We start from the raw sequence: 72,089 nt of genomic DNA, 5'->3' as shown, positions 1-72,089 counted from the left end.
CAATCCATCACTCACTTCTAGCATTCTCATTACAAGTTGTGCCCGAGTTCTGGAAGTGGCACACCCTAGTAAGATCCAGTTGGCATGGGATCTACTCGGCCAGCCGTCTTACACCATTCTTTTTTGATTGCATCATGACTTTAGAATCCTAGAGAGCCCTCATACCTTCGGTTGTACAATAGACCCTCTGAACTCATCATTGTAGAAAGTTTTGTATCTGAAAATGTTATGAATGACATGCCCACCTAGCTCTATTGTGACCCAAGGGAGAGTCTCTATAGCTATATTACACGTACCTTTGGGATGGTTTTCGTGTAGATCCTCGTCTGTTTTGTTGGTCGGGAGGATGAAACCGTACCTTCTGTGTGCTCAAACGGTAATCCTCAAGCATTGTGGTTGCAACTCTAGATTAAGGGTGCATTGACCTCACCTCCCAAGGAGTGGTCCCCATAGAGGAGTTGCTTGTCTGTGGTGAGGGATATGTTTTTGGCCTACCCTAGGGGATAGGCTTCAGTAAAGACTTTTGGTTTTTGAAAGGGAGAAATCAATATTGTTGGGATTTATAAATTCTGACATTTTGATTGGTTGGTTTAGTTTGTTGGCAAAGGTCTCCTGGATTGGATTGTAGGGGTTGTGGCGGTCTCTCCTAGTCGAGCCAAATAGATGCAGGAAATTCGTAGGAGTGTTCTGTGTTGTGTTTGTTGCTCCGTGTGCTTTCTACAAGCACGTCATCCCGACTCCCAAGGACCAGACCTCAGTCTTCACCCAGCTTGGCGTGAGCATCACAAGTAGCATTTGTCCGCTACAAGCACGCAGATGAAGTTCAAAAAGCAATCGAGGTAGGTTGGGAGTATGTGTGAATTGTTGCTCCTAGCTCTGCTTTTTCGCTTTTTCGCTGTTTTTACTCTTCCACCTGATAACAGGTCGCCACTCACGGACGCCATCACACGAATAGATCTGGATCCCCAACGTAAAATTTATTCTCACGTATATAGAGAACCAACATTCCTGCCAACAAAATTGGAGGATGCATAAGAGAGAACAAAGAATAGATCCACAGCTGGAATCGCTTCGTGGCACATGGAGGCTAACAACACAAGGGACAAACTCTCACTCCTAATTGAAGCAAATGCACAACTTCCTTCCCAATTGCAAAGGTAGACGAAGAAACCAAAGAAATGAAAGAGCCCAATCTTTGTCAGCAAGGTTGGCATACTCTTTCAAAGAACTTAGAGTGTTTTTCCCAAGATAGAACGATTGGGGATGGTGGCTTTGGTTCCACATACAAAGGGAAACTTTAGGATGGATGTTCATTTGCAACACTAGAGCTATATGGATATTGTTTTGAGGTTGAGAGAGATCTTGTATTTGCAGACCATTTGCACAAAGGGAGTTCATTGCCTTGGAAGCTTTGGTTAAACACAACACAAGCTCTATCTTATCTCCACAATTCTACCAGACCTCCTATTTTTCCCTGGGATGTCAAGACCGCCACCTTCCTCTTAGATGAAAATTTTCATGTTAAGCTTGCCAACTTCGGACTTTCAAGCTTGCCTACTTTGGCCTTTCTAGATTTGTCCCACTATCATGCTTTCACTTCCCCTCAAGGAACTATAAAGTTTGTTAGGGTCTACAAAGTCTTGACACAATCTAATGAATGCAAGGATCCCCAAGGGGATGTGTGTGTGTGAGCGTGCGTGGGCATGAGTGTAGTTGGTTGGCTTAAATGGGGATGCTAGGAGGTGTAGTACACTTCAAATTTCAAAGTCCCCCGAGCACTTTTTATGGCCTCCAGGGAATATACCCAATGTCGAGGGGGGGGGGGGGGGAATCCTACAAGAATCTCTCCAGTCAAGTTGTGTTGTAGAACATGCAGCTTTTGTTGGTTGTTTCTCGGGTCGAGGAGTGATCAATTGTATTACTATGTTAGGATGAGGGATTTGACCTTCTTTATTTGAGGGAGGGTATGTGCTTTAGAGGACACTAGTCATTTAGGAATAAGAGATCCAAATGGCCTACCTAGATATTGAGCTTCCAAGACCTACAAACGGACACAATTCACATATATCATCTCTCTCTCTCACACACACACATATATCATCTCTCTCTCTCTCTCTCTCTCTAACAAATCTTGCCTCTCCTAATAAGGTATAAGGAAGAGGTCAAAGAAGAGGAGCTATTGAAAACTTGACAAGGCTATTTTATTGTATCTAACATGCTGAACAGGAATAAGTACAAGAAGATTTAATCAAATGATGAGATGGTTTTTATAATCAAAAAGCTTGATGCAGATTTGTCCTTGACGTTCTTCAAATTCTTTATGATAGCTCTAAAAAAGGAATGAGCTAGCATTGATGATCAAAACCTCAATAGATTTTAATTCCTTTTGGGACTATGTTTTCCTAGGTTTGTAGCCTTACAACTTTCATACACTACTAGCTGCTTCTCTTCTAGCCTTGGACACGGTTGCTTGCTGATTACCACATGGACAATCTGTATATGTGATGAAGTGAACCTTTCATCTTCTCTTTTGATGGTAAAATTTTATGTTGCAGATGGCACATATGGGTGAGGATATTTGGAAGCAAGACCAAGTTTTTCATCTAGTATCTACGGTATTAAAAATCAATGATGGTAAGAATGACAAGGTTTGCTATACTCTTTACATCATATTCTTGCTTATTTTTGGCAATCATTTTCTTTTTTGTGTACCTTTTGCAACATTTCTTCATTTGGCACATGTGTTTGTTTTTTCTTACAACGCTTTTACTTCATGGTAATAATTTTATATGTGTAGATGCATAGAAATTTATAGCATCTAGACAAAGAAGAAATGGTACAACACATAGCCCAAATTGATCTTCAAGACATAGCTTAAGTTGATATTCATGGTAGATGTCAAGGGCAAGTATGAGTTTTCACAAGTTGGACAATCTTGGTGTCTTCTAATGCAGAGAGAGTGTGTCACAAAAGCACAAGGCATTTTTATTCCCAAGCAACAACAAGAGTCTACAACAATAGTCCCTCCGATTCCTTCTATAAGAATCCTTCTCTAGGTGTTGAAACTATTTTGAGGAATGTATAGAGAGCTAGACGTAAGCTGGCCTTAGGTGTGGAAGCAAAAGTATTCTCTTGTTGGGTGGCTTTTCCTTCGGGATGGACCATGTGGCTGGCTTCACTGCAAGGCATTGCTTTGCACACAAATCAACCTTACCATACTGTGATAAGGGATATTTCATTTTCAAGACCATAATTTTTCAAAATTTGTTGGTTCTTTTGAGAGTGATGTGGGTCCCTTTGAATTAACACGTTGGGGGTTTTGCATTCTCTTTGAAGCCATTGGTAGTTGCTAATCAAACTATAGACTTGGATCTTTTTGAAATCATTAACGAGAAGATGAATTCAGATGCTTCGCATTTATTGAAACCTTTTCTTATCCTTGTACACAACATTTTTTGTTGAGGCATATGAGGAGTTAGTAAAGAGAAGAAAAAATCATGGAGTCGATCAATTGTGTGCGTTCCTTGGAAGAATATTAGTAGGACCTCTTGAAGCTTCTTTCCAAAACATTTCAAGAATTTTTAGATGGGGTATATTCTACTCACTAAGGGCCTTAAAACTTATAGATAATGTACATTGCCATCATAAGTACAACAATGTGGGGAATCAGTGGAAGACTAGTAGTTCAACTCATTTACTGCGGCTATACCATGGCCATGCATGATAATTGAAAGAGTATATCATTTCTACATTAATGGACTCACTAATCTTTGTAGCATCCTATTCAAAGTATGTACTACCTATGCTCTACTTGAAGGATAGTGATTTCTAGATGGGATGGAACTTGGAGTAGAGCCTAGGTAGCACATACTTTCTCAATAGGATGCCATAAAGGAACTTTGAGTAGAGCCTAGGTAGAACATATTCTCAATAGGATGCCATAAAGGATAGTGAGTCCATTCATGTAGAAAAGTTATAATCTTCATCTTTGACTACCCTATCATTATGCCCATAGTATAGCTAGGTAAAGAAGTTGGAACTATTGGTCCTTCACTCGGTCCCCAATAGTGCTTCACTTATTATGGCAATATACTTCATGTACGAGTTTTAAGAACCCTAGTGAGTAGATCATACCCCATCTAAAAATGCCTGAAATATTTTGGAAAGTCGCTTCAAGAGTTCCTACTCACCCATTCCAAGGAATGCATACAATTCATTGATTCATTCATTGATTCCATGATTTTCCGTTCTCTTCTCAACCTCCTCAGGGGCATCAGCAAGAAATCTTTATGCACAAGGATAATAAAAGGTTTTAGTGAATGATAGAAAGACCTAAATTCATCTTCATCTTAATGATTTCAAAAATATCCAAGTTTCAATTTTATTAGCAATGACCAACAGCTTCAAAGAGCATGCAAAACAAACGTGTTGAATTCAAAGGGGCCCATGTCACTCCCAAAGCAACCAACCAATTTTTAAAAATTAATGTCTTGAAAATAAAATATTCCTTATCATAGTATGGCAAGGTTAATTTGTCTACAAAGCAACGTCTTGCATTATAATAGCAATGTATATCACCTATGATTCTTAAGGCTCTGGTGAGAAGGTCAATAACCCATCTAGAAATGCTTGAAATATCTTGGAAAGAAGCTAAAAAAGGTCATGCTCATCCATTCCAAGAATGAGTACCATTCTTTCATTTCATGATTTTCTTTTTATCTCTACTAACTGCTCCTATGCTTCAACTAGAAATGTAGTACCCTAGCACCATTTGAGAGAGGGCTTAAAAATCACAATGTGAAATGAGAGCCTAGGAAAAAGAGGAAAAGACAACTTGAGGAGAAAGTGGTTGATTGTTTTACACCTTTGCCAACAATATATCTCACTTTGTTGGCTCCTTTATATGAGGTTTCTAGAGAGAAGTGAAATTTTTTGTTGCTAGTTTGAAGAATCATATTTTCAGTTTCAAGAAGGAAAGATGGTTTGAGTTTTGGTGAGAAGAGTCATCATTGCTCTATTGGGAAATTTGAGTAATGTATGTAGTATAATAGAAGATTTTCTTAGTATGAGACTGCATCATTATTGACTCAGTATATCATGTGATGTATGAAATCCAAAAGGAGATAGTTATATGTTGTATCAATTTAAACTAATGTAGTGCTTGACCACATTTTACATATGTTGTATCAATTTTAACTAATGTCGTGCTTGAACACACTTGACATTTGTTGAGTGCAATAATTACTCCTAGTAACCCTTGTCTACACTCTCATGAACCTATATGGAGATTGATTCTCATGGTATAACACAACTAAAATCTCATGTACCTTGGCTAAGCTTGGCAAATTCAATGAGAAACGAACTAGTGCACAAAGCTCGTCAAGCACTTGTGCCATATACCTTGGCCAAGGTTGGTAGATTCCATCAGAAACCAACTTGTGCACAAAACTCGTCAAAGCACTTGTGTTTTCAAGAGCACCATGCTCATTAGAGTAGTTCCAAGCACAACATATCATTTGAGAATTTGCAATGTATTATGTATTGAATTAATGCGTTGTTTTTTTCAATTTGGAAGAGTTCAAAGCCTCCTAGTTCTAAGAGGCAAGATTTTCAATAAGAAACTTAAGTGCAGCTTAACGAGCAACTTTCAATATTCTAGTTTTTTCTTTAATTTAGCAAGAACCCAATCAATCTATTGATGAGACGAGTAATGCTCCAACCTAGAGGATATCATGAATCAATTGAGTTGGTGGAATGATTTCCTTTGGCTGAAGCAACCTTTGTCAATCCTTAGAGTGCAATGGCAACAAACGGGATTTTTGAAAAGTAATGTGTAGGCTAGCAGCTAGTCCTTACAAAGAGAGAGCATACATTAGTGAAGAAAGATCCCTTGGAGTGTTTCTTAGCATGAAGAATGAATCATCTGCATAAGCTTGAGCAACCAATGAGTGACTTGCAAGAATTTTCAGCCCATGTAATATATTTATTGCCAGCAAGTGATCAATATATTGAAGCATTAGATGCGTGCCTATAGCATATAAGATAGCACTGAGAGGGAAACCTTGCCGAACTGAACATCTAAGTGTCCAGGGCTATGATAAGTCTCCAGATAAAATACATGCGGCTTTGCTATCTTGATAAAGCCAAAAGATAACATGTTGCAATTTTTGACCAGATCCCAAAGCCTGAATAGTCTAGGCTATAAAGTCCCATTGAATGGTGTCAAATGCCTTGCAATATCTACCTGCAGGATCTTGCTCTGCATACTAGGCATACTCCCAACATAAGCATTTTGGCAATGTTATTAGTAATACAGAGTCGTGGAATAAAGCCATACTGAGTTGGATGCAGGCCATCATGTAAATATTCCTCCTTGATTCGATCAACCACCATTTTGGTGATGATCTTGTATATCACCAACATCAAAGTAATGGGCCTCCAATCAACCAATGACTCACAAATGGGCTTCTTGGGAAAAAGTTTGACCAACCCTTTCTTCCAAGAATTCGGCATACATTGATTTTGCCAAATAGTATTGATCATTTGCAGCAAAGGCATTTTTAGTAGATCCTAAAAAGCCAAGAAAAATTCCACCATGAGACCATACCATCCAAGAGATTTCCATCTACCACATGATTTAACAGCATCACTTAGCTCTTTGGAGAAGATAAAAGAGCAGCCACTTCCTCTTCTTAGGAAAGAGGGTATGACTGGTTGTCAGTACAGCCCATGTAATTCCAATCCCTGAATTTTCTTGAGGAGTGTTCCCACTTGATGACGAACCATTCCAAGTACGTGATCGAAGAGGTCTTCGTGCTGTCATAATTTTTCTTGGACTCTGCCAAGATTTTTGCAAAGTTTTTTTACTTACTTCCAATTGAGAAGTTGAAGGCATTGAGGCAAAAACATAAGCATTTGACACAGCAGAAGCTTTGCCCTTATCTTGAGATGCATTTGTCAATTTATTGGACTTATTCTTAGCCTGAGAGCAGATAGAAGTATCCTTAGGATGCATATCACTAGGCATAGCATCTGGAGGAATTTTGTGTAGTAGGCATTGTGAAGCCATGTGCCCAAGCTTTTTACATTCAAAGCAGGCAACTGCAAATAAACCCCATTTCAGCTTGTAAAATGCAATACCCATCGCAACATTGTTTACCATAACAGAATATGAGTCTGGAGTGGGATTATCTGTATCCCACAAAATGCAAAATCTATTCGAGTTGCCATTAAGTCATAGTGGACACACCACCTTCCCAAAAGAGGCTATAATTTTTGGCAACAAGGAAGCAAGGCATTGAGGGAAGTCCACAACCTCCACCCAAATAGGACAACGATGCTTAATCAAAGCCTGATAATCCCTGGTAGGTGACCATGGAAGAACATATACCATCTATTGGCCATAAAAGAGAGCGGAATGCTCAAGTAGCATAGTGTTGGTGTTGTTCATCCACAATAATCACTTGAATGAGGCCCCTAGCTGCATAATGCACTTTGGGAACAAAATATCCCCCCAAAGTGTGTGTCAGCCAATTTCCAACACCCACTGCGACTGGCATCCTTCCTGGAAAAAATAATAACTGCATGCTTGGCATATTCATCCACAATATCCTCTACTTCCACCATTATTCCAACTATGGGTGCAGGATCCTTCCAATCCTTGCATGCATCATCAAAACCTTCATTCATCACATCATAAACTAATTGAGCCTCTAAAGAAACATGCCCAGGGTTGTCCTGACCCAAATATTGCTTATGCCTTTTGTTTATGTATGTATTCGTAGTACTCATAGAGGCTCTGTAAAGCAAAAATGGAGAGATAGGAAAGGAAGAGAGATTTGAAAATGTTGAAAGTAAAGGGTAGAAAGAAAAATTGGAAGAAGATACTAGCTGAAAGATGTTAAAGAAAGGAAGAAGAGAAAAAATAGAGAGAGGGTTGATATATATGAAACAAAGAAAGATAAAGAAGGGATTGCAAGGAGATGCTGGAAACGCCAAAAGGGGATGAAGGAACAAGAGAAAGGGGGAAAATGCAATAAAGAAAAGCAGGAGAAGAGAACTTCACGTGACAGAACGACAGGGAGTGGGAAGAACGCATGCGCACGCACACACACACACATGCCTTACTTAACACCTATTTCATTAAATTTGGACTTTTTCTGTTGTTCTTGGATGAAGCCCAAAAATCCTTCCCAAATGAAAAGTTTACTTTGTGAAAATATCCTTCCCAAATCAAAATTTTACTTTATGAAAATATCCTTCCCAGATCAAAAGTTCACTTTGTGGCACTATCATATTCACATTAAAATCTTATTTTTTCAATCTATACTTTTGCACTAACATGCAAGAATTTTGTTTGAAAGAATCCTATTTTGGAAATTCTAGCTATTCCTAAGTTATTTATTAATTTAATTATTTTTAACATTTTTCCTGAAGGTGATAAATTTTTAAATCCATGAAATGAGACTTAAATATTTCATGTAAACAACATTGTCACTCACAATATGCACAAATTTAAAATTGTTTAATAGAAAGAAGACATGCCATAAGACCCAAGTTTTGTATTGAACCAAAGAATTATAGCAATTATAGCTATCATATGTTTACATTGAGAAACGTTGCTCTCAGTTGGAGTCTTTGTATAAAATGATATATCATATGTTTATAAAATTATTTCTCTTAAAGAGCTTTTCGTGCCATCTGTATTGACTCCCCATTGACTTATTGCTTATCATTGCCAGGTGCCATCTGCATTAACTCCCAATTGTCTTGCCAAGCCTTGCCCCTTGGGTGACATCTGCATTGACTCACATTTAACATAGGAGGTGATGACTCAGTACTACACCTAGTCTAATATATACAATTATAATTGATTGGCTTCTTACCTAGTACCCAAATTGAATCCTTCAATGGGCTTCAATACAAAGCTTTTATCATGGACATTCTTCATTTGTGATGTCTCCTTCCACTTCCTCCATGGCAAGCATCCTTAAAAATTCGTGTATATGCAAAATACTTTGCTGCGGTATTTTTATTTTTCCTTCTACCTCATATCCCATGGGCTTCTTTGATTTCTTTGCCCTTAAATGCCAAGATACTATGATTGTCTCCGTCAAAACTTGTGAGACCGGTTCATCATTTGGGACCCAATCCTTCGTTATACAATTGGTATAAAATGTGTTGTTATCCGTATTCTCCTTCCTACCCTTTGGCTCATACCATACTGCTGTAAATATTGTAGATCTCCCTTGATCATATCTTTGCACGTCAACTACTTTTGCAACCCAAAACTTCACGTTCTCGTATTCATCATCCGATGGCCGAACCACAACAAAACAATCAACTTCTATATGTACTTGTGGCATGAACTCTCTCTTCTTCGGTCCACAATATGGACATGGGAGTATTGATACAAATTCATTTTCAAAGACTAGAGTTGGGTGCAATTCGTTCTGAACATTTGGCCAAAATAAATGGCATTCTTCCTCAACATCCTTTGAGCCTCACAGTCTCTCAAGGTCCTTTATTAATTTGTGTGTCTTGTTAATTATAGTCGTAGTGTGTTCTCTCCAAGTAGGCTTTGAATCAGGATATCTCCAAAGGATTTCCTCTTTGTATGTAATAAATGCTTTTAATCCTTCTATTTCACAGTTAGACCTCTCATTGAATTTAGGAGCCCATGTTGGATACATTTCATTGCTGGGAATTGAAGTTAAGAGACTGTAAGGTTCTTCAGGTTCCCATTTTGTATCATGAGAATATTCTTGCCACTGCATTATTGGTTTTTCATCCTTTTAAAAAGAAAGAAAGTAGTGCCGATTGGTATGACCTGCCAATGTGTCACCGTCCGTTTGTATGAAAGGTAGAATGAAGCTCTTCCAATCATACATTCTTTTGAGCCTCTCACATATCTTACTTTCCTTAGGACCACCAACTTGCCTCCCACATCTTCTTACCATGTTATCTATTGTCTCCACATCCTTGAATTTAAGCTTTCTTGAGTTGTGCTAAAAACCGGATCGATATCCTCATGTGTATGCCCAACATAAAAAAATCCACATTCGACCTCATTGAAGATTCGATGGAGCAACTAGAATTGAGTAGAATGCAAACATGAGTACATTCTTATTTTCTCACCAACAATTATCAGCTTGCATTATCAAAGTCGATGGTAGGCGACCTTTTTCTACATGTACATTCCAAATTTCCTTCATAGTTGATGTTACAACTTGATTGCTATCATGTAGATGCAGGGAATCAATCCATATAATTGCAAAAAACTTAATTCCATGCGCCAACACTCCACATAAATGTGTCTTTAGAAAGTGCGTTTCTTCCTGACCGGTGGGATTGATGAAAGACATCGCCATGTCTGCGCACTGCCTCTCTAAGTATTCTGCGCCACTTTTGCAATGCTACTCACCTCAATCAACAACCTTGCAATTCCTTTAAGCCAAGCTTACTCTACACCTAGAGCTACTCTTTGAAGAATTTTGGGGCGACTTGGTCTAGAAATGAAGGAGAACTAGACAAAAAACCAGTCGACCTGTTTTGTGAAGACAGTTTCCTCAAGCAAAGGAGATGCTGCTGCCCCTGGAGTTATAATGCACCATTCTGGCTATGGTTTGTTTTGAACCTTTCTTGCATAGGGATCTATGATTGCATAGCAAAAGCCCCTAGTTTGGTGATGCTTGGAGTGAGCTACCAAGCCTCCAAAGTTTACATGTACTCTGCAAGCATTTCTAGTGTATTTTTTGGAGTTTTTTATGCTACACTAAATGCTTGAGGAGTAAAACACTCAATTTAGAGAGTATTCTTCCAAAAATTAGTTCAAAGTGTGTCATTTTAGTTGAGACAATGTTAGTTCAGTTGGTGCTAATCTCTTGACAACATGCCAACCTCAAGTTCTCAAAGCTCTTCAAAAGTCAAGAAAACTACAAAGACAAAGTACAAGGTGAAGAAGACTCCACTTAAGAGGTTGTGGGAGAAGCCAGCTAGTTATGATTATGCCAAACAATTAGGTTTTATAGAATTCTTATCTTGCAATTTGCATCTATATGGTGAAGGTGATTTTTTTTGTTCAAAAAGATTGACCTTTTGTAAAGGGATTAGACACTACCATTAATTTGGTAAGACCTTCCCAAATGGCTTCAAAACTGAAAATAGATAAGTTTGAAGGAGAGGGGTTCCACACTTGGTAAGCAAAACTAAAGTTTATTCTCATGAAAAAAGGAATAGGGAAGGTAGCAAATGGCAAAGAAACTAAACCTACAACTAGAGAAGGAGAAGCTTCATGGCTTCCAAAAAATGAAAAAGCTCTTGCTATAATTGCTCTTGGTCTGAGTGATTCCTTTATTCATTACATTAATGGATGTGAGACTGCTCATGCTGCATGGACTCATCTTGAGCATGTGTTTGAAGCACAGAGAAGATGCTCTAAGTTTAGCTTGCTTATCAAGTTCTTTGACTTAAAATTGGATAGGGGGGAGTCCATCTCTTCACATCTAAATTTAATGAAGAGCATTTTGACACAGTTATCAGGCATCAAGTTTAATATTGATGAAGAAATTGTAATTGCCATCTTACTTAGAAGTCTCATTGAAGAATATGGCACTATTGTAACTACACTCACCAATATTCCAGAGATATTGGCTGGTAGAAATTGAAGCATCACTCTTGGAAGAGGAGAGAAAGATATTACAAAGAAGGGGCATATTTGGCCAAAAGCAACTTAAGCAACTACAAGGGAAAGAGAAAAATGAAATGTAACTTTTGTGGCAAACCTGGACACTTTGAAAAGGAATGTTATGCCAAGAAGAGATGTTTAGCCAATCTTGTTGAGGAAGCAGAAACTAAAGAAGAAGAAGAACCAGAGAATGTCAAAGCTCAAGCTCTCACTGCTTACAACACCCAAGTCAAATCTGACAAGGGTAAGGATCCATATGTTTTCTAAGTTATTAGGATGTGAGGTCAATAATGGTTCTCTGCCATGGATAGTCCATCCTTAAATGATTGTTAGTCTTTTGAGATTTTTTCCTTGTTGGACTCATTGGGCTTTACATACATAGTCAATGTCCATCTCCTAGTTGTAAACCAAGAATTATATGAGTGAGTTGTGCACAGGTTGGGGCTATGAGTGTTACCACATGATAGTGGGCAAGCCATGGAGCATCCCATGTACTACTACTGAGGGATGAGGTCATCAATTTGTGAGGGGGGATGAAGGGGCAAATTGATATGTGTGTGTGTGTGCCTATGGGCTTGGAGTCCTATGCAAGAAGTGTGTGTGTAGGTGTGCTAGAAGGTTCTAGTTAGGTGTGTCAAGATGGTGTGATGAGTGAGTGATCATAGGAGGTGATTGATTGAGATAATCAGGGAGATGATTGTGGATTTGGGATCTACCTACATGGAGGCAGTTGCCTATATATGTAACCACTCTTGGAATAAAGATTTACATTTGTGCCTCATTGTTTCTATATGGATTTACATGAGCATGTGAAACATTCTTAGGGGAACCATCGGTTTTAGACCCTCGAGTTCTGGGATGGTGATTTGAAACCCTATCCTCTCTGAAACATCTATATTGGCTAAGATGTGCATCCAGTTTTGAGAGAATTCTGGCTCGGGAAGAGGTGTATACTAGAATTCATCCGACTCCTTTTCATCCTCTTCCCTATCACAGGATTGGAATAGCTTCATGGAGGTGGTTTGAGTAGTGATTCTATGGCAAAAAGGTGTCCCAACAATGGGTGGACCTTGTAGGTGTGCAAGTCCACATGCATTATTTTCTCCTCATGCCGCAAGTATATGTTATCAGTACACCAATCATGCACAAGCCCGGACATTCGTAAGAAGGGCCTGCCTAGGATAGCTTCATATCTCGACTATCAAGTGAATTCCATGACTACGAGCCTAACGGTGTACATGAATTTGAATACCTTAATGTTTATGCCAGTAAGCACTCCCAAGGGCTCGCCAGTTCCCCCATCAACTAACTTTACTACTAGATGGGTTTGCTCAAGTGCGGGTTTTCCCCATTTCACCTAGCATTCCTTGGTATAGACACTCACTCCTGCTCCCCCATCTAGGATGGCATCAACATTTTACTGTTGATATTAGTATGGTGGGGATAGCAGTGTTTGTGTCATCACCCTCAAAGTATTGGCCTAGCTTGTTGATGGGAACCTTGGGTAGGTTTTGCTCCTTTTCTAGCGACGATTGGTTGGGCTTAAGGCTGGTAGGGCCTAGGGGCAAGAGCGGTCTATTCATCCAATTGGATAGATCATGCCATAGGATGGGATTTCCTCTAGCCTTCTTGGACCGAGTTAGGGAATTTTGAGGATCTTGGAGCCTATCGACAGGGACCCTAAATCTTTCCTTGCTAGCTTCCTGATTGCTTGTGATGACTTGTAGGGGCACTACGGCCACCTGACCTTGTTCGATACTAAGCAGGTTAAGGCTGGTGCTCTTTGGTGGCATGATTGGGGTTGTCGATCTTCTCACAGGACTATCCTGGAATAGATGCTTGGTCCCACACCCTGCACACAAGGGTGTGGGGTTGGTCATGGGTGAAGCAGTGGGGGTACAATCCCTATAGGGACAGTCCTTCAAGAAATGTGGCCCCTGGCACTTGAAGCAGGACACCGGAGGGTTTGAAGTACCTCGGTAGGGGAATTTGCTAGTTCTGTGGGGACCTTGGCAGGTATAACATTGGAGCGGGGACCTTCGAGTGATTGTGTTTAGGTCCCTAGCCCTTGAGTTCATGGGAGCGATCTAGAACACAGGGACCTGCTGATCCTCCCACTTATTGATCCTTTGGCTGGAGGTAGTGGCTCAGGGTGCCATTTCCTTCCTCATAGGGGTAGTAATTGTGAGGTCCATGATTTGGATCCGTATCCTCCTAGTCACTGGGTACATCCTCTACCAACACTTGATTAACTAGGGTTATACAAGGTAGTGGAGGTTGTAGGCCCAATATGGGTGGTGGAAATGAAGCTGGCTGAGCTCTCTATTGGCTTGAACTAGTTGCAGCACACCCTATGTGTTCAGGGGGTTAGGTGGAGCCATTAGGGCTAAGGGGGGTATCATTTGATACATGGGTTGAGGGAGGAACCTCGAAAATCAACATTGGGAGGTATTGTGGTTTCCCCACCTATGGCAATGCATGCAGTAGATTGTCGGCCTTGCCCTTAGGTGTGAAAACTCATTGGAGGGGTGGTTGCCACTGCATACCCCACACCAGATGTCTCTCTATGGAAACAAGTGGGGGCCTCCTTGGAGGTTCTTATCCTTTAGTACTAACCTAGCTGATCTAGCAAATTGGAGGCCAGGTCGCTCATATCCAAGCCCTTGGGCTCGTTGGTCCCCTTATTGATCGTATCTACACTCAAAGACATAACTAATGGAGCTACTTCTGAGGGATTCGAGGTTTTATCCAAATTCACCTTGTCCATCATGTTGTCACTTATGCGGATGGCCACCTTGCTGCATATATCAAAGGAGGTAGTATTCATCAGCATTAGGTGGTTATGTAGCTTCGAGTCTACCAATCCGATGAGGAAGCGAGGAAACATAAGTTTGTCGCTCATCCGCTCAAATGGTTCACAGTGAGCATTGACTTGCTTGATCTTGGCAATGTAATCTCTTAGGGATTCCTTGTCATTCTTCTTTACTTCATACAATTGATTAATCGAGCTCTATTTATGGCCACTGGGGGCAAACCCCACAATGAAGGCCTGTCTCCCAGTTGATTTTCTCCTCTGGGGTGAGAGCCCTATACCATTGGCCTACTTTGCCATCCAAGCTAAGACCAAATGCATTGGTCATTTCTAGGTCCCCGGGAGCACCAAAACCTTTGCAAATTTTCTCAAATTGCCTCATGTGGGAGACCGGGTCTCCTTCTCCAAGGAACTTGGTCATTAACTTGGAGAGAGCTATGGGTCGGGCTCCTTGAGGGATTCGCAATCCCTGCAGGAAACAATGGGATGAGTGGAGGTGGTGTGGCCCCCCTTCCTAGGGCATTCACCAAGATGTGCATTGCCTCATCAGTTAACACTATTTGAGTGGCTAGCGGGGGTGGTGTTGTTGTGGGCCTGACGGGACGTAGGGCTGGCCTTAAGCTTGGCGTTGGTGGTGGTATCCATGTAGATGTTGGTACCAGCATTGGGACAGATGTGCCTAGGCCTGCGTTCATCAGTGTAATGGGTATGGATGGGAAGGGACGTACTCTCGAAGGAGGTGGGTCCTAGGGCATGGGAACATTGGCTCCATGCAATGGGCAATAAGGTGGGAACTGTGGTGCCCCATAGTTGACAAAGGTTGGTGGCACTTGGGCTATTGGGGGTTCATAAGGTGCCCCTCCTTAGAAGTTCCTCGCATCCCCTCGGCAAGGATCTTGCCCTCGGAATTCCCTCATCCATGGATCTTCATCATTTATGCATTCCCATTGGGGAGCTCTTGCATAGGCAAAGGGTCTTGGGTCTGGAAAGGTGGTTTCCATCGCGGTCTATGGTTCGGGAGCTAGATATTGCTAACCTTCCCTTCTTGCAAACATGCCGATGAAGGTGTTCTCCATGTCTTCCGACTTTGTTTGGCCTAAGAATCTGAACATGTTGGAGAATGTACCTCTCAGCCTAGATACAACCGAAGGTGCGGGAGAGTTGGGAGAGGCCACACTAGTGAATGGGGCTTCGGAAGCCCTTAGACCCGAGCGGTCTTGCATTACTTCGTCCAAGCTCTCCATCTCATTAAAGCTAGATAGATCTTCCTATTGGGGGCCTATTAATGAGTGGGGCTAGGAATCGAGCTTCTGGATCCCTAACTGGGGAGAAGGGTAGGCTGAGCGTAGCTTGAAGCACTATTTTTCGGCACGAGATTCTTAGACAAAATTCTCCTGGACCTCAAGAGCATGTAGGAGACCTCTAACTAGGCACACTCAAAATGAACTGAGGTTTTGGAATTTTTTATTTCTTGGACTACCCCAGAAGTATCCCAATGGTCGTGGGGATAGTTCTATGGTGACGGTCATAGGGATAAGGTATCACACCAGGCGATGAGATACTGGTAGAGCAACAGTCGACAGAATAATAATAGCGACGGGCAACAGAGTAGTCGTAATGCATCGATCGATGGAATAAATCTTGCCATGTGTTTGGCGGGATAAGATGCAAGTGGTATCCCTACGGGCATAGGGATAAGGTCAAGACAACGGGTGGCAGGATAAAGAGGTCGATGGGATACTAATCAACTCGTCGATCGACAGTAATTTATGGCGATGGGCGCGGGGATAGAAAATAGTGATGGTCAATGGGATAACTAGGTTGGTGGAATAATTATAGCAACGACAATATGATAGGCCTAATGCAACGAGCGGTATGATATGAACATGACCATGGATGTGGGGGTGGGCTTATTGCACCGATCGACAGAATAATGAGATAGCAACAATCGGTGGAATAACTCTAAGGCCACGGGTCAACAGTTATCAGGTTGGTGGGATAATTAACTCTAGCTCACATTTAATCAAGGTAGCGGGTTAGGCTATGGTTAGAGTTTAGGTTGGCAGGATACAGCTAACGTGTCGGGTCAATGTGGTTTGACCGATGGGATACTGCTAACGAACCAGTCGGTGGGATAGCTCTAATGCATCGACTCATGGGCATAGTGGAACACTACATCACCGATTGGTTTTTCTATATTTTTGGGGGATTTTGAGTTTTTATTCCGGTTCTTTTATGCTAGGGGGCGCTACACTACCTAGTCTATCTACACAATGAATAAAACTTAAAGGAAAAACAATTTTTGCAACCCAAAATGCTAGATTTCTTGAGGGGTGGGTTCTAGCACGCAAAACAACTTTGAAATTCAGCAAGAATTACATTTTTTGTTGTTTTTTTGTGTGTTTAGACACTTTCAAAGCAGATGTGAAGTCAAATCTTTCAACATGGCAAGAGCAACCCAATCATGTACAATAATGAAATGCAATTGACATACGGGTACCATTACAAGGAGGAGAAATATAATAGATGCATGTGCATCAATGGAACTCTAGACTTCAATGGAATACTCACATTCAAGGTGTTATGCTCAATACCAAATTAGAGAGAGATAGATAGATAGAGAGAGAGACGTTGCAACACGAGTTCTCAATGACAGCACCTTATTTAGGCTTTATATTTGAAATAGATGGAGAAAAATATAAGCATAATATTTAGGCTCATATTTGCAAAAGCTGAATGCAAAGGAATAATAACTTCCATACTTGTTTCCACGAGGAGAGACAGAAAGATAAGCAGAGTATTGTAAGCTTTACATTTGCAAAGGCTTCATACGTATGTCAACACACTCAAGCACTTTGCATTTGCAAAGGCATTCTATTTTATTATAGGGGACATACATGTAAAAAGCTCAAAGGCATTATAACCTTCAACTTGGAGTCCATGAGGATCGAAAGCCGACCCATGAAATCCACGGCCCTCATAGTGCACAAATGCTCACAGGTGGCATCTGGAAACATGACCTTTTCCAAGCCAACTTCAATCTCAGGTAGAAGGCTGCTCGATGAAGGCATCCTTTTGTGATAGATCATGAATCAATTCATCCACCAGATCGACAGTGACATGATCCATCAAGAACACATGAGAGTATAGCCACTCCAATCCACTTACCCACATGAGTGTCTCATTGGGAAAGGAAAACTTGACTCACAATCTCCGCATTGGGCTGTCAAAACAACATAGTGAGAGATAATGGCATGTGTTATACCCATAGATTTATTGGATTCTTAAGACTAAACTCCTAAATTTTATGCAAATGCATTCACATAGATGTGAATCGATCCTCTGAAATAGATTTATAACCGTCACAATTATACTTAAGGAACCATCCTGAGCAATACAATTGAATTTGTCCCTTTCATGATCTTGATCTCCTCTCTTTTCTCGTCTAGCTCTTCTTGGTCTCGTATTTATGCATGGGTCTGCCTTTTGCCTTGCACTCATCCTATTCTGACATGGTATTAGATGATTTAGATTGCGATCCTTGGACCTGCCCACCCACTACTACTACTTTCTTCGCCCCTCCCTTTCTTTAAAATTGTGTTGCTTTTGTTGCTTCTAAATCCAATGCTCAGTCCGCCTCCACCACTGCACATGTAGTTTCTCCTGTAGATGACAATCTCACAGCTGCTATAGACCTCCTTCCCCGTTATGTTGGCTCCGATCTATGTGCAAACACCCTATGAAGCACTCCCTTGACGGCCTTATTGGCTCAGGGTGTCTCTATCCTACTAGAGCGTAATAAACCTGATGGAAATTTGTTGCATACTCAAGGCGCTCCTTCTTCTCAACAATCTGAGACGCGATCAAGTAGAGGCATCATTCCCTTGTTGAATGAAGTCCTTGTTGCAGATGTTCCAGTCGACGCTTCTTTCCGACTGTGGATCTACGAAGCAACAAAGAGCCAATCATATGTTGTTTGTGCATACTCCTTTAGGCGTCGTAGGGGCTTAGCACATGGGAAGAAATGGGATGGGAATGAGAAAAGGTGGTCCCAAGTGGTCCCATACATTTTTTCATCCTATTCCCATCCCACCATGTGCTAACAAAAAGGGAACTAGGGCTGGGTTTAGGAGGAAGAGGACACATGGCATCATTTCATGTGTTTAGGAGGTAGGGACCACGTGGGGATAAGGATACATGTCATCCTTGCATGTTTTTGAGTCCCTAAAAAAGGGGAACCCATTTAGGTTGCCAGGGTCTAGAGGCCACGGTCTACGATGGGAGAAAAAGTGGCTACTCCCATTCTAAATCCATCCCGGTAATGATGACAAAAAGATTCCCATCCTACCCTATCCATGTGCTAAGGCCCTTATTCGAGATGCTGTCCGGGACTTCGTCCACAAGTGTGTTCTGGTTGACGTTCAAGATTCGGGCTAGAATGTTCTCTTCAAAACCTCCATCAAGAATCGTCCCCATGCTGCTGCTGCTATTTCTGTCGGTGTCACCCTCTGTCTCACCGTCCCTGATGATGACCCCCCTAACGGTCAAGAAAGCAAGCCCGTGAACAATTCTATCAAGAACTCTTGGACGGATCACATCAAGAATTCCAACCAACAATTCGATCTTGATTTCAGCCAGCATTACCTCTGGGATCCTTTCACGCATTTCGTTCTAGACGCAGTCCAGAGCCGCATCTCCATTCAGGCTGACGATCATCAAGGCATCAGTCCTTGTGCTCACCAAGAATTACGTGGAGCCTTGGTTTATCCTGTCTCAACTCCAAGGTCCCGTCAAGATCCCTGGCCCTCTGTATGGCAAATATGTCGACCAAGACACTGCTCCGTCTTCTCGAGACAAGAAGCTGCATCGTTTCACTGTTGAATGAAGTCTTTGCTGCAAAAGCTCTAGCCGCAAACTCTTTTGGGCAGCTGCTTTGCAATGCACCCGTCGATGGTCTTTAATGGAGCACTTGTATGCCGTCCGCGCATACGTCCGTGCATACTCCAGCCAGAATTTTCTCACGCATCTCACTCTGGATGCAGTTCAAGGGGATGCTCCTTCCATATCACTGAGTCTCTGCACTTTGTAGCCTTGGTTCTCAACCGTGACATACTTCAGGGCGTTACTCTGGCCAACGAATCTCCTGTTGGCAACTCCGTCAATCATTCCGTCATGCACGACCATGGAGATTTAAGTTTCTTTGATGGATTAAATAAGGCTAAAGAGGCCTTACAAAGTTGCCCCATCACCACCAATACCTCAGCATCTACGGTTTCTAATTGTTCCTTTGTCAACGTTCATATTCGCGTGCTATTTTCGATGGTTATAGATTATTCTTCGCTTCCTTTTGCTTGTGCAATGCATTTAGTTATTTCTGCAATGCTTAAGACTAAACTGAACATGGAAGATGAGGTTTCTAGAGCAAGAATTGGAGAGAGACCTCCTCCCCGTGCCAAAATCAAACCCAAATCATGTATATTTTGTATTTTCAAGTACATGGAGTCTTTGACCCTTGTTAGAGAGTCAAATACCCAATAGCACATCTGCGACTTGCCACATGTTAAACAAGTCATTGTCACGCACACTTTATTGCTCACTTAAGAGTTTTAGTCTCATGGGGGAGTGTTGGATTATTAAGACTAAACTTCTAAAGTTGACACAATTGCAATACAATTGTAGTGATAACTTTGGAAGTAGCTTTAGTTCTTCCAGTAGCATCTATATCCCCTAACTTTCTTTAGTTGCCAATGCTACTGCCACAAACTCAGCTTTCACAGAAGATAATGTCATGGAAGTTTGCTTCTTTGATTGCCATGTCACTGCTCCTCTTGCAATCAAAAAGGTAAATCCGGTAGTAGATCGTCATGTATCTATTCCCCCCCCACCCAATCTAAGTCAGACCATCCAGGTGAGTTCACGAGGAGGGTTATGACGATTGTACTAGATACCAAAGTTACGAGTGAAGCTGAGATAGCAAAGTATTCTTATGAGTGCTTTCCAGTGTTTGTAGCCTAGATTGTGCATGAAGCGTGGGAGAAAATTAACACTATGACATATGTCTAGTCTAGTGCCAGCGACTAGATATCACAATTTCCCTATCAATTGTCTATAAGGAAACTATTGCATAAATTGCTTTTCTTGATCAGATGAAGGACAATGTGTGAGAGAAAGTTTGCAAGTGACTAGGATGGCAATGTGTGATGGTTTAATGTTACTAAATCCAAATTGAATGAAGAATATCATCAATGAACTTAGTTTGATGTAAGTGTAAGGTGCCGAGTGACCTATTTTGATGTACTTGTAGGCCTAAAAAATATGTTAGCGGACCAAGATCAATGATTGTGAATGCTGATGATATTTCATTCTTAGCTTGTTCAATGACAAGCGTATTGGACCCTATTAATGGAATATCATCAATGTATAAGGCAACAATAAGAGATGCGTTAGGTGTACGATGAATGTAAATATTACGTTCGGTTAGGAGATGAGAATACTCAGTTTGTAGCATAAATTTATTGAAGCGCTGGAACCAAAGTAGAGGTGATTGCTTCAATCCATAGAGTAACCTTTGAAGTCGGCACACATAATTTGGATGCATAGAGTCTATAAAATAGGGCAGTTGTTCCATATAGAATTATTTAGGAAGAGTGCCATGTAGGAAGGCCATCTGGACGTTGAGATGATGCATTTCGAGATCGAGAGTTGTAGCAAGTGCAAGTAATATACGGAATGATTGCATGCAGACGACAGGTGAAAATGTCTCTTCATAGTCAATACTAGAGATTTGACTAAAGCCTCAAGGAACAAGTCGGGCTTTATAGTGTGCAATGGAGCCACTAGGTTGAATTTTGCACCGTAGTATCCACTTACAACTAATGGGGTGACGATCGATTGGAAGGGGAACTAATGAACAGGCTTGATTTGCTTCAAGTGAAGAAATCTCACCTTGCATGGCTTCCCACAAAAAATCAAACTCAGGTCTGGTAACTGCTAATGGAACCAATATAGGGTCATCTGAAATGTGCACTATTGGTGATTCGGATATAGCCAAAAAAACATATTCGAAATCATAGTGATGATCGGAAAAGAGAGCATCAATGCACTCAGTTGTATTATAGAGGTCAGATAGGGTGTGGGTCTGAGAGGATTGCTCAAACGGATCATCAAGTAGTGTTATGGTGGAGGTTATTGGGTGTTGTAACGGGTTCAAGTTGTTGGTGTTAGGAGGTGTTAGGCTATGCATAGGTTCGTAAGGTTGGATTGGACTTGGTATGGTCGATTGTTCGAGGGATGAGAGAGGCCTTATATTGGATGTATCAGGAGATAACGCATTCGAGGTAGATATTGGTAAAGAAATGGCATGCGAATGGTTGGGATTGATCATCATGGCACGCATGGAGGTACTGGAGCCATTTGGCCATCATGGAGGGCACTGAAATGAGACACGTGTCGCACATGCGAGGCCTTGTCATGGATTGGGCTATGACTACGGCTTCATCCATGCAACCAAGCATTTCTTGGTTTGCTCGATTTGGAGGTTGGACCTGAGCACTCTTGTGAGGATTTCGTCTATCTATGCACGGCTATTGTGGAGGGAAGATTTGTTGATGTCTGTGGAGCATCAACTCTACAATGGGAGGGATCAACAGTTGCATCGGCACTTGAGGCAGAATCGATGGTGGTAGTATTAAGGGTGCAAGATCTGGTGGAGTCTGCCAAGAGGCGTAGCTGTTGGAGCTAATACTAGAAGGAGGGTGGTCGATTTTGTGGTTACCTACATCATGAGTAGCAGTGATATTTTTGTGTAGTGTTGATTTCGATGGAGTTTTTGACGAGTTGTCATTTGGTATGGATAGGAGGGAATCCTCATCGAAGATAAGTGTGCGGGAGAACAAGAATCGATGGTGTATTAGGTCATAGAGCCTATAACCCTTGACACCATGGGGCTCGCCATAGCCCACAAAGATTGTCTTGTTGGCCCGGTCTTGAAGCTTATTGTGGTGGCTTTCAAGGATGAAGGTATAGGCTATGGAGCCAAAGACGCAAAAACAGTAGTAGTCCGATGGATGGCTAAACCAAATTGTGTGGGGCGCATGACATTGATTCCACTATGGTACACATCGGTTTTGTATATAGCAGGCAGTGTATTGGGTCATAGAGCCTATAGACACCGTGGAGCTCACCATAGCCCATGAAGATTGTCTTGTTGGCCCGGTCCTAAAGCTTATTGCGGTGGTTTTCAGGGATGAGCTGTGGAGCCAAAGACGCGAAAACAATAGTACTCTGGTGGATGGCCAACCCAGATTGTGTGGGGAATGGCATTGTTTCCACTATGTTAAACATGGTTCTGTATATAGCAGGCGGTGTTGACAGATTTCTCCCAATAGGAGAACAGGATCCTTGTAATTTTGAGCATGCTGCGGGCTGAATTTAATAGTGATCTATTTTTGCATTCTAGGATGTAGTTCTGTTGAGGGGCATCTAGTACTGTTAGTCTCATTGTCATATGCCATTATCAATACAATATTATTTGAATTGATTGGATATGTACTTGCTACCGTTATCTGATTGTAATGCCTTTATTTTGTAAGGAAGTTGGTTCTCGACTAGTCTTCGGTAGGCAATAAACAAAGCGAGGACTATATCAGAATGTTTGTGTTTCATGAGTGATATGGTTGTGAAGTGTGTATAATCATCAATAAATGTGATGAAATACCGATTGTGCTTAAGGGATCGACATGGTAATTGGCATGGCTAGGTATGGGGATAGTCGTAGTGCTAGGCACGAGAGGAGTCGGGCCCAGGGGTATTTGCAGGAGTAGGCCGTTGAGGAGTCGGGTGAATGGAATCAAGTCCTCTAGAGAGTACAGATCATGATGTCTACTCCTACGAGGGGTTCCGTACTTAGTGGACGTGCGACGTGATGCCATGTCTAATTTGGGGGTATTGGACAAATGCAAACACAAACATGAAAACAAAAACAAACACAAGAACGGGTAAGAAGCAAAAATACAATTTACCTAAAAGATAATTTATTACTTCAAACTCAGATTCAATTTAATAAAACTAGGAAAAGACAATTAATAACTTAAGACAATTATGAAAAGACATCAACGCAGAAGACAATTATGAAAGGACAATTATTTACTTGACAATTATGAAAGGACAAATATGTATGAAAGACAAGTGGAATCCAAGAAGGTTTTCATATATAAAAAATATCGCAAAAAATACTATTGTTAAACAGGGGTTCACATATACAAAAAGAGAGCGCAAAAAATAGTATGCTTAAGAAAATCTATCTCCAAAAGAGACATTCTCCACAAAAGCCAAAATAGTGGAGGAGGTCAACTGCTTTGCATTCCTATTCAAGGTACTTTCCTCCTCCTCACCATTAGGCAGGTCTCACTCAGGACCTCATCTTCTACTTCTTCTAATATGAGGTCATACTCTTCATGGATTACGTACCTGCAGTCCATGAAGACCTCTACACAACCCATTATTTCCTTTATAAAATCATCTTTGTAGGTCCAACGATCGTGGCGGTCTCTCCAAAACCTACAAAGATCTTGTTCGTTGCTGCTCCATGCACCTTCAGTCACAGGTTCCCACCCAATGGCACGCACTTCAGTGTTATACTTCACCTAGTCTGTATCCTGCACAATCTTCTCTGCTACATGTAATAGCAGAGTTTGGATGTCTCGAATCACTCTAACATGGGGAGTCGGGTCGGGGCTTTGGGAGGACAGCTGTGGGTGAGGCCGTGGTTGTTCCATTAAGAATCTGTTTGAAAAAAGGAGAAACCAAATACAGCTAAGGAGCAAAAGAAAAAAGAGGAAAAGGTAAGAGAGAAAAAGATAGCCTGACATTCAGTAAGCATTTACAGACTCTTGCATTCTTTGAATTAGAGTGATAAAAGTCTATATATGCTTTCTCAATGTCAGGATGTTGAAGCTTCACGTGGGTGGAAAAGAGAGAAGGAAAGAGAGGAAAAGAGAGAAAAAGAGAGGAAAAGAGAGAGGAAAAGAGAGAAAAAAACAGAAGGAAAGAGAGGAGAAAAGAGAGGAAAAGAGAGGAAAAGAGAGGAGAAAAAGGAGGGAAAAAGAGGGAAAAAGAGAGAGAGAGAGGGAAAGAGAGGAAAAAAGAGAGGAAAAGAGAGGGGAGGAAAACAGAGGGGGGAAAAGAGGAAAAGAGAGGGGAGGAAAAAGGAGGGAAAGAGGGGAAATAAGAGGGGAAAAGAAGAGAAGGAAGAGGATGAATGAGAGGACGAGAGAATAAAAAAGAGAGGAGAAAGTGAGGAAAAGAGAGGGGAGGGAAAGAGGGGAAGAAAAGGGAGGGAAAGAGAGGAAAAGAGGGGGAGGGAAAGAGGGGGGAAAGAGGGAGGAAAAGAGAGAGGAGAAGAGAGGTGAAGAAGAGGAAATAAGAGAGAAGGAAAGAAAAAAAAAGAGACGACAAAAGAGAGGGGAAAGAGAGGAAACTAGAGGGGAGGGAAAGAGGGGAAGAAAAGGGGGGGAAAGAGAGGAAAAGAGAGGGGAGGAACAGGTCAGAAAAGAGGGGGGAAAGAGGGAGGAAAAGAGAGAGGAGAAGAGAGGGGAAGAAAAGGAAATAAGAGAGAAGGAAAGAGAGAAAAAGAGAGGAAAAAATAGAGGGGAAAGAGAGGAAAAGGGAGGGGAAGGAAAGAAGGGAAGAAAATGGAGGGAAAGAGAGGAAAAGAGAGGGTAGGAAAAGAGAGGGAAAGAAAGAAAAAGAGAGGGGAGGGAAAGAGCATAAGCATATAAGCATATAATCATAATAAGCATATGCATATACATATGCTTATGAAAAGAGAGAAAAGATGATGAAAGAAAAGGAAGAGGATGAAAAGAGAGGGGAAAAGAAGGGAAGGAAGAGGATGAAAGAGAGGAAGAGAGAAGAAAAAAGATTGGGGAAAAGAATAAAAGAGAGGAAAAAAGAGAGGGTAAAGAGAGGAAAAGAGAGAGCATATGATTATGCTTATGCATGAGCATATGAGCATATGCTCATGCATACGCATACGCAAATGCATATGCTTATGAAAAGAGAGAAAAGAGGATTAAAGAGAGGAAATAAGAGATGGGAAAAGAAGAGAAGGAAGAGGATGAAAGAGAGGAAGAGAGAAGAAAAAAGAGAGGGGAAAAGAAGAAAAGAGAGCAAAAAGAGAGGGGAAAGAGAGGAAAAGAGAGAAAGCATATGATTATGCTTATGCATGAGCATATGTTCATGCATAAGCATATGCAAATGTATATTCTTATGAAAAGAAAGAAAAGAGGATGAAAGAGAGGAAAAAAGAAGAGAAGGAAGTGGATGAAAGAGAGGAAGAGAGAAGAAAAAAGAGAGGGGAAAAGAAGAAAAGAGAGGGGAAAGAGAGGAAAATAGAGAAAGTATACGATTATGCATAAGTATATGCTCATGCATAAGCATATAAGCAAAAACATACACAAATGCATATGCTTATGAAAAGAGAGAAAAGAGGATGAAAGAGAGGAAGAGAGGAAATAAGAGAGAGGAAAAGAAGAGAAGGAAGAGGATGAAAGAGAGGAAGAGAGAAGAAAAAAGACAAGGGAAAAGAAGAAAAGAGAGGAAAAAAGAGAGGGGAAAGACAAGAAAAGAGAGAAAGCATATGGTTATGCTTATGCATGAGCATATGAGCATATGAGCATATGCTCATGCATAAGCATTTTGTGATGTGACTTTGGAGGTGTGCAAATGGAAGGGACGAAAGCTCATCAGATGATGCGCCAACGCCTGAGGGCATGGAGTGTCTTACGGAGAGGTTGTAATGTCATTGCACTCATTACAAGCGAGAAGTATGACATCAATGCTATATTGTCATGTGCCACTTGCGGATGTATGGGAAGGAGCCTACACCAGTACCCACCATTGGTGCTACATGTGGTGATGGATCATCAGTAAGTCAATGCTATTTGAGTTTGTGTTTGATATTGCATGCGTACACGATACCAAAACTTGAGACAAGATCTTATATTTACACAAAACCTTGAGACAGGATGAGGGTGGCGAGGGTGCACATATACCTTCACACTTTGAGCAAGAGGATAGTCTCTCGAATGTGCCAGATGATGATGAGCATATGGTGGACATGATGGATTCTATTTTTAGGGGCACTACATCACATGTACACGTAATGTTTGAGTCTGAGGCCAATATGCGAGAGTTATAATCAACACGGTTGTACGAGGGTGTTGGGATGCCAAAACTATAGGCTTGTCTCTCAATATTAAATCTACAAGCAAAGTATGGGTGGTCCAATACAAGTGTCTCGGACTTACTGAGGTTAGATCCTGCATTAATTCCTCTCATAATTTGGATATTGTTTATTTTGAGAATCATCACATTTTCTCATTATTTGAAGCCTATGTATGTTTGAATTGCGATAGGTTGCTCCAAAAGATGTTGTCTGCACCGAATACCATGCTCACATCAAGAGATGAAGCAAAGAAGATGCTGACAAGCGGTGGGTATGGATTATGATACCATCCATGCTTGTCGTAATGATTGTATTCTCTTTCATCGTGAGCATGGAGATTTGGATAGTTGTCTGGAGTGTGGGGAACAACAATATAGAGATGACTTGCAAGGTGAGCAGATCCCAATAAAGGTCTTGAGACACTTTCCCATCATTGCTAGAATACAGCACATGTTCCGATGCAAATTCATAGCGGAGTTGATGACTTGGCATGCTACACATCGGTCCACTAATGACACATTGAGGATTCTTACAGATTGTACTTCTTGGAAGCACATAGACAATCAGTGGCCGAACTCTATGAGGGATCCACTCAGTTTACATCTTGGCCTCGCCATGGACAGCGTGAACCCTTTCGGGTTACGCTTAACATCTTGGTCGACATGGCCTATAGTCTTGGTGAATTATAATATCCCACCATGACTAACAACAATAAAGAAGGGACAACTCATGCTTGCAATGCTTGCGCCACGAAAGTACAAGGCCGAAAATATGGACGTGTACATGGCACCTTTGATAGAGGAGTTACAGATTTTATGGAGAGTGCAGGTCTTTGATATTTCCAGAGCTCCTAGACATACCAATGACATTTTTGTCAGGGGAATCTTGATGTGGACCATGCATGACTACCCAAGATATGGAGAGTGCATAGGTGCGTGGTTGTCTCTTTACATATATAATGATACTTTTATGACTCTCTTTCTAGCACATGTGTTATACTAACACATTCATGCACGCATATAGGACTTGCAATAAGTGGGTACCATGCTTATCCTGTTTGTGGGAAGGGTTTGATGCCGCTTGCATGACACTCCAAACATATGAGGAAAATGGTTTATGAAGGTCATGCTCGATAACTTCCGCTGGACCATCTCGCGCGTGGAGGCTAGCTTGATCCAGCACCACCATATTTGAAGGCAAGTGATTGGATTCAGGCTTGGAGGGTGAATGGATAGGATCCTCCTCTTGGTATGAAGAGCCTATCCATCTTTCACAAGCTTCCTTATTGGGGTCAGTTACAAATCTCTTGGATCCCATGCATATCTTCAAGAAGGTAGGGGCTACTATTTGGACACACTTGGTTGGTGCCAAAGATGGGAGACTAGTGTGATAAGACTTGTGCGCTATGAATAGTATACCTCATTTGTGGCCCCAAGTGCGTGTTTGTAAAGTTGTCCTCTCGAACAAAACATGGATCCTCTCTAAGAGAGTGGAGGTAGCAGCCAAGGCGGACATTGCCTCTTTTCAAACACTGACAGGGTACATGTGTTGCTTGAAAGAAGCATTTTCAAAGGACAATAAGCTTAGTGGGCTCAAATCCCATGATTTTCACAAGGTCTTACAGGTCTTCTAAGCTGTAGGATTAGTGTACCGATAATCATGATGCGTTAGTGTAATTATGATAATGTTATATTATTGACATGACTTCTTTGTTGCTTGGATAGTTCATCCTCCCAATTACAGTGAAAGGGTGCTGACAAGAAGATGTTAGAAATGCTGTATTTAAGATTAGTGGTATTGTGAGGTATGCTTACTATCAACTTGCATTGATTTCATTTTCTTCAATTTAAGTTGAATAATCTGTAGACTGATTATGAATATATCTTACATGGGCACGTGAAATAGGTGGATATCTCAAAAAGATATCTCCATATCGAGCATCAAGAAGGCTAGGGTGGACTCCATCAAAGCCATATGCTTGCTTGAGAAGCACTTTCCCTCGAGCATTATGACAACTCAAGTGCACTTGCTTGTGCACATAGTTGATGAGGTGGCCATTGTAGGTACCATTCATAGTCGGTGGATACTTTTTCTCAAGCAGTTTATGAAAACTTTGAAGAGATTTGTAAGGCAGAGAGCAAGACTAGAAGCAAGCATGGCAGAGGGATGGCTCGTCGTTCAAGATTCATTAGTATATATCACGGAGTTTCTTGCATCCATGGATCTCGATATGCCGCAGGCTTGGCATGACAAGGATGATGAATGCATCGTTGGTGGCAAGGTTCCCTAAGGAAAAGAGATTGAAAGAAAGATCAGTGAAGAGCAAATGGAGAAATTCAATAAGTTTTGTATCCTCAATAGCAAGGAGACGCACAAGTGGATTGAGAGATATGAAGCGGCCAAAGCAAAAAGAATAAATGAAAGGATGAGATTCAGAGTAATGCATAGGTGAGTGCAACCATATCTAGGAGATCTCGCCCTTCTCCCCACTCACATGCCACTTGATTGGCTCCAATTGGCTCTACATAAGGCCGAGAACGATGGAGAGACAATAAACGAGTGCGAGTGAGAGTTATCATCTGGATGTAAGTTTCTTACCTCTTGATGTAATCAAGTAATTATTTGTGGCAATATACGCTATAAAATAGATGCATCCTCATTGTTTTAATGATGCTCTTTTGCGGTAACAAAAGTACAATGCATTATGGTCATACGGACAAAATTTTTGCGTGGAATGTCATGGCTACTTCACACAAGATGGCCGAGATGGAGGCCATGGCCACCGCAGACATGGATGTGGAAATAATAGATGGATGAACCAACCAAAAATTGTATCTCACAGAAGGGCATTGGAGAAAGTGAATGTCTCAAAGCCCAAGATATGATAGATAGAAAGCAGAACGCCAAAAGATGGCAAGAAAAATGCCCAGCACGTCAATGGTGCAAATTGAAGAAGATGCCAATGACACTTTTCATGAGATAAATATAGTCACCAGAGTAGGCATGAAGGTGTGGAGTGCGCCAGCAAAGTAGAAGGCTCTGATCCAATGGCAGGTACAATAGGTGGATCAAGGAAGATGCTCTACAAACACCACCTGAAGTGATGAAGGAAAAGCATTCCATGTATACGCATAGTCTATTTCCCCGTAGTGTTTTCTATGCATTCCATGTAGAGGCACTATAGAGCGGGAGAAGGATCCATCTGGGTAAGGCTAAAAGGGAGCTGAGGAAGGGCAGGGTGGGAGGAAGAAAGCAAAGAGGAGAGGAAGAAGAGGCATTTTTGTTTGTTGAGGACATAGACCTTCTTGCTTTTCATCTTCTTCTCCTTTTCTCGCAAACTGCTACTTGCTCGATGAGCTCAACTTAGTTGTTGCCACTTTATCGCCTGATTCATCTTCACCTTCATTGCTCCCCATCCCCAAAGTCATGCTCAATATGCCTCACCTCCTCCCAAGGGCTCCTCGCACTAGATAAGTAGCCACCTTCCTACTTACATTCTTCCCTAACAAGATTTAAAGATGGTGTTCCAAATGTCATTGTTATGATTGTCTTCATAAGTCGAGTGATTAGCCTTTGGATCGTCGTAATAAATAAGAAGAATAAAACACAAGGACATCTAAAGGTCTAAGGTGCCCATGGAATCCCATCGATCCACCTATGAATCTCCAAGTTTTGGGGATTCGAGCCACCTTCTAATTCATGTTTGAAGTAATGGTAAAAGCTTGTTTTTGCAAGTCCTTTTTCAAATTTGAATTTTAGCTCTGTTCAAAAATAATGAATATGTATTATAATGTGCCTTCTAGTTTGAATGTATTTTTTCATTTTGAAAGTAAAAGAAATCTGTGTCACTTTTATTAATTTACCCTCATCACCTCTTTATTTTTCAATGTATAGGGAGACATACTTACTTAACTTTATTTTATTCTTGTTTGTTTTGGACCATGGAGGTCAATTAACTTATATTTGTCCATGGATTAACTTATTTATTTTAAGCTTGTCAAAGAGGAGTGCACATTTTTTAAGAGGGTAGGATTCAAACCCACAATGTTGTCTTTTCCACATGTGAGCCCTACCACTAAGCTATAGAGTGGAAGAGCATACCTAGTGCGAACTAAAATATTAAATGGTTCCTCTTCCCCCTCCCCCTTTAGTACGTGCATTCTTTAAAGCCCCCTCCAAATAATCCCTATTCCCCCTCCCCCTTTAGCGTGTGCCTTCTTCTTTAATCCCCGTTCTTAAGTGGTCCCTCCTTTAATGCCCCCTTCTTAAGTGGTCCCTCTTAATTGACACTCCTCCCTCTGCCCTTTATTCCTTAGTTTAATCATGCCCTTTTCCCTCTTCCTTTCACCCCTATTCTCTTCTCCACAACTAATTAATGAGAATTTCTCATTTTTCAATGTATGAGGACACATACTAACTAGTGAGTGCACCATATTCATTTCTCGAATTATATACGAGAACAATTGCTTATTGATTTTCAAATATATGTAAGTATTTTATTCATCCACTAATTTTCACTCAAGACTTCTTCAAGACTCTAAGCATTGGCTAACGACGGGCTGTTCCCTAAAATTATAATTCTGTAGGAAAAGAAGCCTACCACCCCCGAACCTCACTATGTGTGGTCATATAAATTATATTTATATTATTAAAAATATTATTATTTCTTGTTAGTACAAACAAAACTTTGTTGCCTTTCCTTGCTACAAATATACTTACTTTGATCTAAATTCTTACAACATTTCTCTCTATTGATGCATGTTCTTTATGCAAGGGAACACTCGAAATCAGTAGAGATAACCCAATTGGATCAAGATAGAAGGATGACAACACTTTATTCATCCTATTGTAGTCGACAGCACAATATTATATAAACTACATCAAGGCTAAATTATGAGCCCTTGTAAGCATAGCCTCATTCGTATAATTTATCAGGCTTCAATTACCAAAACACATAAACCTTTGGACATCACCAAGTCATTTATTAAGCACCGTCCCTAACATTTGCAAGGAGGATCAACTCCTACTGAACACTATGTTGTGTCTCATGTCCATATTATTGCTGATTCTTTCTTTTCTTTTAAAAATTTGATAAAATAGTAGGATTCAAGCGGTATTCCAAATTAGTAGTTATGTGCTTCATGATAAAAATGGGACTCTGAAATATAGGGAGCAATCAATGAATGAATGAATGACTGCCAAGGACTGTAAGATACATGGAGCAAAGATTGAATGAATGAATGCCAATGAGGAATGATATGGGATATTAATTTGTGACCATTTCTCACACCATTATGCTACTCAAAGCCATCTAGAGGGCCATAATATCACAACACTATTTTGTTGTGATTATGTTATTGTCTATGTTGTTTTCTCTTCTTTATGCTTTCTTGACAATGGTCCTTGGCATCTAGTCTTGATTAGTTAACTCCAAGGTTAGTTTATACTACACTAGTGTGCAAGTACCCTTAACTTAGGGACACCCTTGGCTAAGTCTATAAATATGAGCCATGCGCACATATTTTTGGGGATTCCACGAGGATGGACTCCTTGGTACACCAAGACCTAGGGCAAGCCTAAGCCTACTAAATCCCTTTACCTTGAGTGGTGGATATCTATGATATGGGATGCAAATGCTTTGGAGAGGACATGAGCTTAGCACTGGCCTAGCCTCGAGCTTGGTGGGAGATCCAATGTACTAGATCTATGATTGGTTCGTTTTGCAACTCTAGGAGAACCCGAAGTAACCAATCTTGGATACACTCAAGTCTAGGCTTAACTAACCTCTACTTGAGTGCATGTTTCAACTGATATCAAAGCCACTCCGATTTTCTTCTTGGATGGTGGCTTTTCTTGTGTTTTCCTTTGTGCAATCTCACAATGAGAACGCATTGATTTTTGATTTGGATCTTTATATGATTCAAGTTGGCCTCTATGCAATGACTCCCTCTTTGTAGATGAGGATTCATCCCAAGAGTGGAGGATTAGTGCGAGGTTTGTTGGTTTCTTTTCGACTCGTGGGGTCTTTTTACCCCAATAATTAGGTGGAGGAGCACAACGTTTAGGGATTTTGCGCTACGAGGATGTCACAAGCATCCTCACCCCATGGCATGTTATACTACCACATGCACTGCAATGTCGACAAGCAACCACGTCAGCAGGCCACATAGGCTGCCATGTTGTAGCTTGACTCATCAACATCAACGCAAGGCCACTTAAGCCACAGATACAGTGCTATATCAACTCAGAGCAATCGCCACATCAGCACCACGACAGCAAGCCATACAACGTCCCAGGTTAACAGCCACATGGCAGTCGATGATTGGTTGAGCCACATGTCAGGACAGGAACCCTTTGGTCGACCAGTTTTAGAGCCCAATATGCCTATATAAGGGCAGCCCTTCATTTCATCCACAGTTCAGGAGGTTTGGGCATCAATTGTCAGCCAAACACAGTAGGGATCAGCACAAATTCCAAGTTCCGGGAGCAAGAGATCTACCCCATCCTTGGCACCTACAGGTTCATCTACAGACTCCCGTTCAGCCCGGTTCCAGCAACAGCAGGGGTCTGTATCAGAGCAGCCCCTTTATACCTTCAGTTCTCAGTTCCTACAGTGAGGATTTAGTTCCCTCTATACAGTACTTCCATGTCTTTTACAATGAGGGTTATCTCCTACATACAGTATCTATTCTTCCAGTTGTATTCAGCCCTATTGGGCATCCGTTTATTCAGTTGTCTATTTCCCTCTTCGAAGGCCCATTATATTCCTCCCTCAAACTCACTCCATAGTTCCACTTGTGTTATGAGTGCATTATTATCTCAATTCAATAGTAGTGAGCACCAGAGCGAGTGAGTTAGGCTTTCTCCTTGCTACACAGGAGTTGAGGGGGGTGGATTGGAGATCCTTTAGCTCCTCTTTGTGGTTGCTTTTCTAGGTTTCATGAGAAACTAGCAAGAGATGCCGATGACTGTCAGTATTTGTGTGTTTTTTATGCCCAGATGAGGGAATTGGGTGCAGAATTCGAGCATTTGCTGGCTGGTCAACTGTCTCACAAAGAGGCGAAATTCTGCTGTTGTGGCAATTTTGTTTTTCCTGTTGAATATGGCAACAAGACAATTGTTTTCTGCCAGCTATCATGGATAGCAAAAGAGGGCGCATAGGCTGGAATAGAGTAGACTATCCTGGAGGCTGATTTTGGTATGCACACCTCTTCCATAGGGTCAGGAAAAAAGCAAGGTGACCTATCTTAGACGTGTACAGCAGTTGGCCACCATCTCGTTGGCTTGGCAATGCAGCAAAGCTTGGCTGATTTCTGCTGTATTTGGCTGCTCGAGGGTCGTTTTTCGTGCAAAGCACCTAAATACAGTCTGTTCCTAGCCTGGCAGTTGCTCTTTAGTTGCACACATGCCATGTGTTACATGCAAGGCGACTTGGCACTCCAGAAGCTACATGCAATTGCATCTGCAGTCTTTCGCACATGAGACCTTGCATCACACATGCAAGAATCGCATGGTAAATGCAAGCATGGTTGGACGGCAGCCATGCATGCGACGTGTGCATGCATGCCACATGCAAGCTTTGCATGTGTGGATAGCATTGATATGCAGGACTAGAAATGCTCATGCATGTAAGGAGTTGCCATGCATGTCCTCTGTTGGACGTGCCTGTTTAGAAAGTAATGGCATGCCTTAAACTACAGGGCATGTTTGGACATGCACTAACATGCAAGGCCTAGTGTCAGCTGCATGCCCACCTTTCACTTGGCTAAAGAGCTCGCTTCTACCTCTCCACAAGTGAAAACTTGGAGGACTTGTGGCTCATTTCTTTTAAGTGTGGATGTTGCCTTTTTTTTTGTGGGGGGGACAAGTGGTGAGTTGGTGTGTAGAACTGAGCCTAAAAAGGCACTTCTTCTACTTGTCAGGCGTACCACACTTCTCTTTATGGAGAGGTATGTGTCCTTTCCCACATGAATGATACACAACAAGTTTTTTTAAGGCCCATCCACATTCACAGTTGTCACTCATAAGCTAGTCACCCTCCTCACTGAGCTTGCTACTCTCCCTTCCAAGTTCCAACCCTGCGAATGCTGTCAAACATGGTACCCTTCTTATACAAATCGAGCTCCTTCTAAATCTACTCTTCTTTTCACAATTTGAGGAGTTTCACACCTGTTTTAGGGCTTCCCAGAGACAATTTCGAGCTGGGTTGTTAAAGATTTCTTCTGTTTTGAAGCTGAATACAGAATTTCTTTCTCTTCTCATGTTATATACTGTCAAGCCTTTGTGGCTACACCTTGAGGGCCTTTCCGTAGAGGGCTGTTTCAGCTCTCACACTAGCTGTAACTAGCTAGTAATGCAAGAGGGCTATGCAAGACCAGGTGAACTCAACACCAACCCGAAACACCAACAAAAGACCCCACACCAGCAACGGAAGGTCTGGGCAATGCCTTTACTATAGCTTACTAGTTCTCACCAAGTGGTACACGGTAAAACCTACGAACTAAGCAGATGTTCTCTGTATGGCATGAATTCAAAAACAAACTGCATATATTTCGCAAACCATCCTCCAAGAACCAGACCACAGCTTCTCACTGATCTGAGGCATACATCCAATCCAAAGACCCCCTCCGCACAACTTCATCAAATACAAAGCACACTCTTTAGCATATATTCAAAAATGGATTACAGTAGCCAGGCGAATGTATTCAGCCATAGAACCACTCGTATGTGTCCTAGAAGCACGACACATATCTTCAATTTGAAAGAAGCTTGCAGAGATTCAATTGACATCCACAAGCATATGCACCAATAGAGAGCAGCTCGTATGTCTTCAACTCATAGGAGTAAGCCATTGAAATTCAGCAATCAAACAAAGTGCCCATCAAGCATAGCACCCATCTCTTGCATCCAGTGTACTCCCCAACAGCGAACCGCGCTTGTGCATATATCAGGAGCTTTTCTCCAGCAACCAGCCTTCTTCCACGCATGAACACAACAGCTTGCCCAGAAAGATCACGTTCAAGATAGAATCTGCTCAAAAAATATTATAAGAAGCCCTGAAGCGTTCCCTTCTCCTCAAATCCTCATCTTTTTACCTCGCATCCTCCTCCCCCTAAAAAAACTCGAGTCAATATGGCCTTCCCAAAACAAGGTAACAACCCTCCAAAATGGCACAATTCTTCCGAAACAGTCCAACAGATGGGCTCACATTCCTTCTAGACCCTTCCAGTTTCTCTCATGGCAAGTAGACTTTACCCTAATTGCATGTGCACAAATGACAATGACCTATCAGGTGCAAAAAAAAGATAGACTATAAACACTACCTAAGGCAAAACAGGGTATCAAAAAAAGCATGCATCATGATTGCCATCCTTATGTAGAATGGGACATTCATGAGCCATCCCCAAGGTCTTCTGGATTAATCTGCTTCTCTGAACATACGGAAAAGCATAGTACTTGAATCTTGAGCACCATCCTCATCCCAATTCGCTTGCCATAACCCTCTGAAAATAGGACTTGAGTCTCCATCCATTGCCCTTCCTCATGTGTAAGGTCGCCATCCAGATCTTGAAGTTCATAGTCGCCTGAGTGTGGATAAGGAAGCCACTGTCAATCAAGAGGACAACATGGTCATAGAGTCTGGTTGGTCAAAGGAATTTGAAGGGGATGTTAATAGGGAAGATGCCATAGAAGAGGCAGAAGCTAGTGAAGAAGACTCAGAGGATGAGCCAAGAAAGGCCACTCAAGATACTATACCTTCTCAGAAGTCACTAGTCAAGACAAATCCTTCACAGTAGTTCAACATAAGAGAAGACAATCTAAGGTAACCTCAATGCTAGTGAACAACCCCAACCCCAAGGCTAAAAAGGGGCAGAAAAAGGATGTCAGATAAATCAGTAACTTTCTTAACTCTCAATGTCAGAGGTTTAATGGATCCAAGTAGGAGTGAAGAATTAGCTTTTTGGCTAAGAGCTCATTAACTCTCACCTCTCTTTTTAGCATTGCAAGAAGTCAAGGCAAGTAGGTCTACTCTGAAAGACAGGCTTCAAGTCATAGATAGAAGGACTTGGTTTTTTTACTGCTCATGAGGATGACAAAGAGGAACAACTGTCTATGCTCCCAATTCAGCTCCAAAGAGAAGGGAGTTATGGGAATCCTTACAATACCCGGATTTCAATATGGTAGAGAGCAAATCAGGCAGATGGAAGGGAATGGGCACATGCATTAGAGGATCTAAATTACTTGCTTGGGAAGAATGTAAAGAGCACTGGCACATGGTGGATGTCAGTAATAACAGAGAGTTTACTTGGTGCAACAGTCAGATAGGGGATTGCGAAAGAAAGACTAGACTTGACAAATTCTATATTTTCCAAAATCTCTTAAATAGACTAGCTTCCACTTGTTTGTTCCCTATCCTCATGCCAAGAAAGTATGGAAGTTTATCCAAATGGAATGTGGTGAACCTGTTAATTGGAAAGCCATTCTATTAGGAGATGCTTGCAGGATAAGGCATGAGCCTTGGTTTATCATCAGGACCCATGCACTATGGTTCATATAGATATCTAGAAATAATTTCCAATTTAATCATAAAGATCTTGCTACTGATGCTATATTTGTTGCATGGTGGAACAAGAAAAAAGGAGAATTGACTTCATCATTAGTACATACAATCTTGAGCATCAAAGACTAAGTGTAGATATTGCCAGACACAAGCTTTTCCTGTTTTATTTCAGATGAGCATGCAAAGATTCCTCCCTTTCTTCAAAGAAGGTCTGCTTTAACTGGTGAACTCCTTCCCTCTTCCCTAGTTTCAACACCTCAAGCTTCTACAAGCAAAGTTCCCTCTACTTTTGCTTCTGTTGGTTATACTTTTGCTGCTGCTGATTCTACACAGATTACATCTAACTTTGGGAGCCTCTCCATCAACACCCTGTCTAAACAGACCCAAGCTGCCTCTCCAGGTAACAAAATGCAGATACAGGACATTCCCATGTCTGCTAATGCTACTCAGCTGTCATCCATGTCCATTGACCCTATACAGGACCTTGTAGCTGTTCATGGTCACTCCTCTGACACTACTGTTGCTCAGGGACACTCTTCAGACACCTCTGATGCTGCTACATCAGATGCTCAGGAAGATACCTTCAGCTTCTAATTTCATCCTTGAGATGTTTGATGTAGGAGTTTATACTTCTGATTATTCTCAAGATGTAAGGGCTATACTAGCCACAGCAGACATTTCTGGTTTTACCCTTTTTTGGATGTATGACATGATATAAATTAATAAATATACACTACTTTTTTCTGCCCAAACAAAAAAACAAACACATTCTTTCTACTCTCTCTCTAGGCACAGCTCCAATTTTCTTCAAATACCACATGCTTGACACATCCAACTCTATAGGATATAAGCTTCCTGTCCATACACTAGATGAAAATGTGAGCATCCAGTAACCTGCTTATAAGCACATCTATACGCCCACGGAGCTCCATCTAATTGGTTGCAGGGTATGAGAGATGCACATGCAATGGCTACTCTGGGTACTTCTAGACTAGTATAGCACCAAAAGACCAGTTGAAGACTACATTCATAACACCTTGGAGATGCTTTGCCTATAGAGTAATGCGTTTTGGCCTGACTACTGCTCCCATTACCTTTCAAAGATACATGACTCTTGTATTTCAACCCTTTTTAGATGAGAGTATCAAGGTGTATTGATAATTTCTGCATTTACAGTTCCAAGTTGCTGGATTGCTGTTAGTGGATTGGTGTAAGTGGAGGAAGGGCTGAGGAGGCTGGACGATGTGAATGGACAGCTGAATCCTAGCAAGTGCCATGTTTCTGAGAAAGAGGTCATATTGCTGATATCAAAAGCAGGTATAAATGTGGATCCTTCCAAGATCAAAGTTTTGTTCGATCGGCCTTTACCAACCACAAGTAGAGAGCTGATTTCTTTTATCCAAAAGACCAAGTATTTGGCAAGGTTTATTCACTTGCTTGCTCAGTTGTTATATCCTCTTCAGAGACTTAGTCACTAGGTGGAATTCAGTGGTCTGAAGAAGCTGAGGAGACTTTCAAAAAGACCAAGCAGGTTCTGGCACAGTTGCCAACAATCATGCCCCCAGATTGTACACAAGGCTATTTGGTGAATCCCAATACTGGCCCAACACTATTGGAGCAGCCCTATTATGGAAAGATAAGGTAACATCCATCCTAGACCTGTATACTTTGCTTCATGGGCCAAGACAGAATGAGAAAATCATTACACTGACGTGGAGCAGGTCTTCCTAGCCCCGATCTTTGCCATCAGGAAATTTAGAGCTTACTTTCCCATACCTTTTGCTATCATCACTATGGAACCTATCTTACTTGCTTCCCAGACCCTTTGCTATCATCATTATGGAGCCTATCTTTTCTGACATGAGTGCCAGAATAGCCACCTGGTTCATTGAGTTGCAGACCTATGAGTTTACCCTACAGGTGGAGGACAGTACCAGAGCAAGCTTGGCTGATTTGAGTGACTTACAGAATCTCAGAGAGAAGGAAAACCAAATCTGAAAATAGCACACAACAGCCCCCTGTTTTGCAGAATAGAGAATGCATTTAGTTTGTTTTTTGATGGAGCTTATAGGAGGGATACACAGCTTGCAAGTGGGGGATATCTTATTTATAATCCAGATGAGAATCTTGTTTGCAAACAAAGCTTGGTGTTGGACAATGTGACAAGTAATAATTCAGCTGAATATACAGTAATAATTTCAGCTGCGTTTGGAAGAGGGCAAAAGACGGAGAATTCACCAACTGATGGTGGGTGATGCCTTACTACTACTGAAGCGAGTCCTGGGCATATGGGCTTGCAAATCAGATTTGTTGACACATCTAGTGAGGAAAGTGAAACTCTTATTAAGATCCTCTCAGGAAGTACAAGTGTCACACATCCCTAGATCTCAAAACCAAGAGGCAGATGAGCAGGTCAAACAGTCCATACAGCTAGGTAGGAAAGACCTTTCAAGGGTGACCCTTCAAGAGCCCAAGTATCAGGGGATGGAGTATCTACAGTCTATAGTCTTTTATCTGAAGACAGGAATTTCCGGATGGCTGTACCACGTTGGAGAGATAAAGGCTTGCAAAGAAAGGCTGTCTTATATCTGGATAGGAGACATGTATCAGAAGCGGTCAGATGAGGTATTAAGAAGATCGCCTACTGCTGCTGAGACTCCCAGGATGTGTACATGAGGATGTCTGTGGTGGTCATTTTGCCCATGATCTCACGGTGAAGATCGTGCAGATAGGATGTGTGTGGCCCAGTAACACTGGAGTAGAACATGTCATGCTTGTATGGTTGCAAGTGATAAAAGACTTATTTATAGTCCCTGGCAGCTCATAGTTGCAATGGGATCTTTTGAGAAGTAGGGAATAGAGGCTATTGGTCCTCTGCCCAGAACCCAGGCTGTATATTTAGGTAGGAGTAGATTACATGACCAAGCCCGGATCACCAGAAAGGCCATGCATAGATTCATCTACACATATTTGCTGCAGATTTGGAACCCCGTTTGGAATTAGTCTCAGACAATGGCCCAGGATTCAGGAGTGCAAAATTGGATGAAGCTTTGGCAGAACTTAGTTGTTAAACTCAGGTATATCACCACCCCTTACTATCCTCTCAAAGCAGTGGCCTAGTAGAAAAGGTGAATTGCATTGAATTAGGGAGCAGGATGCTACAATGACAATCGAGGGAGAATCCACATCTTCCAAACAAGCTTAGGCGAATTTGGAACTGAAGGTGCCTGCATTTTCCACAGTTCACAGAAGCACCGAATCCAAAAGAATGCGCAGGTTGAATCCTTGCGCAGTGACACAGGAAATTGAAGAAGCAAGGGAACGCAAGGTGAGGAGGCGCAAAATGAATGATGGGATGAGGAGGCACTTTATTGAGTGACAGTCAGTGCTTTCTTTATGCTGCGAGCTGTCTTAGGACAGGCGGTGAGAGCCTTGAACTTGACTATGTTGCTGTTGCTATGTTCATTGTCGTCTTCATCCAAAGCAGTGGCAGTTGCAGTGGCGTTGTTGAACTGCATGTGATGATAGTCGCGGTAAGCCTTCCACCCCTCCAGAATGGCTCTCAAATCCGCCAGCTTGGGCTCCAGCCCCTTGCAGCAGGTGGCGTGCATCGTCATTGCCCTGTTCATGTCCGTCTTGGCGATGGCGCAGAACCCACCGAAGAACTGCGTGTCCAAGAACCGCATCCTCATCCCTATCTTCTGCACCTCCTTCCCCCCTTTGATGGCATTCAGCACCTCCTGATCTGCCATTTTCGGATCCCTCCACCTCTCCTGGTACCAGTACTTGTAGAAGTCCAGCGTCCGCTGGTTCGCCCTCACAAACACAAACCCCGCATTGGGCTTGTTGCGCACGTCCGTCGGCCTGCCGTTATACCGGTCGCACGCGATCTGGAAGTCGGCGTACACTCTTTGCAACACCGGGAACGGATTGCGCAACCACAGAATGTCGACGTCCTGCCAACAAAAGGGCTCAGGGGAGCATGTTTTTACTGTGCAATGTGACAAAATGAACTAACGAAAATGGCCGTAATCTTTACCGTGAACACGAAGCTGTAGTTCATCTCCAGGACGTGCCTCAAAAACTTGATCCTCCTCCACATCATCTTCACGTAGTCGGCACTCAGTAACAACTGTTCCCCCGAGAAGTTCACGCCTCCGGTCCTTATCTTCAAACAGAGTGCATGAACCTCCACACATCGATCGTGAGCCTTTTGATCCAAGGAAACAACTACCAGGTGTTTCAACAAGTTCTCGGTACCATCTCCATGATGGAAACTGTCCAAGAACAAATCAAACATGGTGTTGTTCACGGCCCAAGCCGCGTTTAGCGTTGTGATGATAACCGTTCTGCTGGGCATCGCAGCTTTTTCGAGTATTTCTTCTATGCTGCTTCTAGGCTGCACAATGCCCATATAGCAAGTCATTTACCAGTCGACGGGCAACCAAAAATCTTGAATAACAGCTCGGAAAGACTTCCACAGCTCTAGCATCAAAACCAAACGGAAAGCAAACAGATACTTGAAATGCCGAGCTAATCTTCCTGTACCAGAAAGCTGCTAGGTAATATTCTTATACCAGAAACCTGCTAGGTCTCCATTGCAGCTCCGCTCGAGCTTTTTAACAGCTTTCCTATGCCCTACGCGTCGTTAACATGGCTGCATAAATTCATCCGAAATGCAGCTCCAAGTACAGCAGAACTTCATAGAGATCTTTGTAAAGCAAGCGCATTACACGAGTCCAACAGACTCTATTTACTTCGGCCTTTCCTCGGCCTGATAATCATTAAAGGAGTAACGGCAGATTTTCTCCTCGACTACATTTTCACAGAAGAGAAGACGCCACCGCACAATAGCCTTCTCATTCAGAGAAATGTGTGGGGCAGCTTACCGAATCTGGAGGGGGACTAGCATCGTGATTTGGGGATGGAGGTCGATTATCCAACAGATCCGGAGGGGGACTAGCATCATGATATGGCGATGGGAGTTGGTGATTGACGGAATGTGGAGGGGGAACATCGAAATGCGCGGATGGATGTTGGTCATCGATTGTGGAGAAGCTTGGCATGTGGAGGGGGAAGAAAAGAGATCCATAGAAACTGGCGGGGGAAGACACGAGAGCGAGATAGGATAAAGCGATGAAGGCAAAGCAAGCGAGAGCGGCCAAGGTCTCCAGAGGACGAAATCTGGGCGAAGACGACAGAAAGAGGATGCTGAAGCAAGAATCGGAGCTCGAAGGAAAGTCAGAACCGAGCATGATGGAGTCTAGAAATCGACGAAAAGGATGAGGAGAGCGGGAAGCTATGGAGCTCGAAAGGGATGAAGCAGAAAGAGTGAGCATGTTTCAAACGAAAGCTATGGAGCTCGACAGGGATGAAGCAGAAAGTGTGAGCATTTTTCAAACCTCGAGAAGATGATGTTTTTTTTGTTTTTGTGTTTATTGCATTTCAAACCTCCAAATGAAGCATATTTCATATTCTATGTATGTATTTCTTATCTGTCTTCATTAGCTCATACCACATCCTTAGGTGGTGTTGTGAGCTCATACCCCTTCATGACCTCACACCACCACCTCTCCACTTTCCCCTCCACCTTGCTTAACCGCGCCTCCCGGCTCAGCCTTGGGATGCCGCCGAGTGGATCACGGTGACCCCTGCCCCCCCCCCCCCGTTCGTCTGGTGCTGCATGCAAATGCCAAGCTGCACCGGCTGTAACCTGCTTTGTAGGTCTCCACCACTACAAATTAACACTGCTCTACGATGGACAACAAAGATGGCAAGATGATATCTCACCTGAGTTCCCACTCTAGCACTGGACTGCTCGCCTGGAATCCTGTTTTCAGCTCAAGGAGATTCCAATCTTGGCGGCAAGAAGTGTAGGGGTTCGGGAGGGGGCGTTCCGAGGAGAGATTCTGGCTAACGATCAAGCGCTAAAATCTCCCCAATTTCTAACCAAGCTGCTTGATGTGTGGCCCTTTTCAACAATCAAGGTAAGGTCGATGATGAATATGTGGTGTGAGATTCGGCGGAGTCCCTATCAACATCCTATAAAACCTTTGGTGTCTACTCTATGTCAAGTTCAATCTATATATATTTGGTATCTACTCTATGTCAAGTTCAATGTCACTATCTATAAAGAGTTTGAGGTGGGAGTAGCACAATTCCAATGACTTGGCATAGTCCCTATAAACATCCTAGAAAATCGTTTGGGTGTGCAATTGCATCATAGATATTAGGTGTCTACTCTATGTCAAGTTCAAGGTCATTATCTATAAAACATTGTCAATTTCAAGGTCAATCAAGGTCATTATCTATGTCAAATTGTATATGTCAAGTTCAAGGTCATTATCGATCAAGCAATTACTTTTATGATGTGCTTGCATGTGCTCAATGTTGAATGGTATAAAGGAGGTTCGTGATCTTTACCTTTGCAATTGTTGCTCTTTTAGACCGCCTTCCTTTGCCCAAACAAATGTGCAAAACAGCCACCTTTTGTTCCTTAATAATTTATTGGACATTCAAATCTTCCTTTCTATGAAAGAAATATATTTCTACCGCATCAATTTCAAATCTAAGAGAGAGTTTTGTTCCCATACTTCCATCCTCCCAAACGTATAGACCTCCATGGATACAATTTCGTACTAGCATAGATCAAGGAGGATGCCATTATGGTTTCAATTACTAGTCTTGTTTGCAAATAGGAAAGTGACATGTAGAAAATTAGTTGGAAGTGAGTATATCTACATTAATTAGGTAGTGATGTATATTAATATTAAATAGGAGAGTGAAACGTACAAAATTAGTTGGAAGTGAGTATACCTACATTAATTACGTAGTGTTGTACATTAATATTAAATTTGTAGTTATTATTTGGTCTTTCATGCTAGTGTTAGGCATTACAAAGTGGTCATTTGTAGACTTTTCAATAGCTAAACCATGGACCAATGGCTCTCAAAAGCATCACTATTTTAAAAACATTTCCCTTACTCCAACCTTACTATAGGGCATATTCCATATTCCATTGACTCCAACAATTTCATGCATCAATTGTACTTCACAATGTTGAATGCAAAAGCATTGGGCACATTTTTATTGTAGCCAAAAATCATGCATAAATCAAGTTTACTTCACAATGTTGAATGAAAAGCATAAGGCACATTTTTATTGTAGTAGCTGGAAAATTATGCATAAATCAACGACACTTCCATTTTTTTTGGGTAAAGCCTAATTGATTGTGTCTCTTATAACCACACGCTCAATTGATAGGAAGACACACAATATTGGCAATGGCAAGCAACAACAATAGGTACACAAGTAAGGCTAATCATGTGTAACGTTTAATTTGTTAACTGAAATGAGAGAGGGAGAGACAGGAGTGCACATAATCTTACTAACTGTACACTCACTTGCATTCCAAGGAAAATATGAATATATACATGGACTCCTTAGGGTTAGGGTTTGTCCCATAACCCTTATGGTGCAATTTTCAATTGGCGAAGACCAAGCTAATGTCGAAAGTGTGCAGACTTATCAAGGGAAAGTGGCTTGGTGAAGACATATGTGACTTGTTCTTGTGTCAAACAATGTATCAAGTCGATTTCTTCACTAAGAACTAACAAAGTGATAATGCAATTCAATGTCTTTTGTTCTGGCATGAAACATCGAGTTTTTTGCTAGTTCAATGTTGCTCATATTATACGAATAGTGCACAGTAGGGTCTCCAAAAAGTATCTCAATCTCTGAAAGAGGCCTTTTGAACCACATTGCTTCACATGTTGCATTGGTGGATCCTCTATATTCTGCTTCGATGGAAGATAATGCCACTATACACTTCCTGCCCCAATCAGCATCTGTGTATCCATGGAAGTGTAAGTCGGATGACCTGGCATAATGTAGTCCATGATCCCATGTTCCATGAAGGTATCGGAGTACTCTCTTTGCTGCAAGGAGGTAAGTCTTCTTGGGATTCTACATGAACTGGTTGAGCACACCAACTGCATATGATATGTCTGGCTTGGTGATAGTCAAATAGATCAAGTTGCCAATGAGCTATCTATACTGTAGAGGATCGAAAACTGGAGAAGTGTCAAGTGGTGACAACTTGATATTGTGTTCCGTAGGAGTAGGGAGTGGCTTGCAGTCATGTAGGTGAAACTGCTTAAGTTCCTTTTCAGTGTACTTTCCCTGAGAAATAATCCCCATGTCATCTCTCCATATTTCTATACCAACAAAATGATGGAGTTCTCCCATATCCTTCATGTCAAACTTGTTTCTGAGATCCTATGATGATCAAGTCATCAACATAAAGCATTACAAGGAGGATGTCTTGTGTAGTCTTTCTGATGTAAAGAGATGGATCTGAATTTGATGGGTTGAAAACCAGATGTCAGAAAGTGATGATGAATCCTTGCATTCCATGCACGAGGAGCCTATTTCAAACCATAAAGTGATTTCTGCAACTTGCATACCTTTTGTGAAGATAGTGGGAGAGAGGGAAGGAGTCTCACTTGCGGCTTTCTCACATACACAATGGGGGAATACACACAAAGGTGGAGGCTGAAAACAGTTTTCCTCTTCTTAGTTGTAAAAGCCAAAAGAACTCTAGTACAAAGAAATAGAAGAACCCTATATGTGGGTCTCAAACCAAACTCAGCTAACTAAGGTGGCATACTAACTAAGCCACGAACTAGAGTAGATAAGGATAGCTGTCATCCAGCTATTATTCATGGGCGGTGTACAAACTGCATCTACAGCTAACAAGTCGGTGACATAAATGCACAACGGTCACCCTGGCATATCACGAGTGGAGCTCGATATCTCAACACTCCCCCTCGAGCTCAATCCTAATTCCTGCACACCAAGCAGGTCTCTGAACTTGCGCATCTTCTCTGTGCCCAATGCCTTCGTGAATATGTCAGCTACCTGATCCTCTGTGCTGACATAAACTAGATCAATAAGACCTAGTAAAACCTTCTCCCGCACATAGTGATAATGCACCTCAATGTGCTTTGTTCTAGCATGATAAACTGGGTTATTTGCCAAGTGTATACTGCTCATGTTATCACAATAAATGACAACTGGCCCATCTGTAGACTGATGCATATCATAGAGTAGCTTATGCAGCCAAGCTAGCTCACATGCAGCCATTGCTGCACCCCTGTACTCAGCCTTTGTGCTCGACAAGGCAACTGTAGGCTGTTTCTTGCTGTTCCAAGTGACTGCAGCACTCCCAAAAGAGAACACATATCCACTGGTAGATCGTCTATCAGAAATACTACCAGCCCAATCAGCATCAGTGTATCCATGCAACTGTATCTGAACCCTAGCCTCATAAAATAGTCCATACTGCAATGTGGACTTCACATACCTAAGTATGCGTCTAGCCGCATCCAAATGCGGTTTCCTTAGAGCCTGCATAAACTGACTTACCAATCCAACAGCATAGCTCAAATCTGGCCTGGTAATAGTCATATAAATCAAACTTCCTACTATGCGTTTGTACATAGTAGGGTCTTCTAGAAGCTCACCTGCATCTGCGCTTAGCTTCAGATTCTGCTCCAAAAGAACTGAAATAGGCTTACAACCTGTCATCCCATATTTGGACAGCATGTCCAATCCATACTGCCTCTGTAAGAGCTGTATCCCACTTGGCGATCTAATCACTTCAATGCCCAAGAAATAACGCAGCTCTCCCAAATCCTTCATCTCAAACTTCTGCTTCAATAGCATTTTCACATGAAGGATATCTTCATCACTATCACCTGTGATGATCAAATCATCAACATAAATGACAAGCGGCATCATACCTTTCTCTGTTTTTCTCACATAAAGTGAGAAATCTGCCTTGGAAATCTAAAAGCCAATAGTGACAAGATATTGTCCTATCTTATCAGACCATGCTGTAGGTGCTTGCTTCAAGCCATACAAGGCTTTCTTCAACCTGTAAACAAACTCAGGATGAACAGCATGAAGATAACCTGGTGGCTGCTCCATAAAGACCTCCTCTTGCAAATCACCATGCAAGAAAGCATTCTTTACATCCATCTGATGTAAAGACCATCCCTTTGATGCAGCCATAGCAATGACTGCTCTTATAGTTGCCATCCTTGCAACCGGACTGAATGTTTCTTCATAATCAATGCCATATGTCTGTGCATACCCCTTGACTTCTAATCTTGCCTTGTATCTGTTCACAGAACCATCTGCATTGTGCTTGACCTTATAAACCCACTTACAGCCAATTGCATTCTTGTCTTTAGGCCATAGTTGTAAGACACGTTAAGACACGACACGTTAGACACGCTTTAGACACGAGTGTCTAAAGTGTCTTAAAGATAAGACACGTAAGACACGTTTTCCAGTTATAATAATATTAAATAAATATTAAATTTAAAAATATAAGTATGTATAAGTACAACTTGGTAGCAATGTAGCATGCTGCATGACTAGCTGCTAGTTTTAAGTTTTAACATTTTAGAAGTACAATGTAGTTAAGAGTCAATCATCATAGTCTTCAATAAAGTTTAAACATATGTCATAAATAACTCGGCCAATGCCACATGAAATTTGAATGAAATCTGAATCCTCATACATATAACTGAATGGAAAACTTTTGAATCTCAAGACTCATCCTAGTCTGAATCTGAGTCAAGAGTCAAGTCTCTCAAGACTCATCCTAGTCTGGACTCTGAATCTGCTAGGTCAGTGCCACTACTGGATCCAAAGTCACCATCAGTGATAGTGTTACCCTCACTATCATACTGTGGCTCCTCGGGCACCTCATCCTCCTCTTCCTCCTCCTCATCCTCCCCCTCCTCCTCGTCCAAGGCAGACCGCATAGGTGTATCTGACGAGGTACTGGCCATAGCCACGGCTCTCCCATGGCCACGTCGGATGGCACAACCACGACCTCGTGCTCCTCTTCCACCACTCCTGCCTCTGACTCTGCCTCTGCCTCTGCCCCTGCCCTCTGATGTGTCCCTCTGTGCTGGAATAGCAATGGCTGATGCTGCTGATCTACGACGTGAACGAGTGACTCGTCTATCTATGGTCTCTAGCTCTCTATGTAGCTGTGCATATATCTCCTCCTCATCAGCTTCAACTCTAGCATAAGTAGGCAACTCGGTTATGTCAATGGTTGTAGGATCCACCTGCAACAACATTTAGAAGCAATGAAGCATATGTTATTATGTTCAATGTTCATTGTTATGATTTCAATTTCCTAGATATATTTAAAATCGAAATCATAGATGATAGAACTGTGAACATGTTACAATAGACTCAAGCTAGTAGCTACCAATGTTACCTGCATTGGACCTGCCAAGTTTTTAAGCTTTCTTATAAGCCTCAAGTTTGCACGGCAGTATACTAAGCGCTCGAGTTGCCTTGTGCTTAACTTGTTCCTTATTTTCGTATGGATCAAAGAGTAGGAGCTCCAGTTCCTCTCGCATGCTCCTGCTGCACATTCCTTTTGCCATTTGGTTCCAAATCCCGATTGGCATTTAGTATTTACAAATCGAGATTAAAGGAGTGAGAATCAAGATCACTCATCATCTACATTTACAGTTTAAACTTTACCTAACCAGGAATAGCAAATGCCAAACTTCAAAGATATATGTCTCAGCTCTCACCTGAGATAAAATCCGGAGAGCCAACTTCCGCACTCGAGGAGTGGAGTAGCCATATGTCTCCCACCACTCAATTGGCTTCACACAAATCTCTTTCCTTCTAGACGTGGGTCTAGAGAAGGAAGCACCCACACTATTCTGATACTGAGAAAGCTCCAAGTCCAGCTCCAATTGCTCATCCTCTGAAAAAACCCTCCCTATGTAGGCATCTCTATCCGCCAATAACTCTGGCTTATTGAATAAATCAGCTGACTTAAACAGTGGATGCAAAAGTGTTGCAAGTCCATGGATGGGCCTACACATGAACTGCCATCTCGTATCCACTAGAGACCTTATTTCTTCCAATCTACATATCAACATAATTTGTAAATTATAATAAACACTTGTCACTGATAATGGATTTATGATAAGTGATGATTCATTACTTATTAATATAATGGACATAGACCAACCTTACCTCTCAGGTGCGAGGGAGCTACATGTACTCAGCGAAACACGCAACTGCTCCATGAAATGATGGACCAAGCCAAGAGTACTTCCCTCCATATCAGTCACCCGCAAGACAGCGAATAAAGGATGGAGAGCTTTCACTATGGACTCCATGTCAGTCCAAAGTGAGTGATCCAAGCACATCCTCTGTACCGTCATGCTCTCTGCCCTGGTAGAGTCAGGCCACTCTAACCACATCCGAGACACCACTGTCTGTCGAAGAGCTGCATGCACTGCAAGAAGGCGCTCCAAAACAATGTGCATGTATGCAAAGCGTGTCTTCGATGGCCGGACAATTTCCAAGTTGCTATGCTCCCTGAATATGGCCAAGGCCTTGGGCTTCTTCTTAAAGAAGGCTGCAATGGTACTAGCAGTCTGCATCACACTAGCAATCCAAGGGAGCCGACCGATGTCCTCCATGAGAAGGTCTAGGCAATGTGAAGCACAAGGAGTCCATACAATGGAAGGAAACTCTGCCTCCACAAGCTCTCCCATCCTCACACAATTACTTGCATTGTCTGTAACAACTTGGACCACATTCTCAGGCCCTATCTCAATGATAGCTGCTCGGATATGCTGAAAAATGACTTCACCTGTAGTGCTAGCACCTCCTCGACCTGTATCAACAGCTTTCAAAAAGTACGTACCAAGGCATGAGGATACCAATATATTAATGATGCCCCTCCTCCTAACATCACTCCAACCATCAGACAGAATGCTGCAACCAAATTTCTTCCATCCCTCCTTGATAGGATCAAGAGCTTTGTTAATTCTGCCTATCTCCTCCTCCAACACAGATGTCCTCATCGCACCATATGTCACACCTGTCCATGTATCTGTAGCTCCCACAGTTGCCACTGCCTTGATCATCCTCTTCCACTGTGGTGTTTGTAGGACATTGAAAGCAAAATTGCATTCAATCACAGTCCTCCCAATTTCAATATCTGCCAAACGCTGCCGCTCTTTTTGCCAAGACTGTGTGGACAATGCACCTGATAAAGTCCCCTGGTGCTTTTTCGAAGTAGCCATAGTGGTGGATGGTTGTGAGGATGTAGCAAAAGCAATGCCCTCTTTCCTGGCCCTCTTCTTTGCATGAGAGGAACCAATAGCACTAGAGTCACTATCCATAGCATCATCAAGGTTGATAGTGTGAGACTCAGGCCCCAACAAATCCTCATCTTGCAAGGCAGCAGGCATGGTACTAGGTCCACCACAAAGTTTTGGATGATCTCTGATAACTTTCTGCGCAATCTCAAAAGGAACAGAAGTACATCCACCAATTCCCCTACCACCAAGTCCAGACACATGGAGAATAAGACGTGTCGCTGAGCTCACAAAAGGCTCACCACAATAATTGCATTTCCACTCTTTGTTTCCTGACCCCGTTGCCACAGCGGGGTTAATCATAGTGGTATGGATCCCCCAAAGTGGATTTGGAGGTTTAGGCATGGTAAATCTCTGCTGCAGCCTGCTATGCTGTAATTCTCTGTTGCTATGCTGTAATTCTCTGCTGCTATGACCTGCGACCTGTCTTGTTGGCATGCACACGAGCATAATTCAATATAAATTTTGGGAGAAGTAGAACAAGCAAGTGAACTGCAATCTATAGACTAATTGTGTTGAGAAATGCACATGCCAAGCTTGAAGCAAGCTGCAATAGAAGCTTGAAGGCTCAAGCATTAAGCAGTGACAAGTCTAATGCATAAGGTGCTATCATCTATGCAGCCCTAAGGAGGCCAAATTAATTAGGGCTTTCAGCCCATACTTTGCCCCCTTTAAATTTACTGTTATTCTAGCAGGCTCTTATATGAAACAAACCCAGAAGAGGGCCAACTTTCTTAGGGATTTCAGGATTCAGGAATCAGCCCATAATTGGCCCAATTTTTTGGGAAAGGAGAAAGCAAGATGCAGAGTGGAGCCAGCACTATATAACAAGCTAAAAGAAGGCTGAAGAAAACGATGCAGTGTGTACAATGTGAACCTGAAGGCAGGCTGAGCTCCAGCCTCCAACGTCGATGGTCGTCACCGAAACCAGCAGGTGCAGAAGGTAACGTACAGACCTGAGACTACAGTAAATCCGTACAGTGTACGGCGGATCCGTACAGTGTACGGCGGATCCGTACGATGTACGGCGGATTTGTACGGGGTGTCACGTGTGTACGTCGAGACTCGAGTCCGTACGGTACGTACGTGAAGTTTGTACGGCAAATCGTCAGCGTACGTGAAGTTTGCTGCAACGGGAGAGGCGAAACAGCGTACGGAACCGGACGGCTTGTACGGCGAAACGAAAATGCAAAGTCTAAGGTTCCATTGTCCAAAACGTAGGGTTTTTTTAATTTTATAAAAAAAATTTGGAGCGTGTCTAAACGTGTCTTAAGGTAAGACACGTGTCTTAAGTGTCTTAAGTGTCTTACCATAAGACACGAGTGTCTTAACAACCATGCTTTAGGCAAAGGCACCAATTCCCATGTAGCATTTGCTTCCAAGGCATCCATTTCTTCATCCATGGCTTTCTCCCATTTTTCTTTTCCCATGGCTTGCTCAAAAGAAGTGGGTTCTGGTTCCTGTATCACTTTGACCATATAGGCATAGTGAATGGCTGTAAATCCATCATATTTCAGCCTATCCACAGGATATCTAGCTCTAGTAGACCTGCGCAAAATAGGCTCACTTCCAAGTGGTCTCAAAACATCCCTGGTCTTCCTTACTCCATGTGCAATAATAGAAGGAATACCCAACTCATTATCAATGCTCTGTTCTGAGCCACTGGATTCACCATCCACATAAGAGTGACCTGCATTCACATCAAACATGGGCTGATCTACCTTCTCTTTTCCTTTTCGTGATACCGGCATACCACTATCTACATTGCTTTGCGGAGATTCTCCTAATCTCAATTTGCCTGTCCATGGCGAAGTATGTGAACCACTGCTAGAGGACACTGTAGGTCCACTAATATTTTGTGATTGTTGCTGTGAATTCTATGCAGCATTACCATTTTGTGCATCTACATCAATCATCACATTTACTGGTTTATACCAGCTGCTCATCTCATCAAAAACAACATCTCTGCTCACTGTAAACTTATGAGTAGAAGGGTTACAGCATCTATACCCTTTCTGCTACAGAGAATAACCAATAAAGACGCACTTCTCAGCTTTTGGATCCAACTTGGACCTCAACTCATCTAGCACATGAACATAGGCAATGCAACCAAAAATTTTCAAATGAGAAATATCTGGTTTCCTACTAGTATACATCTCCTCTGGCGTCATGCCATGTATTGCTGCAGTGGGAGTCCTATTCATTATGTAAACTGTTGTAGCAACTGCTTTAGCCCAATAATAATCTGGAAGGTCTTTTTCATTTAGCATGGCCTAAGATACCTCTCCAATATGCCTGTTTTTCCTTTCTGCAAGTCCATTTTGCCGTGGGGTATGACTACATGAATATTGCTGCTTTATGCCATGCTCCTGCAGGAACCTTGCAAACTCATTTGAGAGGTACTCTCCCCCTCCATCTGACCTTAGGCATTTTATTTGCAGTCCTCTTTCTTTTTCAACCATAACTTTAAAAGCTTTGAAGTGCCCAAACACTTCACTTTTCTTTTTCATAAAATACACCCAAACTTTTCTGATGTAGTCATCAATAAAAGTGACAAAATAATGATAGCCTCCAATAGATGCAGCTTTAGTAGTCCACACATCAGAGTGGATTAATTCCAATGGCTTCTTACTCTCTTGAACATGCCTAGGAAATGGTTTCCTTGCTTGTTTTCCAAATTGACAGGCTTCACATACCTTATGCATTTCTGCAACCTTGAATTTAGGCAATCCTGCAACAATGTTTTGGGCCTGCATTGATTTAAGTCGTTGTACATTAACATGACCAATGCGTTTATGCTAGATATCAATATCTGCAACTACACCGGTCCCATGTGCAAACATTACTGCACTCAATTCAGGCATGTCCGCATCCAATGTAAACATCCTGCCCTTCTTCTTTTCTTTTGCTATCAAGCGACCATTATTTTTCATATCCTCAACAAAGCATCCATGAGGATTAAATCTGACCTGCAAGCACTGCTCAACCATTTGACCAACAAAAACTAGGTTCTTGGTGATGTTCGGGACATGAAATACATCAGACAGGTATTTCTTTTTCCCATCCTGCATAGACAAAGGAATTTTACCAATCTGCACAATAGGATGTGCAGTATCATCACCAGTCTCCACAAATCCTGGTCTTTCCATTTTCCTTGCATCTTGCATCCATTCTGCATGACCTGTCATGTGGTTTGACGCACCTGAGTCAACATACCACACATCATTGCTTTCTTTTGCACTTGTCACAGAATTGGTCATGTCTGCACCATAAACAGATGCTCATTTCTGTCATCACCCTGTCTACTAGAAGATGCATAATTGCCTTGCTGCAATTTTCCATTCATAATGTCATTCTGCTTTTTGCAGCAGTCTTTAGCCATATGACCCATTTTACCACAATAGTAGCATTCAACATTGCTGTTTGCATTTTGGCCTCTCTGCCATCCACCACAACCTCTTTGGCTCCCCCTGCCTCTAGAGTTACCATGTCCTCCTCCAAAGGATTGGTTTTCTTGAGTTTGCTGCATATTCTAATTTCTACCATGGCCTCCAGATTAGCCTCCTCTACCTCAGACAGTTTCTTTTGAAGTTCCTCCTGAAGAAGATGCACCACCATTTCTCTGCTCTTCAGAGTCTTATGTTTTCCATGCTATGGCCATGAGGAGGATAGGACAAAGACCAAAATTTAACATGGAATCAGCAAAGAGTGTGGCCTCCATGATGAGGATGAAATTGGATGGGAACTTGCTTCCTCATTACTTGCCTTCAGTCCAGCATTCCAAGAAGGTACGCAAGGGGGGAGCATGGCATGGAACTCTTGAGACAACAAGTCCTGCATTCTTACTTATGTTCTTGGAGATGTTGTCTCCTCCAAATGGTTCCATTCTTGAGTTGGGACATGGACAAGACCAGGATTGAGAGGGTTGGACTACACTCTGGTCACTCTTTCTTGGCAATAGACAATGACCCAGAGATATGTACTAGATTATAGGATCATCCATAATTTTTTATTTTGCAAATTAATCAAAAAAGCTTGAGTCGATTTCTATGTGATGTATGACACAAGGAGAAGTGAAGCAAACATTTTGCTGAAGACTCACCTTTACGCCAATCCCAAGTGTGTCTAAAATGCCTTGAGGTTCCATGCTTTGTACTATCCATCTACATGAAGAAAATTAATATGTAATAGAATTAGACCCCACTTTAAAGACCGCAAGCCATCATGAAGTGTTCAACATAAAGTAATTTATCTGCAAGTCACCTCCATTTTCAAGTGTACTGCATAGCGCTCCACTGCAGGAAGAGTGGATGGAGAATAGAAAACCAATGCCCATCCATTGCCATCCATCACAACTACAGAAATGGCGAAGGAAGAGGGGATATGATCTTTTGTCTCACAACATTCCAAGGTGGAACTTTCCCTTCACCACCTACAACATACCCTATGGGAAGATCCACAATGCAATAGTCCACACTCCATGTGCATTGTTGTGAGTTTCGTTTCTTCCCTTGTTGGTGCAAAAGTGCAAAGAAATTGGGCAGATTTTGATATCCATATGCAAGCTGTGATTGCATTATCTGTTTGCCCAATTTGATGTAGTCAAACTCCCATACCTTCACCGAACTCCTTGGTACGAGGGGATGTTTCCAAAGTGACAACATGGATAGTGGAGCCTAGATAAAATCAATGGAGAAAGGCTTTCTCACTATCCTAGAGTCATCATCAGCTTACCATCTCCACCCAAGTCTATATTCTTCCTTCTCCTTGCTTTTGTAATATCAGGATCCCCTATATTTTACTTTTGTTTCTCCACCAATATCTTTTGTTGCTCCTCTAGTTTTTTACGTTCCTCCTCGTTCATTTCTCCAGAGGATCCTGAATCAGATTTACATTGATCTTTCAAATGCCTTAACAAGAAACACATGGGGCAAGTTAAGCATAGAAAACTACTTAAGAACAATCTGTACAAAAAGGACCAATAGGAAAAGTATACCTCTCTAGCATTAAAGCCTCCTCCTCCACACACTTTCCACTACTCATGTCTAACCACCATGGACAATGCTTTCTCTCCCACTCTGAAAGGCTTATAGTTCCTTTTGCAGCAGTCATGCCCTCATGAAAGACTTTATGTGTGTACATGCAATATGTAGGAGGCTTGAGCACTATCCATTCCTTGCAAATAGATGGAATGGTCTATATCTTTTTTGTTTCCAGCAAATGAAGAATAAAACTATTCAAAACCCAAACAATAGAAAGAATAAGAACATTATGAAATAGAAAATCTAGAATTAGGCAATGAAAGATGAATGCGTATCTGAGAACAACTCTTCTACTTGCATTCACAAGGTCAACCTCTTTTGCAAGCATGGTAGCCATAGACATGAAGGAGGCAAGGGGCTCATAAAAATTAGTCCGATGTCTTGCCACAATATCCTCAAAATATTTGCATAGTGTTGGATGCTCTGGCAACTCCAAGGGAGAACACCAACAAAGGAAGCCTGAACCTGTGACAATAACCTATGACACTCTTCAAGAACTTGGTCCATAAAAACTTCCTTTGCAAGCCACCCAATGAAGGCATGGTCACTTGTTGGCATTCCATAACTATTCTTCAAATTCAAATTAGACCCAAGTAAAGATAAAATTGAAACCTGCCTAGCCTTGCTACATGAAGCAATGGCCACTTGATACAACTTGTCAAGTGTAACCTTAGCTATTGTGTCTTCACATGCAAGGAAGGACCATAATTTGTCAAACCAATCTTTGCCATGAGCAGGATTTATTATTGACAAAATCTATGAAAAACATATAAACAAAATTCACCATGACATTTGAAAGCAATGCATATTAATAATAGTAGACAAAGGCAAAAGCACAAACTCACCCTGTGCACCTTCCTCCTGTATGTTTGAGTGATTGTTCTTTTAATCCTAGCTATCTTAACAACTCTTTCATCTTTATCAATCCTAGGAGGCAGCTTCTTACAAGCTGCTTAAAAATAAGATTACCACTTGCCCTACAAAAGCAAGTATGCACCAAAACAACAAATTCAAACTATATCGAGGAATTGATGAAGCCAAAGCAGAAGGAATAAAAACAGGAGGTACATAGTATAAGAAACCATAGCATAAACCATGCGACCAAGAATAGCCTGTGTGAGGGGATACCAAACCCTTCTTCCTTGACCAATCTCCTTTTGCTGTACAAGTTCAATATTTTTCTTCTCTTCCTCAGTGAAATCCTCCAGAAATACTTGTGCATCACAACCAACAAGTGTACTTGTATGATACAAGTAATCGTTAATATTTGTTGTGACAATTGCCTCCTCATTCAATCTAGACAATGGATTCAGTATTAGCAATAAAGTAGAAAGTACAAATATGTTCTAGGAACAACTACTGGAAGAATGAAAGATGATACTCACAAGTTAAACCTTTGCAAAGCTGCAATCAACCTCAACTCATTGTCAGCCTCTAGAGCTATAATATGTGCATAAATCCTGATATGCCTTGCCTTGTTATTAACAAAGACCTCCCTAATGCTCTCCATCCATGAGGCAGTTTGATGGATTCCCTCCCACACATATAACATCTTGCAGGGCAAGAATTGCCATGCAAGAGTCTGTTGAAGCTCATGCTCAAACTCAGCATGCCAATGCTTATCCCATGAAGCTCTTATATCATCATCCACCTCTTTGGTTGTCCCATCACACATCTCAATTAAAAGAATAAAGGACCACTTTGTGGGGACATATCCCTCAATCTCAAATGCTCTCTTAAGAGTGGAGAGGCCATTCCTAAGTTATCTCACCTTAGGGTTGATAAGTAATCTTCACAAAGGGATACAAGGAGGCACCATTCCTCTATTGACACTTATGGACTCAAGAAAATCACTTCCATCATTACCATCCATTGATTCAGGGACAAATTCATCACCCTCTCCATCGTCGTTAGCCTTTCCAGTGTCCTTCTTAGTAGCAAACTCTTTCTCCACTCACATCTCTTCAACCCCCTCTGCATTTGGAGATTTGGCTTGTGTGTCAACATATGTGGGTGATGGTGTTGCTGGTGCTTGCACCTTCTTTTTGGTAGTCTTTTTCTTCTTATTGGAGATTTCCTCTTTTCTGACCTAGTCATGACTTCTAGCATACACAAAACAAAATTGGATATTAGATCTCAGCCATGATTCTTTATTTGTTCTATTTTTAGGAAAATAAAGTTGTTGAATGAAAAATCAATCAAAGAATATAATTGACCATGGCAGAAAAACCTATTGATCTTGTACCTTGGGCCGATACAAAAATCAATTCAGTTTCCAATCTTCCAACCAACAATATGCAAAGAGAGATTCATGAAAGTCAAGAACATGTATTGACATAGCATCATAAGAACAATAAAGAGCAGCCATGTTGTCATGTTGCTAAAGTGCTCGGATCATTGTGCCTTGGATATTCCATTCTACACCAGAGTATGCTTCGATCATTGGCCAATTAATGGTGCGACCTTCATCCAAAGTGTGTATGTTGGCTTCCCATTTTTTACGTCGTGGAACTACATAGAACTTGGGATGGGTTCTGAGACATGGAGGTGCACGTAGGTACTCTTTCAAGAAGATTACATCAAAGAGCTTGGGACAGTGCCAAGCAGGTTGTGGATCCAACTTGCTTATCCAATCTTCACTAATTTGACGCTGACGAATGTTGGTAGGGAAGTTCCATCCACCTCAAGTTTTCAGATCAGGATATTTGCTCCAAAATCCCTTGATGGGGTTACTGGGAAGTGGTATTTCATCAAAATCATACCCATCATTGGAACTTGGCATGGGAGTATGAATTGGATTATCTGGATCCTAATATTCAAAATCAAATACTGTGTCATTTTCTATTGATAAAAGCACAAGTAGTGTCGTAGGTGATGACGGGGCAGGGAGAGAATCTGGGACATGGGGGAGAAATATGGAAGAGTATTAGTTGTGGAAGGGGAAGTAGAGGGGAGCAGGGGAAGAACTAGGCAAACGGTTTGAGTAGCTTGGTAATCCTCGAAGGTAGGATTAGCAAGGGAAGGGAAGAAGCTAGGTGTGAGAGGCTCGTAAGTTTGTGACTGTTGGATTAGTTGAAAATGGTGAGAGGCATGAGCAAAGAGACGATGGAGGGAATAGATGTTAGGATGGAGCTCGAGGAAGGTTAGGAGGGTGGTAGCAGCAAGGGTAAGTGAGGTTATGAGGTTGGCAGAGAGAGTGGTTAGATATGGGAAGTTGGATGTGAGATATGCCCTATCATCTTCCGACACTTCTTTTTGTTGGTGCGATGGGATCATCAGCTGCATGGGTGGGTGTCGATTGTGTCATGCCTTGCAAATAATAGTGATGGCCTTTGTAACAATGGCAACAAACCAGCAATAACCCTGAGGGGAAGACTACCCATGAGGCATACATATGCAATGAAAGCATCCATCCTGAGTGCTATAAACCTAGCATGTGTAGATAGGCAGAAGATATTTTTCTCATCTTCAAACAAGTCTTGGCAAATTATGCGCAGAGTTTTGGTCCGTATGGAACGTTCCCATTTGATTGTTGGATGAGCGGATACGATCCTGATTTGGAGTTACTTCCATTGGATAAGCACGCATGCGTTGAGGTGATCTTTGTTAAATTACACGGTGCAGTGGAACAAAAACTAAACAAAGAATAGAGAGTACACAGCAAACCAGAGAGGAACAAAATTTTCCTTCAATACTTATGTAGTACAGATAATGGCTCCGTCCACCCATGCGCTCCTAGAGTAGAGCTTAGATGGCGATCTAGATAGATACTATAGGTGAAGAGATACTAGCTGGAAGATATGATCTGATCTAAACTGATCTAATACAATGGACTAGGGAGGTCGCCTCTTTATAGCTATGAGGGTGGTAATTGGATCAACGTAGTCGATGGAACCGACCAATCAACCTACTCAGTGGAGCTGCCTAGTCATCCATCAAATATTCAAGCAATATTCCTTATACCGTTGCCTCGAGGGCTCTTGCCCCTGAACCCCCACCAGGGGGGCCAGTTGGCCCCCAAGCCCTAGCAAGAATAAGGGGCTCCCACACAATCACCTTTCTACCATCAACAGTATCATTGATAGACCTCATCTGACATGCAAGTCAGGATCCATCCAGTGTCTCGGGCTCACACATGGCTTCTCCTTATATGGGGGGCTTACAACTTGAGCACCTTGGACCACTAGTGGTTACCAGGAGGGTGGGACATTGAGCATATCTAACACCCCTCCTCAATGTCCACCTGGGTGAACTACCTTCTCGGCCCAATACCGAGTCTCTGAAGATGACCCTGAAGCTGATCCTTCCTGAGTGCCTTGGTGAAGATATCTACTCCATTTTGCTCTGTTGGATAGTAGACCAATTTCACTATCCCGTCCTTGATCAAATCATGCACATAGTGATACTGAATCTCTATATGTTTTGTGAGTGCATGAAACACTGGATTTTTAGCAATGGCCATGCAACTTTGATTGTCGCACCTCAGCATAATTACCTCATCCTCTTGCACTCCCATGTGCCATAAGATCCTCCTCAGCCACACTACTTCACAAGCAGCAAAATATGCTGCCTTCTTGTATTCAGCCTCGGTAGAAGACAATGCCACTGTTGGTTGTTTCTTACTGATCCAAGAGAAGATACCTGAACCTAAAGAGAAACAATATCCAGAAATGGATTTCTTGGAATCAACATCTCCAACCCAATCTAGTTCACAATGACCAGCCGAGGAAGTGCCCGTACCATAGGTGATGCCATAATCAAGAGTGCCCTTCACATACCTGAGCATCCGCATCCCTACATTCCAATGATTCTCCCGGTATAAGACAATGCCAGTGTTGGTTGTTTCTTACTGATCCAAGAGAAGATACCTGAACATAAAGAGAAACAATATCCAGAAACGGATTTCCTGGAATCAACATCTCCATCCCAATCTGAGTCACAATGACCAGCCAAGGAAGTGCCCGTACCATAGGTGATGCCATAATCAAGAGTGCCCTACACATACCTGAGCACCTGCATCCCTATATTCCAATGATTCTCTCGAGGCTTATTGGAGAACCTTCTCAAAATGCCAATAGCAAAACTGATGTCCAGTCTGGTGTTGCACAGATAGATGAGACCGCCGACCAATTCTTGTACCTCCCAATGTCTACTAGTGGTGAGGCATTATCCATAGACAACCTTACATTTACCTCCATAGGTGTAGCTATCTCCTTGCACTCGGACATACCAAATGCCTTCAAGGTCTCCCTAGCATATTTCTGGCATCTATTGAGAGATGAAGATCTTGCTTGGCTCTTGCCAGACTTCAATCCCCAAACAGTAGTGCATCAAGCCTAAGTCTGTCATCTGAAACTCCTTTCCTATACACATACAAGTTAGCATCTGAGGCACATCTTTTGAAGTTTAATTTATGAAAAATTTTGTCTATCCATTAGTACCATGCTCTTGGGGCCTGTTTCAGCCCGTATAAAGCCTTCTTCAGCTTACATACCTTGTTCTTAGAATGGGGGGCCTCAAACCCATGTGGTTGAGCCACGTACACCTCCTCCTTGAGGTCACCATTCAAGAATGCTGATTTAAAATTTATTAGGGCATGCAAAATGGGTGAGTCATTGTCATAGACTTGATCTTCAATTTCAGCAATCTTAGCCTCAATTTCAAGGTCCTAAGGGAAATCAGATTCATCATTAGTATGGGTACCTTCTTCAAGTTCATTATCCCAGTCGAGGTCAGCCATAAAGAATGGCACCCCTCAATTAGTTCTTCATGTGTGAGTGGAGGATCTACCTGTAGCACCTTAGCATCTCTCTAGCATCTATCTGTGAGAATATGGGGTCTAATGAATGGCAGTTGTCGATGGTTTCCAATGTTTGTATCCAGTTATTGACATTGTTTTGTGAATCACCCGCTATGGTATGCTGTTGCAGGGGAGCTGATTTTCTTGAGATCGTCGTCGAAGATGTACCGTCCAATGCTCTAGGCACAATTGGTGTTATAGTTCATATCCCCACATTCACCCTGACTGTGGTGACGCGATTCTATATTGTCAGTCTATTAGTTCCCCAGTCATGGAGGACTGATGCTTCCCGTAACCAAGGACGTCCCAGTAAGATTTGATAGGATTTTTTGGGAAGATCCATGACTGTGAATTGAAGTGAAAAGTAGACTCTTGTGACCTTTGTGGACATGCCATTCACTATTCCTAAGGGTTTAGCCCGTGAATCATTGGCGGCAAGGTGTATGTTGAAATTAGCCTTTTGCATTGGTGGGAGCCCCATTCATCATACAGCTCCTTTAATAGGACATTTACACCTGCTCCAACATCCACTATGGCTTGGGCTTCATTATATGCCTTGTGGATTAGAGGCACAATAATGTTGCATATGTCATTTCTCTCACCCATCTGCACAGAGATATCTTCGATGTTGTCCATAGGTGGAGGGGGATTTGCAAGTTCAATCCATCCTTTGAAACTCTCCCAAAGATTAGGACAATTCCATAGGAGGATTCTGATGGAAATTGACACAGGGCAACTTAGGATGCTAGAGAGTGCAGCTCCTTCAAGTTGATGTGGCAGTGCATTATGTCATGGAGTATATTGTTGGAACAGTTTGGGGTCTCAAAGACTGCAAGTCACCATATGTCCTTCTCAGATTGGACTGAGAAACCTTGCTCAACTTCCTCATCCCCTTGAGCAAAATGCAAGGCATCATTTATAATACAAATGCTCACCCTCTCTAGCTTGTGCTCTTTTACCAACTAAGCTTCATCCATTTTTATAACAAATACTAGCTTGCCATCTGTACAATGAAAAAGAAATTTATTAAGGATATAGAAATTAGAAGAAATAAAGTTGAATGTGAAGAGGGAATTTCTCTTACCTTCTTCTCTCATCCCATAGAATTTGACCGTGGCTCTCTGAAAATTCTCTACATCAACGTAAACATTATTGAAAGCATTCATCTCAAACGTTTGGATGCTAGATTTCTTTTTACTCTTCCAAGTCATTGTGCCACTTACACAATGGTATCCTCCAAGCTTTTCTCTAGCACATTAGTTTGTTTCTTGATGTGCAAGCCTTACAGACCATGGGTGTTGGCAATGGCATTGTAGATATCTTATACTTTTCCTCCATAGCAGACTTGAAAATTTTAAAAATAGAATTGTAAGCTTCACGACTTACACTAGCAACATCACAAGCTCCAAGCACCTCCTTTGCTTGGACGAGGCCCTTGAAATGCTTCATTACCTCTCTAGCAACTTGGTTATGTAGCCCTTTTTGTCTAGGGTCCTTCAACACTTCCATGACATCACTTGGCTTTATTAAACGTCTTAGAACATATGAAGGATCACTATCATCCATTTCCATTGTTCCCATCACATCCTCCATGAAATTCCTAAAGTAGAGTGCAAATTAGTCTTAGTGGAAAGAATGCAACACCACAAATATTTTGGGGTAAGAAATTGCATTGAAAATTTAAGAAAACTAACCTTGCAGCCTGTATTCTCCTCTTTTGGGCACCACTATTGGTTGACAATGCATCCATAGATTGCAATTGTCTTTTCCTCTCCTTCAGTACCAAAGGTGTTCCCTTCAACTTTTGTACTTGTTCTATCGACTTCTCTCGTTCCTTCTCCACAACACGTTGAACTTGGCCATAGATAGACCTTTCCAAATCTTGTTTGCTTTTAGCAAGCTTCTGGATTGATTCTTCCAATTCATGTCGCTCCAAGTCCAGTGCATGTGCTTTGTCATTGAGTTCTTTGTTTTGCAATTGGAGATCCTGCATACTATTATGCATTGCCACAATAGTAATATTTCCCAAATGTGCAAGTTCTTCTGCTTGGGCTCTTTGCACCTCACTTGCTTGCATAGCCAATGTCTGAGAATGGTTCAATCGATTGTAATAACCGAGCAATTCAACATGTCCCTTGCCAACAAACCACTCTTTTGGGTGGCAGGGTCTAAAGGATACAAGTTTCCATCCACCCAAAGGTCAAGATGCTTCTTCCCTTGCAATCGAAGACTATGGAGCACACTTTGAGGAGTTCCACTATATCCTAAAGAGCGTGTGCTTGCATATTCTGCCTCCAGTTGTAGGTTCACATGGTACTTATTGGATATGTCCTCAAATAGTGCCATGAGTACTCAAAGAGAGGTATCAGTGATGCAAGCTAAAATGTAGGGGAGAGCTGGCAAAGATGGAGCAGTGAGAGGGAGAGAGTAGCAAGGAAGAGGGAGGAGGAGAAGCAGATGAGGGCAAGAGGAAGAGGAGGAGAAGAGTAGGGTGACAGGTGTAGAAGGGAGGGAAGGAGCTACTCTAGAAGGGAGGAGGAGGGGAGAGATGCTATAGGAGGGAGGAGGAGGGGAGAGATTCTACAAGAGGGAGGAGTAGAGGAGAGGGATCCTGGGGGTAGCTAGAGAAGGAGAGGAGAGGAAGAAGGGAGGAGGAGCCAGGAGGAGGAGGAGGGGAAAGGGAGGAGGGAGGAGGAGCAAGATGGAGGAGGGGAGAGGAGGGAGGGGGAGGGAGGGAGAGGGAGAGGGAGAGGGAGAGGGAGGAGGAGGAGGGAGGGAGGGAGGGAGGGAGGGAGGGAGAGAGAGGGAGGGAGGGAGAGAGAGAGGGAGGGGAGGGAGAGAGAGAGGGAGGGAGGGAGGGAGATTCGAAATTTGAAATTCAAATTTCAAAAAGTGGCCCCCTCCCCTCATTGATGGGGGGAGAGGTGGGCTCAAATGTGGGCTTAACTCACCTAGGTTGGACTGGTTAGGTCTCTTTGGGACCCTCTAAGCCCCTTGCATTAGCCCACTAAGCATTCCCTAATCCATTCCTTATGAGGCCCTTTTGAGACCCCAATTCTCCCCTAATGTGTGGGTCACATTTGGCCATTAATCTTTTCATCTTGCCCAAATACGTACGTACATCTTCTTGACGGCCTTGTTTGATCTTGCTGAGTTAGAGAGCGGGATCATCTTGTAGTCTCTTCATTTGAAAGTGCCTTTTGAATTCTATTTGAAGCAGGTCCCATGTGGCTTGCTCTTCCACTAGGAGGTCTAGGTACCATTTAGATGCTTCATCGGTTAAGGCCATGGGAAACTAGGCCACCTTGGTTTCATTGGACTGATCTCCACCTGCTCCGCATGCGGCATCAAAATGCTAGAGAAAATGGGCTGGATCTCCCCTACATTATATTTGGGAAGTTCGATTTTTCCCAGGGGGTGCCTGCCTTGATTGTTATTATTTTTGTGATTAAAGAAATTATTAGCCTCTGCATCGAGGTCCATATCCCCATCATTGTCGCGACAGCGTCCAGCCATGTTGTGGCATGGAGGAGTCAAAGGGATTTCTTGAATTTCAGGGGGTGAATTAGGGTAGAGGATTGTCAGAGGTGATCATTGCAGTGGAGTTGTATGTGGATTTAGCGAGCATTGGAGTCAAAGGCATTGGCCGGAGCATAGCTGCATGCAGATTGGGTGAGAGTTGCAAAGGGTGTCTCTGCCACTGCAAGTGCGGGTGTTGATGTAGTTGTAATTGGAGGGTTAGATTTGTGTTAGTGTTGTAGGGAGAATCATGTTAATAATGTGCCTAAGATTGCCCCACGTATGTAGGGAAATGTGCCGGTGCAGACAGATCGTCAATCGGAGGTCACGACATAAAGATATGAGCGAATTAGTGCAAAATGAGGCCCACACTGGGGCGCGAATGAGCAAGTGCTAGGGATGCCGATGTGAAGAGAGTGGGAGAGAAGTAAGGAGTCACACTTTTAGCTTTCTCACATACACAATGGGGGAATACACACAAAGGTGGAGGCTGAAAAAGTTTTCCTCTTCTTAGTTATGAAAGCCAAAAGAACTCTCTCTTAGTACAAAAGGAATAGGTGAACCCTATATGTGGGTCTCAAACCAAACTCATCTAACCTAGGTGGCATACTAACTGAGCCACTAACTAGAGTACATAAAGATAGCTGTCATCCAGCTATTATTCATGGGTGGTGTACCAACCGCATCTGCAACTAACAAGTCGGTGACATAAATGCACAACGATCACCCTGGCATATCACGAGTGGAGCTCGATTAGTAGGAAGTTTGATTTATATGACTATTACCAGGCCAGATCTAAGCTATGCGGTTGGATTGGTAAGTCAGTTTATGCAGGCTCCAAGGAAACCGCATTTGGATGTGGCTAGATGCATACTCAGGTATGTGAAGTCCACATTGTAGTATGGACTATTTTATGAGGCTGGGGTTCAGATATAGTTGCATGGATACACTGATGCTGATTGGGCTAGTAGTATTTCTGATAGACGATCTACCACTGGATATGTGTTCTCTTTTGGGAGTGCTGCAGTCACTTGGAGCAGCAAGAAACAGCCAACAGTTGCCTTGTCGAGCATAGAGGCTGAGTATAGGGGTGCAGCAATGGCTGCATGTGAGGTAGCTTTGTTGCATAAGCTACTTTATGATATGCATCAGTCTACAGATGGGCCAGTTGTCATTTATTGTGACAACATGAGCAATATACACTTGGCAAATAACCCAGTCTTTCATGCTAGAACAAAGCACATTGAGGTGCATTATCACTATGTGCAGGAGAAGGTTTTACTAAGTCTTATTGATCTAGTTTATGTCAGCACAGAGGATCAGGTAGCTAACATATTCACGAAAGCATTGGGTGCAGAGAAGCTGCGCAAGTTCAGAGACCTGCTTGGTGTGCAGGAATTGGGATTGAGCTCGAGGGGGAGTGTTGAGATATCGAGCTCCACTCGCGATATGCCAGGGTGACTGTTGTGCATTTATGTCACCGACTTGTTAGTTGCAGACGTGGTTGGTACACCACCCACGAATAATAGCTGGATGACAGCTATCCTTATCTACTCTAGTTTGTGGCTCAGTTAGTACGCCACCTTAGTTAGTTGAGTTTGGTTTGAGACCCACATATAGGGTTCTTCTATTTCTTTGTACTAGAGTTCTTTTGGCTTTCACAACTAAGAAGAGGAAAACTGTTTTCAGCCTCCACCTTTGTGTGTATTCCCCCATTGTGCATGTGAGAAAGCTGCAAGTGAGACTCCTTCCCTCTCTCCGACTATCTTCACAATTTGTTTTGTCAGTCTTCTAATGTTTGTTGAATTGTTGCAGGAGGCGTTTGAGCTTGATGAATTCTCATCTTGACGGGGTAATGTTTGTAGTGCATTTGGGCGAGATCATTCTTTGGCCCATTACCTCGGCCAAGTTGCAGAGCAACTCATGGTCTTCCACATCAAATTTTCTCCTCAAGGGCTTGCGGAGCTGATGAAGTGCAAGACATTGTGGCATGCTATCGGATACTCTAACATTACTTGGAATGCTGACAAAGTGATTTTGGTACACTGCTTGGCTACTGCTATTAATGCTTTTGGATTGAACATTCAAGGCAGGGCATTGACGACAACATAGATTATGTCTTTGGTAGGAGGATGTTAGTGCTATTGTGGCTAGGTTTATATCTAGGAGCCCACTAGGGGATTCAAAGACCCCTATTCTCAATGTACTCGAACTAGCCAAGAAGAAATATAGCCTATGAGGCCTCTTGTAAATATAAACATATATTTGAATGGATACATGACTTTAATGACTACATGTCTTTATTATTTGTTTCATGGGGAGGGGAAGGCTGAGGGGAAGGTTGAGGGAAAGGTTGAGGAGAAGGGTGAGGGGAAGGGTGAGGCTGAGGGGAAGGGTGAGGGGAAGGATCATGCTCTTGGGACTTGGGAGTGGGCTCACAAGACTGGGGAGTGGGCTCATAGGACTTGGGAAAGGGCTCATGAGACTGCATAGGAGAAGGCTCACGAGAGTTGAGGGAGGGCTCATGAGAGTCTAGGGAGGGCTCAGAGAGTTGGGGGAGGGCTCACAAGAGTTTGATGAGGTGCCACCGGGGACCCGGATGGGTTTGTGTGCATAGATGCCATGGAGGTGGGGGAGCTAGAGGAGAAAGGGTGGAGGCGGCATCCTGTGAGTCTAGCAGTGTTCTTCACTTGTGCCATTGAATAATGAGACTTATGCTTTTTAAAAAACGTTTTATATAGGCCCATCATCTTTTGACACCCCTTTTAAGTATGTTTAGGGTTTCATCATACCCCTCGCCTCTGCCCTAACCCCTCCCACCCCCCCCACCCTCGTCGCCCTCCCCCCATTGCTCTCTCCCCTACTTGCCCTGCCCACACCCATCCCCCCCCATACCCCCCATCCTGCCCCTCCCCCCACCCTTGCTACCACTCCACCCCCCCTTGCCCTCATGCCCCTCCCTTCTCTTCCCCCTCCTTCACCCTGTCCCCACCTTCCCCAACCTTATTACCTCACACAAACCTTGGACTCTAAGAGTGAGTACACAAATTGTGGTCAAAATAAGCAAGATATTCATTTCATAACTGTATACAATTACACCATAGCTTCTATTGCTAGTTGGACCCATCTGCTCCCTTCTCTCACTCTAGCTTGCAACGTGCGACTCCTCGACTCCCTATGGATTCTTTCCAAGCACTATGCCTTCTATTCTTTAATACAATTTGAATTGCTTTTGCAAGTTCTGATGCCTTTGCCTTTTCAGACTTCAAAGTCCTTCCTAGTAAACATCTAAAAAACCAGTCGAACATCTCATGCAATGCATTGGTACGAGTGACACCACCACCACCATGCCTTGAGTTCTTGAAGTAGGGTACCTTGGCTCTATAGTGCAACTTCTCCATGCCTTATGTATTCCAAATGGATAAAGGGCCCCAATTTTGTACAAACCATGGTCCGTGTGCATAGAGAATATGTTGCAAACCTGATGAGCATCATTTTAGCAACAAAAACTTTTTATAAAGCCAGTGCTAAATATTACGATGGTGCCAAGATTACCATGTAATGCGTAATGTGTGACTCCCTTTATGCTTTCCCCATTAATTGCATAAACTCTCTCATAGTCATCCTGCACCTTTCATAATACATCTCATCGATTTGAACCTGGCGAAGCAATTTTATCAATGCATCTATCTTTGTCCATACTTTAGCTCTCAACGTTGCTACTTGAGGATGAGAAGCCTTATTGGTCGTGCATTCACACAATGCTTTCCAGTATTCCCAACCCCAAACTGCTTTGAGACAATGTATGTTTGTGTTTGTCAAGATTGTGGTTCGATAGGAATCTCCTTGCCTTCCTTCCACCCATGGACACTTTTGCAGGAAGATTCCATGTTGCCCCAGACATTTTCTTATCCTCCTTAAGTTTGACATGTCCTCCATGGAATCCCATCTCTGACAACAACTTCTCGGCTTCTACAATGCATTGTATGGATACTTCTTGCGGAAGTAAGTTTTAAGCATAAACAAGATGCAAATACAACTTATCAAGTACGCGCAGTTCTGCATGTAAAGTACATATGTGTACTCTCTCTAGTGGGATGGGCAAGACGGGATCCCACTTTGGATCCTTCTTGTCGTGATTGGGAGCTTGCATTTGGCTGCAAGATAGAATGCCATTCTCCCATTATAAGCCAGACTTTTGCTTACGTTGAGAACACATGCAATAAAGGATGTGTTCATTACATTTGCCCCTGCATCACAACCATGCAAGCACTTGAGGGTTTTCAAATCACCAGAAAGATGCCATTCAACTCGAAATGTTCCATGGCCATCGATTGTCAATGTTTGCCCTTCCTCTTGTCTTCAGATTATCGATGGGATTCCTGTTCTATCTAGAACCCACTTCAATGTCTCATGGCACTCTTTCGGAGTCTCAAATGTTGCAAGCCACCATATATCTTTCTTTGATTGCACTGAGAAATCTTGCTCTACTTCCTCGTTCCCTTGAACAAAGGCTAAGGCTTTATTCATAATGCATATGCTCACTCTCTCTAACTTGTGTTCTTTCACCAATTGAGCTTCATGCATTTTGATGACAAATATGAGCTTTCCATTGCAATATGTACAACAAAAGAGAGAAATCGTTAGGATAAACATGATATAGGAAATGAACTAAGTAAAGTGCAATGCTATAATGGATTTCCTCTTACCATCTTCTCTCATGCCATAGAATTTGACCATTGCTTGTTGCAGTTTCCTAACATCTAAGTAGACATTGCTGAAAGCATTCATCTCAAAGGTTTGCAAGCCAGATTTCTTTTTACTCTTCCAAGTCATTGTGCCCCTTACGCAATGGTACCCTCCAAGCATTTCTCTTACACGTTGGTTTGTTTCTCGCCGTGCACGTCTCACAGACCAAGGTGTGGGTAGGGGCGCTGTAGACTTCTTATACTTTTTCAAAATAGCAGGCTTGAAAATTTTGAAAATAGATGTGTAAGCTTCATAACTTACACCGGCAGTATCACAAGCTGCAAGCATCTCCTTTGTATCCACAATATCCTTGAAATCCTTCATCACCTCTCCAGCAACTTGCACATGTAGGCGCTTTTGTCTTGGATCCCTTAGTATCCCACTGACATTGCTTGACTTCAATAAACTAGCTAGAGCATATAAACAGTCAATATCATCCCTGTCCATTCTTCCCATCACATCTTCCATGAAGTTCCTAAAGAAGAACACAAGAAAAACTTAGTCACAAACAATGTAGCACAAAAGAGTGTAATTTCATTGGAACATTTGATAACCAACTTTGTAGCCTGGACTCTCCTCTTTCTAGCACCACCAGTGGGTGCCAATGGGGTGCCAATGCATCCATGTTATGTAAGCACTACCACCAGTGGATGCCAATGCATCCATGTTATGTAACTACCTTCTTTTCCTATCCTTCAATCCCAAAGGTGTTTCTTTCATCTTTTGCACTCGTTCTTCTGCCTTTTCTCATTCCTTCTCTATGGCTCATTGAACTTGATCATATATAGATCTTTCCAAGCCTTTTTTCGTTTTAGCTAGCTTATAGAGTGACTCTTCTAATTTATGTCACTCCAAGTCCAATGCATTTCGCTCCAAGTCCAATGCTTTGGCTTTATCATGAAGATCCTAGATCTTCCTTTGAAGATCCTGCATAGAGTTATGCATTTCAGCAATGGTGCTATTTCCTAAATGTGCTAGCATCTTTGCTTGGGATCTGTGCATCTCACTCGCTTGCATAGCCATTGACTGAGCATTGTTTAACTAATTGCAATAACCAAGCAACCCCGCATGTCCATTTCCAACAAACTGAACTAGCTCATGCATTGTATGGAAAAGAGAGCTCTTTTGGTTGGCAAGATCTAAAGGATACAAGGATCCTTCTACCCAAAGGTCAAGATGCTTCTTTCCTTGTGAATGAAGATTGTGGATTTTGGAAGCTCCCCTCAATCCCCAACTACGTGTGCTTGCATATTCAGCCTCCAACTCTAAGTGAACCTGATACTTGTTGGAGATGTCCTCAAATGGTGCCATGGGTAAAGGAGTGTAGAGAAGGAGGGTGTGTGGAGAAGCAGGCTTGAAGGAGCAGCACGTAGGAAGAGGGAGGGCGAGGAGGAGGAGGGATGGGGGTAATATCGATCGTACACCGATTCTTGCTGATGAAGCTTATAGCGCCTCTGTGCCTTCGAATAAAGCCTATAAAACTCTTCTCTGGCATTATCGATTAGGGCATCTCAATCTAGCCACTATGTTGTACATGTCCAAACATCACCTTTCCTTGAATTACTACTTACCATCCTCTAGTCGTATTACCATTTGTGAGGGATGTATCTACAAGAAACTAGCCAAATTGCAATTTCCAAAGAGCACCCATAAATCCACAGAACCACTACAGTTAGTCCATACCAAACCTTGTGAACTCCCAACTAGTTCATTAACAAAAAATCGCTACATCATTACCTTCATTGACGATTATACGCGAATCGTTTCCTTTCTCAAAGATAAAACTTTTGCATCAGTTCTCAGACTATTCATGGCTTATCACCAACTAGTTGAGAAGCAACTACCGTTCAAACTAAAATCGCTATAGTCCGATAGCGTTGATGAGTACATCTCCTAACAATTTCGAGAGTAATGCCTTGAAACTCCCTTGATAGTGGGATACGGTAGCATTTGGCTGTCCCAAATATTCATGCACAGAATTGGATCGTTGAGCACAAAAATAGAACCCTCATGAATTTTGCATGAAGCATGCTAAAGGTATCGACTCTACCTCCACCCTTCTGGGAAGAAGCTATTACCATAGCATGTTACACAGGGTCTACTATCGTTCCGTCTGCTCCATACCGTATACACTGTGGTTCAGGTCCCCACCGAACTATAAATAGATGCGCACATTTGGATGCCCCGCTTAAGCCTTCATCCCAGCATCACATCGCAACAAGCTACATGATCGAGATATTAAAACTATCTTTGTTGGCTATGGAGACCCCATGCCGTTAAAGGATACACACTATATGATCCAGCCCGATGCCGGTTCATGTTCTCTCGTACCCTATATCTTTGATGAAGACTCACTCGTGTCTGCCCTTGCAAATCATAGCAATCCCATTATCCCTCCAAAGCCATCACCGAAACTTAACAGTCAAATGACATCTGACGATATCCATCCAGATACAAACCCCTCGACTTCCAAACGA

At 42.3% G+C, this 72,089-nt stretch overlaps 2 protein-coding genes across 2 annotated transcripts; both read right to left on the bottom strand.

Moving 5' to 3' along the window:
• Nucleotides 1–40,423: 40,423 nt before the first annotated feature.
• On the bottom strand, nucleotides 40,424–42,582 carry LOC147887814 (uncharacterized protein At4g15970-like). The gene is made up of 3 exons (XM_087393852.1): nucleotides 42,175–42,582; nucleotides 41,325–41,684; nucleotides 40,424–41,241 (listed from the first exon to the last, which is right to left on the bottom strand). Exons 1-3 carry the CDS (start codon nucleotides 42,538–42,540, stop codon nucleotides 40,654–40,656), a joined length of 1,314 nt encoding a protein of 437 aa, XP_087249978.1. The 5' UTR covers nucleotides 42,541–42,582; the 3' UTR covers nucleotides 40,424–40,653.
• Nucleotides 42,583–47,952: 5,370 nt separating this feature from the next.
• On the bottom strand, nucleotides 47,953–50,711 carry LOC147887813 (uncharacterized). Its single transcript, XM_087393224.1, has 4 exons — nucleotides 49,367–50,711; nucleotides 48,913–49,255; nucleotides 48,588–48,749; nucleotides 47,953–48,432 (listed from the first exon to the last, which is right to left on the bottom strand). Exons 1-4 carry the CDS (start codon nucleotides 50,593–50,595, stop codon nucleotides 47,953–47,955), a joined length of 2,214 nt encoding a protein of 737 aa, XP_087249350.1. The 5' UTR covers nucleotides 50,596–50,711.
• Between the last annotated feature and the right edge of the window lie 21,378 nt (nucleotides 50,712–72,089).

This window comes from Dipteris shenzhenensis, chromosome 22, assembly GCF_047967505.1.
Source record: "Dipteris shenzhenensis isolate YYH24624 ecotype China chromosome 22, Dip_SZ_1.0, whole genome shotgun sequence".
NCBI lineage: Eukaryota > Viridiplantae > Streptophyta > Polypodiopsida > Gleicheniales > Dipteridaceae > Dipteris > Dipteris shenzhenensis.
This window is presented reverse-complemented; position numbering and strand designations above follow the sequence as displayed.

Excerpts from the sequence above, each read along its gene's own strand:
- LOC147887814 (XM_087393852.1), bottom strand. The coding sequence starts at position 42,540 with ATGCTCGGTTCTGACTTTCCTTCGAGCTCCGATTCTTGCTTCAGCATC. Across the intron at positions 41,685-42,174 it reads CTAGTCCCCCTCCAGATTCG|CCTAGAAGCAGCATAGAAGA; the intron begins GTAAGCTGCCCC and ends GGCATTGTGCAG. Across the intron at positions 41,242-41,324 it reads ACTACAGCTTCGTGTTCACG|GACGTCGACATTCTGTGGTT; the intron begins GTAAAGATTACG and ends TTTTGTTGGCAG.
- LOC147887813 (XM_087393224.1), bottom strand. The coding sequence starts at position 50,595 with ATGCCTGCTGCCTTGCAAGATGAGGATTTGTTGGGGCCTGAGTCTCAC. Across the intron at positions 49,256-49,366 it reads AGCTCCCTCGCACCTGAGAG|ATTGGAAGAAATAAGGTCTC; the intron begins GTAAGGTTGGTC and ends GTTGATATGTAG. Across the intron at positions 48,750-48,912 it reads CTCTCCGGATTTTATCTCAG|GAATGTGCAGCAGGAGCATG; the intron begins GTGAGAGCTGAG and ends AAATGGCAAAAG.